Genomic DNA, 72,089 nt, shown 5'->3' on the forward strand with positions numbered 1-72,089 from the left:
CTATGATTGCGCTGCATCAGCTTCATAATGCCGGTCACCCACTCCTACAAGAAGCTACTAGGAGCTCAACCTTCGGGGGCAGCACTACTAACTTTAGGTCGCCAGCTCACATGGGAGCCTTGGAATGCTCGACCAGTAAGGGTGCCTATGTAGTCTGTTGGCCGCCAACTACCGCGGAAGCTATGAAGAGCTCATCTTTGTAGGGGGGACCTTAAGAAGAGGACTGTTGAGGCTTTGTCCAAATTAAAAGTAAAGTTACTTAGTCTGTTAGCTCCCTACATAGTCTTTGAGTTCATAAAAAATGTAAACTATAGAGCAAGAACTTCAATTTCTAAAAAGTGAGGACTTAGCTTTCTAGGAGAAGAGGACTTAGCTTTTGTAAGATGAAGACTTAGCTTTTGTAGGATGAGAACTTAGCTTTCTATAGTGTGTCCCCATAGACGACGCCAATTGATGTAACCATTTCTGGTCATGTACCAATTTTTTGTGATGTATCAATTTTTTTTGGCTAAGTGCTCGCCATTTGACCTGCTCCCAGGAGAGGATGGTGGAGCTCCCTGGTGGTGAGCTACCTGGTGACGAGCTCCCTGGTGGTGAGCTACTTGGTGACGAGCTCCCTGGTGGTGAGCTACCTGGTGATGAGCTCCTTGATGGTGAGCTACCTGGTGACGAGCTCCCTGGTGGTGAGCTACTTGGGGATGAGCTCCCTGGTGGTCAGCTACTTGGTGACGAGATCCCTGATGGTGAGTTACCTGGTGATGAGCTCCCTGGTGGTGAGCTACTTGGGGACGAACTCCCTGGTGGTTAGCTACCTGGTGACAAGCTGCCTAGTGGTGAGCTACCTGGTGACGAGCTCCCTGGTGGTGAACTACTTGGTGATGAGCTCCCTGGTGGTGAGCCACTTGGTGACGAGTTCCCTAGTGGACTTGTCATTTGACCTGCTCCTAGACGGCCTGTAACTTAGGGGATGGTGGAGCTCCTTGTTGTAGCGTAACCCGACTGCCCTCTGCATGAGGTGATCTCCTCTCTTTTGTAGGCGGCGGGAGCTGAGGGACCTGCGAGAACTCCATCTTTTCCTCCTCTTTATAGGCGGTAGGAGCTGAGGAACCTACGAGAACTGAATCAGAGGACCCAGGGGTATTTTCCCGGCGGGGACTCTCCGGTGCCTAAGTTAGCATTCTGATTGTAGGGAGCTTGGAGAGAAATGAGAGAGCTAGAGAGCAGGGATTACCTCCATATTTTCATTCTCTCCCCCTTGTCTTTGGGGGTCAGAGTGTCCTGTCAAATCAGGCGTAACACCCTTTGTCAAGTCAAGCGTAACTGCCTCTGTCTCTCTGCCGCAGCCGTTACTGCCAGAGCTGAGGTGGCGGGTGCAGGCGGCTGCTGCAGAGTACGGCTCAGCCAGTCAAGGGACAACTCTTAGGACTGGCAGGCACGACGCCGCCTAGCAAGAGACGTGGGTGCAAGTCTTCGGATCTGTCAGGTATGGTTGTCATGCAGGAGATCTTCCTACGATACGCCGAGTTGCCCCTAAGTGCCGAGCTACCTGTAAGTTCCTAGCTGCCCCTAAGTGGCAAGCTCTTCGTATGATGCCAGGTTGCCTGCGGAGTGTCCAGCTGCCTATGCCGAGCTACCTATAAGTGTCGAGTTGCCCCTAAGTGGCGAGCTCTTCGTAAGATGCTAGGCTGCCTATGGTGAGCTGCCTATGTCGAGCTACCTATAAATGCCAAGCTGCCCCTAAGTGGCGAGCTCTTCGTAAGATGCCAGGCTACTTGCGGAGTGGCTAGCTACGTGTGGCGAGATGCCTATACCGAGCTGCCCCTAGCTATACCGAGCTCCTTGAGCTATGCCGAGCTGCTTGTGGTGAGCCATTCCGAGCTGTCTGTAAGTGGCAATCTGTGGCAAGCTCTGTCGAGCTGCCCGAGCTTCCTGTGCTGCTAGTTGTCAAGAGGCTGCACTTGGTTTGCATGAGGTGCCAGGTATCACAATTTCATTGGAGGGCCAAATCTGCCATCATCACTTGCCCCCCACTCCCGAGCTGAGAGTAACTCGGTGAAGGGAGTAGATTTCTTCTTTTGGCCCGTAAGTCGACGAGCTAGTAAGTGCTGATCCAATTCCTTAGGCTTTGGGAGCTGCTTGTATGGTGAGGATGTGTCCGCCAGTTCAGGAGTGTAGCCCTTAGGCTATGGGGGCAACTTATAGTTCACTTTTGCTAATTTTGCTCATGCAGAGGAAGCGACTGGGTATTTAGCAATAGTGTGGCTTGTAGCATTTGGGAGCGACTCGTAGTCCACTCTTCTTGACATTGCCCATGCCGAAGAGGCGACTGGGTCTTAAGCAGTAATGTGGCTCGTAGGATTTGGGAGCGACTCGTAGTCCACTCTTCTTTGACTTTGCTCATGCCGAAGAGGCGACTGGGTCTTAAATAGTAATGTGGCCCGTAGGCTTTTGGGAGTGACTCGTAGTTTATTCTTTTTTGACTTTGTCCGTGCCGAAGAGACGACTGGCTCTTAAGCAGTAATGTGGCCCATAGGCTTTGCCTGTGAGGTGCCGAACTGACCAAACGCTGAGCTACCAGTGAGGTGCCAAGCTTACCAGGTGCCGAGCTGACCAGGTGTCGAGCTACCTGTAAGGTGCTGAGCTGACCAGGTGCCGAGCTACCTGTAAGGTGCCGAGCTGACCAGGTGAGTGCCTTAGAGCTATGATTGCACTGCATCAGCTTCGTAATGCCGATCACCCACTCCTACAAGAAGCTACTAGGAGCTCGACCTTTGGGGGCAGCACTACTAACTTTAGGTCGCCAGCTCACATGGGAGCCTTGGAAGGCTCGACCAGTAAGGGCGCCTATGTAGTCTGTTGGCCGCCAACTCCCGCGGAAGCCACAAAGAACTCATCTTTGTAGGGGGTACCTTGCGAAGAGAACTGATGAGGCTTTATCCGAATTGAAAGTAAAGCTACTTAGTCTGTTAGCTCCCTGCATAGTCTTTGAGTTCATAAAAAATGTAAACTATAGAGCGAGAGCTTCAATTTCTAAAAAGTGAGGACTTAGTTTTCTGGGAGAACAAGACTTAGCTTTTGTAAGATGATAACTTAGCTTTTTTTGGATGAGAACTTAGCTTTCTGTAGCGTGTTCTCACAGACAACGCCAATTGATGTAACCGTTTCTGGTCACGTACTAATTTTTTGTGATGTATCAATTTTTTTTGCTAAGTGATCGCCATTTGACCTGCTCCTAGGAGAGGATGGTGGAGCTCCTTGCTGGTTAGTTACCTGGTGACGAGCTCCCTGGTGGTGAGCTGCTTGGTGACAATCTCCCTAGTGGTGAGCTACCTGGTGACGAGCTCCCTGGTGGTGAGCTACTTGGTGGCGAGCTCCCTGGTGGTGAGCTACCTGGTGACGAGCTCCCTGGTGATGAGGTACCTGGTGACGAGCTCCCCGGTGGTGAGCTACCTGGTGACGAGCTCCCTGGTGGTGAGCTACCTGGTGACGAGCTCCCTGGTGGTGAGCTACTTGGTGACGATCTCCCTGGTGGACTCGTCATTTGACTTGCTCCTAGACGGCCTATAACTCAAGGGATGGTGGAGCTCCTTGGTGTAGCACAACCCGACTACAAGTGAGGTTAAAAGGATTCTCACCTGTGGCAGTCTTGATGGTAGTCCGGTAGGCCCAGAGTGCACTGGGCAGTTCGTCTACCCACAACCCTTTGGCTTGAGCTAAGCGAGCTTTCAGTCTGTGAAGTATGGCTCTGTTGGTGACTTTTGCTTGCCCGTTCACCTAGGGGTGTGCCACCGAGGTGAAATTTTGCTGATTTCCCATTTTGACACACCAATTCTAAAACTTGATATCCTCGAATTGCTTCCCGTTATCGGAGATGAGTACCCGAGGTAGCCCGAAGCGACATACTATGTTCTTCCAAAAGAAATTTTGTATGTTGCGGGTTGTGATTGTTGTTAAAGGTTCAGCTTCCACCCACTTTGTAAAATAGTTTACTGCTATGACTAAAAACTTCCTCTGTCCTGTCGCTGGCGGGAATGGGCCAAGTTTGTCGATTCCCCACTGTGTGAAGGGCCATGGGATAGTGAGGTATTTCGGATCGACAGCAGATCGGTGGTGGATGTTGGTGTGCCTCTGACACTTGTCGCACTTCTTGACAAGCTCCAGTGCATCTGCCTTCATCGTGGGCCAGTAGTAGCCTTGCCGTAACGCCTTCTGTGCGAGAGCCCTACCCCCCAAGTGTCCGCCGCACAAGCCTTCATGGGTGTCATGGAGTACGTACTCGGCCTTTGAGGGTCACAAGTAGCGCAATTAGGGAGCGTGAAGGACCTTCTGTACAACTGTCTATCTATAATGACGTACTTAGCCGACTGACGCTCTACCCTTCGGGCTGTATTGCGTTCTATAGGGAGGGTCCCGTGAATCATATAACTCACGAGTGGGCCGATCCATTTCGGTTCTGCTTGTGCTACAGGAGCGACCTCTCCTGCCCCCTGAGAATGCTAGGCCGAGGTAAGTCTTCTATATACATAGTCTGCATGGTGTTACTGCTTATGCTGGATAATCGGGACAAAGCATCGGCCTCAGCGTTCTTAGACCTCAAGATCTATCTGATGAAGTAGGAAATTAAGTCGTGTAGGATCTCCCTAAATTTGGCCAAGTAAGCCACCATGGTGGGGTTGCGGGCTTCATACTCACCGCTGACTTGGTTGACTACGAGATGAGAGTCATTGCATATGATGAGGTGCTTTGCCTTCATTTCCCTTGCTAGGGTGAGCCCGACGACCAATGCTTCATACTCTGCTTCGTTGTTTAATGCCGCGAACCCAAACCAGAGTGCGTATTCCAGCTTCACATTGCTTGGGCCGTATAGAATTATTCATGCACCACTTCCTTGTTGGTTAGACGAGCCGTCAACGTGGAGAATCCATGGCTCCTCATCCCAGGTTGGACCCTTTCTAATCGGGATTGGTGCCGCTTGATGCTTCCATCGTGTGTTTAAGCTCGGTCAGCTCGGGAGCTGCGACACTGATTGTACATTTTGCCACAAAATCAACCAAGGCTTGGACTTTGATCGCCTTCCGAGGTTCATACCAGATGTCGTACTCACTTAGTTTGATAGCCCACTTCGTCAATCTGCCAGACACCTCAGGCTTGAACAGTATCTGTCTCAGAGGCTAATTGGTGAGGACGACGATGGTGTGCGCTTGGAAGTATAGACGAAGCTTGCGAGCTGCTATGATTAGCGCGTATGCTAGTTTCTCGATCTACGGGTACCTGGTTTCTGCATCCTACAAAACTTTGCTATCATAGTAGATGGGGTGTTGGACCAGATCTACCTCTTTGATTATTACCGAGCTGACCACCTCGTCACTCGCAGAGAGGTACATCTTTAATACATCCCCTTCCTCGGGTCGGGTCAGAACTGGGGTGCTAGCTAAGTATTTTTTTAGCTCGTCGAAGGTGAGCTTACACTTTGCAGTCCACTCGAAGTCTTTACTCTTTTTTATGGCTTTAAAAAAGGGTAGGCAGCGATCTGCTGATTTGGACATAAAACGGCTCAGGGTGGTTATCCGGCCATTCAGCCTCTAAACCTCTTTTAGTTTAAGGGGTGGTCTCATATCTAAGATGGCCTTTATTTTTTCGAGGTTGGCTTCGATGCCACATCGGTTGACTATATAGCCCAAAAATTTACCCGAGGTAACCCCGAAGACACTTGTTGGGATTTAATTTCATATTATATTTTTGTAAATTTTGAAAAAACACTTTGCAAATCATCTAGCAAAAAATTTGAATACTGGGTCTTCACATCCATGTCATCAACATAGCATTCGATTTTATTGCCGATTAACGGCTCAAAAATTTTATTTACAAGGCTTGAAAGGTTGTCTTGGCATTTTTTAGTCCGAAGGGGACCTTGTAGCAATACAACCCGAGCTTAGTTATAAAGGCAAAATTTTCTTCGTCAGCGGGGTCCATCCTAATCTGATTGTAACCAGAATAGGTGCCGAGGAAATTCAGCAACTCATGCCTTGAGGTCGCGTCCATTAGGCGGTCGATCTTGGGTAGCGGGAAGTAGTCTTTCGGGCAGGCTCTATTAAGGTTGGTGTAATCGGCGCACATGCACCACTTGCCGTTGGCCTTTTTTACCAGAACTGGGTTAGCTACCCAGTTCGGGTAATGGACTTCTTTGATGAAGTCTGCCACTAGGAGCTTCCCGACCTCTTCATCGATTACCCTTCAACGTTCTGGGGCGAGGTTGTGTTTTTTCTGTCTAACCGGCCTAACTAAAGGATTTGTATTTAATTTATGAGTTAGAATCTTAAAATCTATTCTAAGCATCTCTATTGCAGACCAAGCAAATATATCTAATTTTTTTAGTAAGAAACTTACCAGTTGAGAGCGAAGTGGCTCATCGATCGAAGCGCCGATCTAAAGAGTCTTGATTGGGTCATCGATTGAAACCGGGATATGGACGTCTCCTCCGCTGAGGCAGTTCGCTCATCGACATACTCTGTTGGTCACTCAAGCTCGATATCAACTGCTAGCTTTGCTTTCCCCTTAATGATGGCTACATAGCACTTGCAAGATTCGAGCTGGTCACCTCATGCAACTCCTACTCCATAGTTCATTGAGAACTTCATTGCTAAATAGGTGGAGACTACCGCACATAGGACGTGCATAATGGGGCGACCTACTATAGCATTCTAAGGGGAGGGAGTTGCGACCATCAAAAACTTACTCGAACCTCGTGATATTCAGCCACGTGCCGGCCATGCGCCCGAGAGGTCTGACCTCCTCGCCGCTAAAGTCTACCAATGGTGTCTTTTGGCTTTAAGTCATTTTTCTGTTGTCGAATATGTCATTGAACAGTATATCTGTCAAACTACCCAAGTCCACCAAGATCGCTTTTGACTTCAAATTCGTTAAACCTTAGTTTTATTAGCAGAGCGTCAGAATCCCCCACACGAAGTCGCTTTGGCGGGTTCTCCGCTTCGTTTTATAGATCAAAGACTGACGTTCGTTCGGCCGAAGTACACCCCACGATGATGGACCCACCACCCCGCGGATCAGTCTCTCCTCGAGCATCTGTCGTGGCAACTCATCGCGGAAATTCCTGCACGTGCCGGTGATTGCAATTGGGCAACACAGTTCTATTCAAACTCATCTCTATCAAGTACTATATTTATTATTTTCCTCTTTTCCATCATGATATTCAACTATTTATTATTTTAACATGGACGCTTTGCTAGCTGCATGCACACACCACACCAGACTCTACAACCCCATCAACCCAAAACACACCAAAATAACGTATATAAACATATATAACACCCCAAAACACATTCACAGGTTTCTTCTTGAGCCCAACAGAAGCGACAAAGTACAAGTGAAGACCATTATCTCTGCAGATCGATCGACTGTAATATATTTTCCATATCAGGCGTTCACTATCATTCCACCTGCAACATGTACAGATACAAGATTCAAGTGATGATGAACAGTACTGAACAGAGTCCTATATATCCTATGCAATAACTAAATTATATATATGATGAGTACTTACCATTAGGATGGACAACCTGACCGGTGATGTAAGAGGAATCGGTGTGAGAGGCAAGAAAGACATAGGAAGGTGCAATCTCATAGGGTTGGCCTGCTCTGCCCATCGGTACTTGTGTCCCAAATTGTGAGGTCTCCTGCTCCTGGCTAACCGACGCCGGTATAAGCGGAGTCCAAACGGGGCCCGGCGCAACCCCGTTGACACGGATCCCCTTTTGTACCAGCTGCAGGGCTAAACCCCTTGTGAAGGCCACGATGGCCCCTTTGGTGGCTGTGTAGTCCAGCATATCAGCGTTTCCCTTGTACGCATTCACCGACGTGGTGTTAATGATGCTGCTCCCTTGCCTCATGTGCTTCAAAGCATGCCTGACCATGAAGAAATGGGCGAAGATGTTGGTCCTGAAAACCCTCTCCAGCCGCTCCTCACCGATCTCCTCTACTGAGTTGGCCTTGTGCTGCTCCGCAGCATTATTAACCAGTATGTCGATCCTCCCATAGGCGTTTACCACCTCCTCCACTACTCGCTTGCAGTTGTGGTCGTAGCCCAGGTCGGCCGCTAAGGCCATGGGATTCTTGCTGCTGGCGTCCCCGGCGTTGGCTTGTTTTATCAACTGCAGGGTGTCGTCTGCGTCCTTGTCCTCTTGACCCTTCACATAGGTGAAGGCCACGGTCGCACCCTCTAGCGCGAAGCAGTGGCACACAGCCCTCCCTATGCCCGATTCTCCACCCGTCACTAGTGCCACCTTCCCCTGTATGTCAAATATGAATTATTAATTTATTATTATTATATGTAATGCAACATTAATGCATATGCATTTGCATGTATGATCCTCTGAAACAGAGAAAGTACACGGAGCTTGTTAGAGGGCTTGTATTCATGGCTTGTGGAATTAGGGATGGGGTCCATGACATGCTCCTTCCCTGGTTGCCTGTCCTGCTTCTGGGGCTGGAATTGTTGCCCGCCGGACGCCATTATTATCTCGATCGAATGCTTTTTTGGGTACTGAAGATACCGGCCGGAAATGTTACACGAACCGCTGCAGGAAAGGACGTTGTCTGATAAAAGAGTGTGATAATAATAGGAACTCCGAGCAATGTCCCCTGAGGAAAAGATGGCGCGAGAGAACATGATCATCGACATGGGGTTGACAGCTTTCATTGTTAATTTGTTATGGAGCGAAGCCGTCCGCTTCTTATCTCCACGTATCAACTGCATGGACTTACGTGTCAAGTTGCATGCAGCTGGCCGGCCCCTACACGTCATTGAATAAGACAACCTTGGTAATTATTTAGGAATAGAGCTGTTGTTGATAATCCCCATCGTGTCCGTGGGCCTTCAAATTCCTGAGCACAGTGTCCACTAATCCTCCTCCACTCGGCTGATTGATCAGTGAAGGGGAATGGCACAGGATTAGGAGGTTAGACGTACCGATTATGAATTGAAGTCATCCGTAACAAGAGTTTCTAATTCAGCCATGTGTACAAGTTTTTGTCTCCAACTAATCCGCCCCTGGCCCGGCAAGCCTTCGTTTAATAATGTGGCTGCAAACAATGGTGGGTGGTCCCTCAGATCTATAGTCTAAACTCTAAACCATCATCAACGCCTACCAAAAGAACAAGATTCTTTTTGACTCGTTAATTCTGCTAAAGGCCCATCCTCCTTCGAGTTATTTATCACAGTTTGGGTCAAATAATAAGAATTTAATTGAATGTGGTTATAATTGCATTATTATTTGTGCATTTCCTATTTCCTATTTTCAATAAGTTACCTTCATTTATTTATTAGATAAGACTAATAAGACAATGGTCGTTTTAATCATAAAAAAACATTATTAAAAGGGGTGATGGATATTGATGAGGGCGGATCCGGCCTTTTGATAACTAGGTAGTTCGAGAAGTTCGGGCAGTTCGGTAGAGCTTGCTATAGCTTGCCACTTACAGACAGTTCGGCATGGTTCGTTACAGGTAGTTTGATATAGCTCGGGGAGCTCGATATAGTTAGGGCAGCTCGGCATAGGCAATTCACCATAGGGAGCTGGCCACTCTGTAGGCAGCTTGGCGTCTTACAAAGAGATCGTCACTTAGGGGCAGCTCGACACTTACAGGAAGCTCGACATAGGCAGCTCACCACAGGCAGCTGGCCACTCCACAGGCAGTCTGACGTCTTACGAAGAGCTCGCCACTTAGGGGCAGCTCGACACTTACAGGTAGCTTGCCACAGGCAGCTGGCCACTCCGCAGGCAGCCTGGCATCTTACGAAGAGCTCGCCACTTAGAGGCAGCTCGCCACTTAAGGGTAGCTCGGCGTATCGCAGGAAGATCTCCTGCCTGACAACCGTACCTGATAGATCCGGAAACCTGTGCCCACGTCTCTCGCTTGGCGGTGCCGTGCCTGCCAGTCCTAAGAGTTGTCCCTTGATTGGCAGAGCCGTACTCTACAACAATCGCCTGCACCCGCCACCTCAGCTCTGGCAGTAATGGATGCGGCAGAGAGATAGAGGCGGTTATGCCTGACTTGACAGAGGTTGTTACGTCTGATTTGATAGGACACCACTTTATAAGGACTCCAACCCCCAAAGACAAGGGGGGAGAGAATGAAAAAATGGAGGTAATCCCTGCTCTCTAGCTCTCTCATTTCTCTCCAAGCTCCCTACAATCCGAGTGCTAACTTAGGCATCAGAGAGTCCTCGTCGAGAAAATACCCCGGGGTCCTCTGATTCAGTTCTCGCAGGTTCCTCAGCTCCCGCCGCCTACAAATAGGAGGAAAAGATGGAGTTCTCGCAAGTCCTTCAGCTCCTGCTGCCTTGGAGGCTTATGACGAAGAGACGAATGATGACGAGCTCCGTATCAACCTAGACCTGGTGGAAGAAGTACGAGACTTGGCATACATCCGTATTGCAGCTTACCAACAGAGAGTAGCTCGGTACTATAACGCCAGGGTCGAAAAGGGACACTTCCGCGTCGGCAACTTGGTTCTTTGGAAGGTTATGGTACCTGAGCCCGGCGTTGGTAAGCTTGGACCGAATTGGAAAGGTCCATACCGAGTAAGACGGGAATTTGAGGAAGGTACGTACGAACTCGAGATTCTAGAAGGGAAGCAAGTACATCGAGCGTGGAACATTGGCAACCTAAGAAGATATTACTTGTGATCACCGAATTGAAGAGAAGACTATGAGTCACTCCTAGAAGCCCAAGGGCTATGATGCCGAGCTGACATAAGACCTCGACACTATGATAAGTCCTAGTTGCCTCCTCGGCATAGGCAGATAAGTCCCGGTTGCCTCTTCGGCATGGGCAGATAAGTCCCAGTCGCCTCCTAGTCGCCTCTTCGTTATAGGCAGACAAGTCCTAGTCACCTCTTCGGCATAGGCAAACCAGTTCTCATGCCTGAGGCATAGATAGTTCGGGTCCAAACCCTACTATGTCTAACCCACCTCGGCATATAACAACAGGTTGATTCCATTTGAAGTCAAGCCCGATGGCTCGACACTAAGGGATAACCGACACTTAAGAGAGTAGCTTGTGTGCAGACAGGTCTGGTATATACCCTATAGTGTCTGCCCACTTCGGTGCACAACGATGCGAAGCTATCCCTATCAGTAGTCCAGCTTGTTAGCTTGACAACTCAGGATAACCAACACTTGGAAAAAATCTACTCCTATTTTTGGTTTAGTTCGCCAGTTCGGGAGTTTTTTACACTTAGAAAGTTTCTTGCACAGAGATAGCCAAAATACTTGTATTTCATTAATGTAAAGTTTTGAGTATAAAAAAAAAAAGAAAAAAGAGACTTTCACTATGAACCGAGCTCAGAGGCTTGGGGTATACATCATAAAGGATCAAGAAAAGAGGCTTCTAATCACTTCGCGACTCCTCACCCTTGTTGGAGGCTTCGGCAGGAGGATCCGTCTCCATGCGGCTCTCGCTAGCACCCGTCTCCTCATCATCATCGGACTAGTTGCCACATGCCATAGTGAAAGTTTTATAATTTAACTTTCACTAAATGAAATATTGATTGGAAACTAATAATAGTATTAATTATAATTACTTATAATAATAATGCAAATAATTAACACTAAATATATAATTATATTTATATTAATATGAATTAATATAAATATAAAATGGTTAAATCACAATTAATAATTAAAATTATTAAAATACTTATTAATTATCATTATTATAAGGAATTAATTATCAATAAGTAATTATAATCAGAAATAATTATTTGTAATAATAATTAATTATAATTCTTGATAATAGTAATATAATTAAATTAATTAATATAATAGTATTAATTATAATTACTGATAATAATAATATAATTAATTATTTCATGTAAATGTCTGAATTATAATTTCTGATAATAATTATAATATAAATAATTAACATTAAATATTTATTTAAAAAATATATAAAATGAGTTAATATAAATATAAAATGATTATTTACGAAATATTATGTACCTTTATGAAAATCGATGTTAATTATGATTCCAAAATAATAATTAACAATATTATCAATAAATAATTAATAGCAGCAATTAAGTATTAGCAGTAATTATTATAAGAAATTAATTCAGTGAGTAATTATTATTAGTAATTAATAGGTGTAATTAATTAATTAGCATTAATTTAGTAATTAACAGTAATTTATTAGCATGTCGAATTAATAACTTCCTAATTAATGAAACCGGTTTGATTTTAATTTAATTAAACCGTAAGTAATTAATTCAGTGAATAATTATTATTAGTAATTAATAATGGAATTAATTAATTAGATAGCATTAATTAGTATTAGTTTAGTAATTAATAGTAATTAATTAGCATGTTGAATTAATAACTTCCTAATTAATGAAACCGGTTTGATCTTAATTGAATTAAACCGGGTTTGCAACTCAATTAATGAACCGGGCCGAATCATTTTATTAAAGGAGTCAAAGTATAATCAATTAATAACCCGACCCGACTATCCAAAAACCTTCACCGACATTAAAATCATCCACTCGTTAGAGCAACAAACACAGAGGCCATTGCATATTACATCGATAGTCCAAATATTGTGGTTTATCACCCATTTGGACATAAAAACATGTAAAAAATATAAAAAGCAAAAGATAAAATAAATGGAAGAAAGCACCACTACAGTAGAGTTTCTATGAGATTACAGTAGAGCGGAAAAATATTTTTAAACATCATGTCTTTTTTTATTGTAGGAGGAGAAAGCACTACATCGCCGTTGGTCGTCGATGGTTTCTAAACAGGATGAAGATTTAAATAAAAATGAACTACAAAACTGAAAATGCATTGACTAAAGCATAACTCTTGAATAGAAATTAAACAAAGCAAACCTTAATAGCGTCAACTAACTTCTCAAACATTAATAAAATACAAAGCATGATAAATTAAATAACTTGATAGAATCGGTTTCTCTGAGATTGTAGGCTTGTATGAATTACAGACATAATTCAGTTGAATCTTCTTTGAAGTTGAAGACTATTCTTAATGTTATGAATTGCAGATACAGTTAGGTTGAAGCTTCTCTGAAGTTGAAGACTGTTCTAAATGTGAATAAAGATTTGAACTTCAGTTACATGACATCTAAATGGAGAAGAAACATGGATTGTTAGGAGATGATACACTAACCGAATGAAAGTTAGCTGAACTTCTCTGAGTTGCAGATTTCTTTTAGTTGCAAAGCTCTGTACATATTAATTTGCATATTTATTGCTATTTCATGAGTCTTCTATTCCTTCAAATTCTCTCAATTTTTCAGTTTCCTTTTTTTTAGGAAAGGATTGTGAGTAGGATCTTCCCAATTCACACGACCATGCATTGTGATGGGCTCAATTATTGATGTTAGTGGGTTCTATTCTTGAAAGACCACTACTCAGAAATAGACACATGTCTAATTTGTTTTAGAGTTTGGAAGGATAGGTGTCTAAATGTAGGAGGGCCATGTGTTTGACTAAGGAAGGCTTTGGCCTGAAAACCTTCCTTTATATGTTTTTCATTTTGTTTTGCAACTGTGGTGATACTGCTCTTCTTACCTTACCCATGGTTTTCAAAACTGGACCGGACCGGATGGTTAGACCAGAAAAACCGGGAATTGGTCACCTGATCGGTTCCGTTTTCCCCCTAAAACTGTTGATTTTGGTTAAAGAACCGTTAAACCGGGCGATTAACCGTTCGGACAGTTTCAATCATTTTTTATTTTTTTATTTTTAAATTTTTTTCTATTTTTTTGTCAGAACAGGCCGAGCATTCAATTCGAACGATCGGATCATTTAACCTGATAACCAGACCCCTGACCGGTTTGGTCTTTGGGTCGATTTAAAAAACCATGACCTTACCAATAGGGGGGAAGGGGTCTTAGACTTTTCATTACCGGATAGGCTTTACAAAAGAGGGGTGGTTTAGGTGATCATAGCACACGTCTTGAACTGTATCTTTTTTTATTTATGTGATAAAGCCTCTTGAGACACCGTCTGAATTGGTTTGGTAAAGCCCGTCTTTCATTTACCGGGGCGAGAGGAATGGGTTCTAGAGGGGGTTCGCACTTAGTTGCCCCCCAGAAACGTCCCACACATTTTATGCGCGCCGCGTGTCTGAGGACACACGCATTAAGATGGCTCGTGCGGACCTCAATTTGACGTCCGTTTGCAAAAAGGGTTTAATCCCTTACTCTCGGTATTCTTCTTCCATTCTACTGCCGAACTGAAACCTTGGCTTCCCCTTCCATAGCCCACCAGAGATCAACTCTTTCGAGTTCCACCGATCGATGCCGACTAGCATTAGGGGTGTCAATTGGACTGATTTAGTCCAATTCGGTATAGTCTAATGTGAGTTCATTACAAATGGATATGGTTCAATCCAGTCCAGTAAATATTTTGGACCATTATAGACCGGTCCAGAGACTGCCCAATCTATTCAAATTCATGTTAATTTAGATTGATTTCAACTCAAACCTGGTCCATTGACACCTATCTTCTTATCTTCTATCAATGGACCAAATATTGATTCAACCAATATAAATTCATTACGGATGGACCAGGTTCAATCCAATATTTTATATTGGTCCTCCAATCCATCCAAATTCAATAGTCTTATTAGTCCGTCCAAATGAATTTTGGTTTGAACGGAGTCCAATCCAAAACCGGTCCGTTGACACCCATAACGACCACACCGAAATCCGTCGGAGTCGGAGCCTATTTCTTGTTGAATTTGAGCTCAAAGTGAGACCCACTTTTTAGAAGAAGTAGGACGGTGACTTAAAGCAGACGTGTCTCATCTTCGTAAGCCAACCAAAAAGGTCCAAAACAAGAGGCCAAGACCGAGAGACAGCTTTATATACAATACAATTCAACTGATCATTTAATCCATGGAAACCATAGCAACTCTCTTCATCCATCTCCCAAGGAAAAGCAGCACTAAGCTAAACATGTTCTCACTTTCAGACATGCCTTCAGTGTCAACGATGCTATCAGCCTACGCCTCCTTGGCCGCTTCCACCATGCTCATTCGGTCGGTGGCCAACAACTTCATACCCCATCAGCTCCAACACTACATTTTCTCTGGCCTCCGCTACCTCTTCTCCCCTCGGCCTTCTCAGCTCACTCTCATCTTCGAAGAATTCAGTGGGATCACCCGCAATCAAGTCTATGAGGCAGCCGAGTTGTACCACCAAGATCACCCCCTCGATCGAACGTCTAAAGGTGTGCAGGCCCCAGAGAAAAGAACCTCGCCATCACAATAGAGAAAGGCGAAGAGGTCGTGGATGCCTTCAAAGGAGTCGAGCTCAAATGGAGTTTCGTTTGCTCTGATAACGAGAGGACTGGCAGCACGGAGCGATACTTTGAGCTCAGACTCAACAAGAAATATAGAGAGAAGGTGCTGGATTTTTACTTGCCATTTGTGTTAAGCAACTCGAAGGCACTCAAGGAGGTGTATGGGGATCAATCAATCTCGACCCACTCCCCTGTTTGAACAGTATGAACAAAACAGGGGAGTTGGTTTCAGCTCTGCTACTGGTGAAAATCGGCTGAAAGAGTGCAACGTACCTCCGGTAAATGAATATTCCGGAATGGTCGTCGGTATCAAGCCATCAACCGGTGGAACTCGAAGCCCACTCCGGCGGGTTTCAGATCTCAGAATGTTAGAAGATGAATGAGAAAAAACAACAACAAAAAAAAAAGATAGGAAATGAGAAAAACTTACGGAATACGTACTTCCTGCCGGTATGGTCGTCGGCATCGATCGGCGACACTCGAAAAGTTCATCTCCGGTGGTGGGCTATGAAAGGGGTGCAAAGGTTTTCGTTTGGCAGTAGAATGGGAGAAGAATACCAAGGAACCTTTTTGGGCGAGATGGAATTAACGGAGTATTTGCAAACGAACGTCAAATGGAGGCCGCACGAGCCATTTTAGTGTGCGTGCCTGAGGACACGCGGCACGCATAAAATGTGTGGGACGTTTTTTGGGGCAACTATGTGGGGGGCAGATGCGAACCCCTATTTGAAAGGTAAAAGTGCCTTTTTATTTGAATCTGTAGAATATCGTAACAGGCTGGAAGGTATTTTAAGTCCATTTCTAAGCTTTAGGGTATGTTTAAGTCTTATCCTCTTTTTGTTTGTTAAGGTCGTTTATGCTTGTCTCATTTTGGTGAAAGTAACGAATGTTTTTTTTTTACATTTGTGTTTCAGCTTTATATCCTTTTTTTTTTACATTCGCCCACAGAGAGAGAATAAAAGGAAATAAACGAGGAAACAAACAGAGTTGTGAACACAGATTCTGGTAACTAGAACCAACGATGACAATCAAATTCCAATGACTCCAAGACCTGAGAGGCCGTACCATTTTTGGGTTCTAACTCTCGTGTCATTGCCATCAAAGTTGCCATTTGGGTTTGGAAGTCTGTCTTACTTCTTTTGGTCGTGTGATTAATATCTGCTTCAATCCATTTGGGTTCAATCGATTGGCCTAATCTTTCAGATTGTGAATATCAAAATGAATGTGGAGGAGATGAACTATGAAGTGAAGCATTTGCTGCAACAGTAGCTAAAAATTCTTTTAAATATTTAAGTTGCTGGGTTCAGAGGAAGCTCTGCATTTTGAGAATGGCCAGAAAGGATTCGAGGAAAACTTGTCAAGTTGCCTAGACAAAAAGCATTTGTTAGGACAATCGAAGACAGGAAGTGGTTGATTATGAATCATCCTTTTTTTTCTAATTTTAATTCAAGGAAAAAAAAAAAAATATATATATATATATATATATATAAAGCCAATAACGTAATATAATTTTTTGCCACTCCTTAAATGTTTGGAATTTCATTGTTGAATTTCTGAGATATCTAGACTAATGAGAGGATTTTCTCTTCTCGTATGGAGAGAGAGAGAGAGAGAGAGGTACACTGGCTGATTGATTGTTCCCTGTTTGGGCAAAAGGTTGAAGATAATAAACAGTGCCTCTCATCCAATCAGAGCTTTGAAAGTAAATAATTGAGATGACGTGGCATGTTTGTATTGGAGGATATATGCTAATGGTTGTGGACCAAAGGGTCTATAGGATGTGAATTCAATGGCATATACTGGAATAAGTAATAATAAATAACTGAGGTTTGGTTCAAGGTTTAAAATTTCGATACGAGCGCGTATCATATCATATCATGGCTTCACGATATGCCTTTTTAAAAGGGTTTCAGGAATCACTTTTTTTAATAAAAAAATATGCTTAAAATTTTGCCCAAAAAGTAAACTTAAAAAAAAAAAAAAAAACTAAAAGAATATAAAAGCACATTTTAAATACCGATAGGCCCTTGCCGATATCCAAATTTTAAACCTTGATTTGGGTTATGTGCACAAACGATTCCTAAAAAGAGTACCAGTGTACCAAACACAACGATATAACTACCAATCTACTTGAGCTTAAGGGGTGATGTTAGGTGGGCCGTACTAATAATACACCAGTGGGTGGGGCTGTAATTGGTGCTTAGAAAGAAAATCTGTAGTCCTGATTTAGTTGATAAACAGTTCATGTATCATGGCTCAAAGAAAACCAGTCCAAATTTCCTGCAAAACAATTATAGGCATCATCTATAACCACTGATCAATAAGCAACTGATCTAAAGTTTAACTGTAACTACAAGGACAAAATGATTTGGTGTGACTACGTCAAGATAAAACAGACTCTTCATCATCTACATCAAGTATTCAAGTCAGCACCATTGATTTTTTTTTTTTCTCAGCCCTGATGATGGCCTTTTTATCTACTATTGACCTTGCCCGTAGAATTTAATTAATTCAGTTACTCTTTCTGTTGAAGAGGAGAAATCAATATTCAACAAAGCTAGAAGGTTAAATTAGTAATTTAAAGAGGTTTACACAAAACAATAAAAGGGGGAAAATTTTAAATATACAAACAGGAAAGAAAAAAAAGATAGCAACAACAGCACATCATCTGTCGTTTTTTGACATTCACCGCCATATCTTACTTTGATTTAGTGCCATCCTTTGTAAGAAGTCAGGGGGAACCATTGAAACGGATCTCAACACCTTTACCACCAATTCCAGCTATCAAGCATTGGAACCCGCATGATTCTAGGTCAGCAATTACTTTATCCACAACAGATGTTGCTAACACTGATTCATGTTGTCAAGGATCCCATCACTGAACACTGAACCTCAAAAGCACTTCAATAGCTCAAAAACAAGAGTAACAGTCAGAACAACGTCGAGGAAATGTACCACCTTGTGAGAATTGAACTTAATTGTGAAATGTTGCTAGACCACTCTGTTTAGAGATGGTTGACTGCACCAACATCTCAATGAACTGAGGATCTGACTAATTAGTCCTAATATTTAATTCCTCATATGGAGGGGATGGTCAATTTTGTATACTCTTCGTCATATATGTATAATATAGCTATAGTTGCAACCACAAATTTTCATGGTAGATCTACCAATAAAGCAACATATTTCAACTTTATTAATTTTTCCAATATAATTTTTGTCATACTAATTCCCTGTATCATGAGAATTGTTTCAATCCATACACCAAAGATATCAACCAAGGTACTAGAGTAATTTCCTAGAACATTTGGCTAAGCCTCCCACTTAGAAAAGGGGCTAAATAAATTTTAATTCAAAATAAGAATATATATATAGATTTGTGCGGGTCCTACTCTAGCTATAAAATTATGTTTTTTACTATTTTATGTTTGAAGATTATCTCATATCCTTTAATAAGAAATTAAATCTAATTTGGTTTTCTAACCCAAATAAGAAAACAGAACAAAGGTTTTCAAGACATTACACTGGTCTGAAAATCAAGCCTAATTTAATCTCCTAAAACAGATCAAAAACCCTATGTGCTTCAAGACTTACCACATGGATAATGGGTCCCAAACAAAATACGTATGTACAATTCCCCTATACAGTACGGTATCATTAATTGGATCAACTCAAACTAGACCTTATCTCAACTTTCAACTATATGGGGTTGGCTACATGAATCCTGCTCCGGCATTCTGCTCTAATCAGTTCCATATCCATTAACTTATGGGCCCTTAAATCATCTTTAACTACTTCAACCATTCAACCCATGTCCATTTTGGTCTGCCTCTATCTCTTCTAGACCCTTCAACTTGGGTCATTAACTAGTTGTAATTAAACAAAAGGTTTAGTGGTTAATTCATCTCAATACGAACCAATATGATCCACAAACCTTCCACTTGGCATATTTGGGGCCTAAACAGACCACAGATGTACATATCAAAGCAACACACTACAGGCAAGTCCATGACAATATTGACCTTTGCTTATTATTCCTACCTCAATTTCTGTTTATCAAAGTCATTCATGGTCCATTCATCTCTGAACCATTAAAATTAATACTTTCATTCATGGTCCTAACAAACTCAGCACATTAAATGCAGATGCATCAAAATAGGATGCAGTATTATGTTAATCACAGAAGAAACCCAGTTAACCCTAATATTGGAATCATATTGGACTTGGAAACTAGTTAATAAAATGCCTGCATCTTCACAGTTGTAATTACAAAGTATATAAATAGAGAAAGAATGTTAGCAAAAGAGCAGTATGCAATATACTAAGATGGTCTAAGTTAGGTTCTATCTTATGGCATTTATATAGAAGACAAAAATGAAAAATTAGCAGAAATGAAAATCATAAAGTGACCGTAGTAAATACTGTAAGATTGGATACGTGTAGGTAACAATGTCAGAACACAGCCTCCACCCCCAGCCCCTGTAAGCTTCGAAGTTAATTTGTACTTCAAAGTTGTCTGGAGCACAGTTCCTATAGAAGCATGGCCGACCCCCATGCACTGGAGAAGTCCCTGATTCATTTCCATTAACTCTTCTAGTTTTGCTTCCTTTTCAGTTATAGCCAGATCATCAGGAGCAGGTGACTGGATAATAACAGATAATTCCCTGCTGATAGAGTCGACAGCAGAAAACACTGAAGCCATGGCATCTGGATGCCTTAAGGTCCTCTCTGAAACACCAGAAACCAATGCCTTTGTGTTCCTTCCAACCCTTGTATTAGTAATGAGCATCCTGAGAGGTAAAGTGGGCTTGATGCAACTCAGATTACCCAATTTGAATGTAATCATGTTTCCTGTTATATAGACTCCAATTACAATTAATCTTCAAAAACAGAAATCCTCTTGCAATGGCAACTTAAAGAAATACTACAGTAGTAATACAATGAAATTGATGAGAAAAATAAACAGAATGTCTGAAACAATTATAACAGAGTACTTTTTTTATGTTTTTTTATTAGTAACAGACAGAACTTACTACTTTATTAACTATAGGAAGTAATGATGCATTTGTTTCTGTCTTAGGAGAACAGAGAGAGAGAGAGAGGAAGTTTTTAAACAGAAAAGGATCACTAGAAGAAGATAAATTAAATTCATTTTAAACTTCTAAGAAAAATCACATACCAAATGTGCTTACGGTGTTGTCAATTCCAGATGGTTTGCCATGAATTATTTTTTCACCCTCAAAGGCCCATCTGTTTACCAATTCAAGATCGGTCTCAGAAAATGTTAACCATCCTTGGTGGTTGAGATCCAAACTTACAGCACCAGAAAGTGCAAGCAATGCAGCAGAAAGTGCAACACAAAATGCAGCTGATGAACCCAAGCCCGCACCAAAAGGAAGATCAGATGTGACAATCACTATTGCAGGCTTACAACTGACAAATAAAAGGAACCAGCTCAAAATGATCATTATAGTTAGAAGAGAACATTAGAAGCTGGGAACACATTTAACTCATGGGAAGCTTAAGTCTACAAATACCCTAGGATTGAGGCATATAGCCAAAGGAATGCAGAAACTCCAGCAGCAAGTCCTGCATTTGCCTCTGGAATATCCTGTTCCTCAACAAGAGCAGCAATCAATTTCATGAATTGTGGTGAGCATGCTGTTGGTGATGAAGAAGAAGGAGTACTCAGCTCAGGAAGTGCTTCTCTGATTCTTCCAACTGGCCAAGAAAAGTCTAATTCTACATCCTTGAGCTGAAGTGTAAGTAACCTGTCACCATTCTCTGCAGAAAATAAATATGCTTCCATAAAATGCACAAAAACAGCATGCCAAAGTGATCAGTGCATGTATGGTTGATGAATGTATCATCATCTTCTCCAATACAAAACGAAAGAAAACAGCTCAAAATAAGATGGTCCAAGAAGTTGGTAAGTGGTGATATAAATTTTACAATTATAACCAAAGACAATCGGTTAATAGCCAGTTTGTACAGTTGGTCATTAAATATAAACACATTATGTATGTGGAATTTGTACAGTTGGTCATTATTTCATTATGAACCGTCATCTACTTCATTGATATGAGGAATCTTTGCAGTTTCTCTGGTATCAATAGGTCCATTACTTTTTTCCCTTTTCTGGCAAAAGCTTAGGTGATTTGAAAATCAATGAAATTGATTAGGCTCCATGTGATAATTTTGGTATACAACTTAGATGACTTGTATTTTTCTTAGGTTTTCTTTTTATAAACACTTCTATAAGAATTCAAATAGGATACATTCAAGATGAATATGAAAAAATGAAAACTTTCTGCATGGCTGTAATGCAGAAAATTAGGACACTTTGCAACCAAGGTCATTCAAGATGAATTTGGCAACTTGAAAATCATTTACAATTTAGCGCAGCAAATAGGGAAATCTTGCAACCAATTCTCTAATTCTCATCAATCCAATGTGCTTAACTATGACTAGTTCTAAAAGTATCTAGCAACCATGCTTAATAGATGAAAGTTCTTGAAGGAACAGCTTCAAAGTGGTCTTGTTAGGATCTATAATCATTCTTCTAGAGAAGTTTGTCATGTGAAAAAATTGATCCGAGTTTCATAAATTGATCCTCTCCTGCCTGCCAATGTTATGAGCAGTTCTAAAAGTATTTCTAACAACATTGACTAAGACATTTAAAATCCTTGAAGGAAGAGCGTCAAAGAAATTCGTTGTTCGGATATAAAATTCTTTCTTTAATGTAGCTTCTCATGTGAAGAGTTCATAGACCCTTCCCTTCTTGGTAAACGTAACTCGTCATTTTCGTTTAGGTACTATTATGAAGTCTTGTTGCTGCAATTCATCCCATCGTCTTCATAATATCTAGGAAGGGCATCTCTCGTATCCATCCACATCAATCAAACTTAGACAACTAAAAAAACGATACCTTCTCTCTCTAGTAACAACATCGAAAATAGGAACTCTCATTTATGAATCACAATCAGATAAAGATAACATACACACAGGAAGAACGGGGGAGGGGGAGAAGAGGGAATCAAAACTTGTGTTTCTGGACGAACAAAAATGAGAACGATTCAGAATGAATAGGAATTATGTAATTCTGATAAAAAAACCATCATCAATCTCCGGTCATAACCAAATGCTAAGAGTTTCCTGACATTAAACCATCCATGAAACCCGAAGCAGCCAAAAATACAGTGTGTATTAAACCGATATCTAATAGGTAAACATTTCCATTTCCACTTGCATAAACAGATCGAAGAACAAGCAGAAAAGGAAAAGAAAAACACATGCAGGCATAAGACAATAAGAGAAATTTGAAGCTGAAACTTCATACCGTGATCATCAAAAATCCGTAAATTAACTTGAGTGTAGAGATTAATTGAAGCAGCGATGGCGGTCGATCCGTGGACGACGGCGTGTTCGCCGGAAAGTATAATTTTACCGGGAGCTCGAGCTGTGGCTTCCATTATTGTTGTCTTCTCTTCCTGTGATCTTTGTCTCTGTCAGAGTTTCTAACAGTGTCAAGTATAAAAGAGGGGAAAAAGAATCTTCGACTTCGACGCCAAGGTCGAGAAGGCTTTCAACAGAAATGCCAGATGCGCGTATTCTCACGTCTCCTTTGTTCTGGTAGAATGCGTATTCTCACTTCTAAGCGCTCTCACGCACTCGGTCACGGGCCACGGTCTCGGAAGTGAGGTTTTGTCGTGTTCATGTTGGTGCTGTTTGTGGACCAGCCTTATGTTGCCAGCTCAACAAATTACTCCGTATCTGTTGCTTACATAGTTGGATGCATTCTTTGATGTTGCAATGAACGGGATTTATTCCTCAGAGCGCACCTCACACCGACCTTAAAGCACATTCCACCATGTATAGGCTCCGTTCGGAAAGACTACAAATATAAAAAAGACAAGGTTTTGCGCTTTACCATATTTATATTTGTATTCCTTTCAAATCGAGCTTAGCAATATAATAACAAAGGCAAATTTTTGAAAATACAGGTTTAGAAAATTGATTAAGGTAGTGTTTGGGAACACTTATAGGATCACACATTAAGTGGTTTTTAAGTATGGGTGTTTGGTAAAAAAGTGTGAAAAAGTATATTTTTTTAAGTATTTCATTAAAAAATGACTTCAAATTATTTTTTAAGTACTTTTTGAAGTATTTCTGGAAAAAACAAGATGAACCAATCCCTGATAATTTTTTATAATACCTAAAATAACCCTGTGAGGGTTATACCTCCGTCTCCATTCATTCGAACCTCAAACCCAAGTAATGGGGCACTAGTTGTAGGTCCATCGGCGATGAAGAACAGTGGTCAGCGGACCTATCGTTTGGCCTCTTTCTTCTATGTTCTGAAGTTTTTTTATCATTTAATCGTTTTTTTTTTTGGTTTTTTTCTAACTTAAACTCCCTATTTTTTGTAGATTTACACTTGTGAACTCTCTTATTTGAAAGGCAAAAAAAAAGCTCGATTAAAGAAGTAGAAGAGTCGATATGAGATATTGTTGTTGTTCTGTTGTTCACTTGTTCCTCTTCTTCCCCATCTCCCTCCATCTCTCATTTCTGCTTGTTTTATAGGAAGAAAGAAATGATCTCTGAGATCATCTCGAGGAGTTATAGTTGTTACCATTAAATATGACAAGACCTTCAGAGGAAATAAATGGATGGAAATTTACTAACGGTTGACTGGTTTTATGTTAGGTGCAAAAAATGGGTCAGAATTAATAGTGCTGCGTCTGCCCTGTTGATAGAGGTGCAGGAAAGGTCGACATAATTAATTTTCTAGTTCCACTAAAGGGTTTTGTTTGATATACTGGAATTTCAATAACCTTGCAAAAAGAAGTTGACAATCCGAAAATTTCTACCAACTTACGGTAATAGCAAGAAATAAATACAAGTAGCAAACCCTTACCTACATCTAAAGATTGCTTTGGCTGCTGAAGAAAAAAATAATTATATGGCCTTTCGAAGAGCTTCAGAAGTAGAGGAACCCTTCCTTCAAAGGAAAACACATTTCCGTTAATGGGTTTGCATTGACTTACAGCAAATGGGTAAAAGAAATTTTGTTCTGCATTCATTAGTGGATGAAGAAATTTTGGATGCTGAAGAAGCTCTTGTAAAGAGCTCTAATCATAATTCTACTAAACATAAGAAGAAGCAGAAATAATTGCCGGATGCATCAGAACAAGAAGTAGAAGATGATGTTGTGAAGTGAGGGTTAAAATTGTTATTTGTGTCAATATAAGAATATATCGAGAAAGTACCTTACCAAACATCCCCACCCCAATAAGTGCTTAAAAACATAATAAGTGATTTAAAAGGTAAATTACCAAATAGCCTTAAGTGGTTGTTAATTTCTAATTAGTATTAAGTCATCAAACATAGCCTAGCTCTATCTATGTTGTTTGGAAAAATTTCTGATTAATATCTTGTACATTGAGCCTTGTGCCACTTTGGTTCACCAATTTTAAAATGCAATAAATCAGTATCTGAACTTTCAAAATGTGTCAGTCTAGTATTTGTCGTTAATGGACCGTCAGTTATATATATCATGTGACCTCATGTGCCACTTAAGACTATTGAAAATGTTAAAATTACCCTTAGAAATAAAACATACTATTCATCATCCTCTTCCTCAAAAAGATGAAACAAAGCCCAAGATCTCGTGTCACAAACACCACCGAGGGTGACTTTTTCTGACAGACCCACTCATTGGATGGTTGGAATTGTTCCAGATCATTCTTGTTTTTTTATTTCTAATGAGAACTATGTCGAGTAATTCCCCAATACAGATACACAAGTTACATAATTCGATCTACTGGGTTGATATTGAAAATTCCTTCATTCCCGTGGTGTAAAAGAATTAGTACAGAAAGTTTGCGAAGCATAGACATGTGACATGCCCAAGATTCCAGCTCCTTACCGAGCCTAATTCTTTTGTGTCCTGGCTTCCCGTCCGATTTCAATGTCTCACCCAACCACCCTGCTGATGTTGTTAAGCTCCCAGATCAGAACCACTAGTCTGGGATGTTCGATTCATGGTTCTGGTTTATCTCGTTGATGAGCAACCTGTTATGATACGGATCCCTCCTTTAGACGAAGGCCCGTATAGGAGAGGCCCAGCCCATTAGCTCATGATCTAGTAGAGGGCTCACACAGGTTGCATAAATCTTTTCACTGAACTCTTTACCTTTTCCTTTTTGACAGTAATTATTATTATGGCCAATCATTGGCCAGCTTCCAATGATTTGTATCTATGATATGACATGGTAGTAACCCATATGCTTGTAACCTTAAGGATTGCCTATAAAGCTCATAGGAAAGCATGAATAAAGCAGAGGTCGATACCATTTTGGTATCAGAGCCAACCAATCCTGACGAAGCAGCGATGGAGGATTTAGAGTGGAGGGTTAGTAGCACGGAGAGGAGCCATGAATCTCTTCAGAAAACTTTGAACGAGATTCTGAATAGACTCGATGCACGACCAGTATCTGAAGGGCGGAACTCACAGCGGCCACCACATAGGACGGAAGACTCTATTCAAGGGAGCGGGGCTCCTACCCAGTTGCTCCGGAGGTTGAAGGTGGAATTGCCAAAGTTTGACGGTACCAATGTTGATGGTGGGTTGCTGTTGATCCACCGATACTTCGAACTACAGGAAGTGCCGGTGGAACAGCAACTTACAGTTGCCAGTATGGGCTTTGAGGGTCGGGCGATGGAATGGTTTTGCTGGGCAAAGGACTATCAACCTTCTATGACGTGGGAACAGTTGGTGGAGGCGGTGGACAGCCGGTTCAATGGACCGTAGGAGGGATTCGTATCATGTTATGATCTAGGATGTTCTGAACTTTGAACAAAGCTCTTTTGCAACACCTTGTTATCTACTTGCATACCGTTGCCAATGCCCGTAAATACATCCCATCCATTTCAGACAAAATTCAACCCAACTAAAACTCCTTGAAAATCTGGAACATTTTCCCGAGTAAAGCAGGAAATAGAGAGCAACCAGGAATTCCAAAATGGGTGGTTAAATTGAATCTCCAGAGATTAAACGCAGAAGCCCTAATATCAGAAATGACGGAGAGAGAGGGGGAGCGGTATAAGATAGGAATTATCTCTTAGAGGAAAATTTTAAAGGATGAAAAAATTGACATTTGTTCTAATTTTAGGGGATGGTTGATAAAGAAAATTAGATGACACTTGAAGGGCATTTGAACATTTTCACATGCCACTTAACGAATGGCTAACGTCAAGTATTAGATTGGCACATTTTGAAAGTTCGAGTATTAAATTGTCGCATTTTAAAGTTCGGGGGCCAAAGTGGCATTAGGCCCAAAATACAGGGTTCTAATCAGGAGTTTTTCCTTATTGTTAATATATTGTCTTAAAATATCCCCAAGTTTTCTAACAATTGGCATCGTCTTTAAACACTAATAAGAAAAAAAAAAAAAACAAAATATTGAATTTACCCTCCACTATTTCTCAAATTTTTGAAATAAAACCCCATTGATGAAAAATTTCAGAAAGATGAAGAAGTGGATCGCAGTTACGATCATAATGTTTCGAAGATACTAAAACCTCTCAATGAGAGTTCTTGTGAGGTTGATTCAACTTTGGACCCTTTATGTAATCTTTTGATTATGCTAATCTCAAATCGCTGCTTCTACCTAATGAACTTCAAGTTCCATGGAAGAAGAATAGTTAGACACATTTAATTTAAGCTCTTGAAATGTTAAATTAAATTAAAGAAGAATAGTACACCGTGCATGAAGCCCTTGAACTGTAAGCCCATTACAATAGAGAAAATTGCCCCGGGATACAGGGTTCCAAACCTTCACCACAATGTTTTGATGTTACTCTTTCAAATGGCTTCAGAAAATCACTATACTGTCAAGGCACACCAAGCAGCATGAGGCATTTGCCATAGTATGCGTGCAGGAATTAAGTTTTGTTTGTCCTTCCTTGCAACAACCCAAGTCAGATGGTAATGGCAACATACAAGGTCAACAAAAGAGGTCAACTAATAAGCTCAGTTCTTCTTTTTCTTATAATGTTTAGAGAGTTGTTTTTGCTCCACAACTTCAACATCAGAATGCTGCTTTTGCTTCTCATTGCCTACAAGAGGTGATCATCATTGATGACTCTCTTGAAAGTGAAGAACTTGATTCAAGGAAGAATAATGAAAATTACAGTGAGATATTGAAAGGGAACCAGCAACCTCTAATGCATATTTTTGACTTCAACTGCTTTGAATGTAGAGCTCTTATAGAGGCGGAGAGGAAATGGAGTGGACTTAGAAGTAGGTTTTCCTTCTTATTTACATTTTGACACCGTAACCATAAAAGGGTATTTTAAGAATATTTAAAAATATATCAATCACATGATGTCACATGTGAATAGAGTGTGATGGAAAGATAAGGTCAATGGAGCTTTTACACAATTGTCAAAAAACTTATGGGTACACTTTAAGACAATATGCAAACAATATGGATAGAGTTAGTCAATTTCCTAAACCATAGGGGTACTTTAAGAAGTTTGTCTTAATAATAATACACAAATTCAGTAAATGTTCCCCATATACGATTGAGACATCTTATGAGGTTGGTATGAGGAGCACTCTATGAGGAGTAGATCCATTGCAGTTCACCTTTGAATTAGGATTTTCTTCATATAGAGTGCTCCTTAGATGTTTGAGCATATGGTCTAGGGGTGCTCACGGTTTGGTTAATTGAACCATGGGCCTATTTTTGAAACCGAACCAGTATTACCAGTTTTTGGAAAACCGGTAATCAAAACCAAACCGAAGCCCATCGATTAACTGATTGACTGGTTCATTTAACTATAGGTTCGGTTTGCCAGTTTTTTTTTTTTTTTTTTATGTTTACAAATAATGAAAAACTAGAAGTGTAAATAAAATATTATATTTTAAATAATAAATAATACATTATATATTATAAATATATAATTAATATTTATTAATTTATAATATATATAGTATACATAAAATATATAGTATTTCTAAATCTTGTATTCACACTTCCCAAATTAAATCTTAGGCTTAGTTTGGAAATCGTACAAATACAAATATGTAGAGTGCAAAACCTTGTATTTCATATTATTTTTGTATGTATTTGTACTATTCATATTTGTATTTGTGCTCTTCCCAAATTGAGTCTTAGGTTGTGTTTGGTTGCAGTGAAATTTTATTTGTACTAGTACAAATGCATGAGAATGCAAATGAAAAAAATACAAACTCTCGTTTAATTTTGTTTTGGATTTTACTTTATTTTGCTTTATGTCTTAATTTACTTCATTTGTATTATCAAACAAAATAAACTAAAGTTTGAAACAAAAATAGGTCAAAATTTACATTCAAATCATTTGCACTGTCATAGTTTTGCATAAATATAAATTTATTTGCATTGCAACCAAACACAGCCTTAATATCAAAAGAAATAAAATTGAAGAAATACAAATTAGAGAGTGAAGAGCACCCTCTTATTAATAATATCATTATATTTTTTTTTACATATTTTTAAGATGATTAAGTATATCCCTTAAGGCTTTAACACCTCCTGGTCCTGATTCAAGCCCAAGGTCAAGTCTAATCTTTCCAATCTGGGCCGAACCTGTTTTGAAATTTGATGCATTCAGATTGGGTTTGGGCCTGGCCTTAGCTATGCATGAAAGTAAGTATTTGTATAAATATGTATGCATATATGTGTGTATATGTAAATCTATATATATGTATGTTTGAATGTATATAATAGGGTTGAGTTCAGGTTGGGAAAAGCTCAAATTGAACTTGGACTATCTAAAGGCTAGGCCTGGGCCTAACTTAATAAAAAAAAAGCCTGAAACTTTGGGCCTAGACCCAGACCAATGACTGAAAATCCAAGCCTGGCCCTTGTAAAATTATGGGCCCGCCCAAATTGCACCTCTATACAAGGTTGAACCATCAAACATATTATTCCGGATCTATTCCCCGTTTGGGTTGACAAAACACTGGTTAAACAATGTGCACATCCACAACTATTTTGTATGGCAATGCTTGTATGAAAAGTTCAAATCAAGAGGCAATGTAGTGGTCCATTAAGCACTTTCCAGGCTAGCTTAGCTTAGGTATAAACGCCATATTTTTTTATACTTAAAAAGTTGAAGCTTTTAGAAGAAGCTCCTCTGAAGTTTCTCAATGTATTTAATAAATGCTTTCTGGCTCTTTTATTAGCAATTGACGAATCATATACTGGTACTACAGTAGAAAAACCGGTCCTTAGCTGTGTAGCGTAGTTCACGCTGCAAAGTTCAGACAAAGGGGCTCTTCGTCAATTAGAAAGGTAACGGGGGACAGGGGATTGCCTGAACTTTATAATAAATTCATTCTTCCAAATATTTTGAATAGGAGGCGGAGATTTGGTGTGAAACGTTTTGGGGGTGGTCTTGTGGGGAGCTGATTTTAACTCATGTACGAGATGAGATGTCTCTCCAGTAATCCAGTTCCGACACTATCATCAGAAGTTGGCAGAATGGAGCCTGGTTCACAAATGGTCAAAAAAAAAACCAATATAATTGCTTTTGCTTTCATATTACATAATACATGCACACATTTTGGCATTTCAAGTTTCAACTACTCTTTGACATTATGGATCTGACAACTACATTGTTGCAGTACCACAGAGATAATCAGTAGTTAGTCAGCGGAAAGCCACGGTTCATTCTCTTATCTTAGTTACATAATCCTACTTCTGCAAACACAAGGTCAGTATTGATTTATGATTTGGTGTATTGCTCTTTTCACCTCCACAATACTTGGTTTCTTTCCATTAACATTCTCCTTCACCTAAAAAAAGAAGAGAGGAAAGCAAATTAGAAGAGAAAATAAAAAATGTTAATAAATATTTTACGTACCATTGATTGGGTAGGGTCCAGCCAATCAATCTACGGTCATGATCGGTGGTCGTCCTATAATCAATCCACATCCAAATTCCAACCCCAAAAGCTGAAAACTTGAAATTGGATGGGGATGAATAAAGCACTGGCTTTAAAAGAAGCATCCCCACAAATAGTATACAGTTGTGTGTTGTCCTTTCACTACGGATGCCAGATTCAGATGGGCCTTAGCCTCGTATTAATTGGATATAATGATGTTTTTCTACCCCACTCTAGTCTCTAGTCTCTAGCCCAACCCAACCCAAACCTAGACCCTCAAATGAAAGGTTTCATACTTTGATTGGATGAGTCGGGTTGGGGTGGGGGTGGCCCACTATGGAACGGAGTAATTCGTACCTTAGCCCGTAGCTCCGCGTTGAAAATGCCGTCGGTAGATGAAGACTGAACGGCGGTGATCTCAAACCGGAGCTCCCGGAGCATCTGCATTATATCCAGTAGAAGTCCTTCCCTGTAAGGGCACTGCAACTCCAGCAGTGCATCGCTCTCTATGATCGATACCTGAACTGTGTTCCCTACAATCGATAGCGCGTCCACCACCTTAGCCTTCGCACCGCCCGTTCCTTCTACTATTCTCAGCTTCCTCCTATCCGAACCGGCGGCAAGTCCCCGTGTCCGCTCCTGTACAGTGATCCCGCTGTTCCCAGGCCCACTCCGCTGCTCTTTCGAGCTGCTAGTCTTCTGGGATTCCCCACCACCTCTGGACCGTCGCTCATTCTCCTCCATCTGCCGATTTCGTGTCTCGAGATCCTGAATTCTTCTCCTTAGCTGTTTGACGTACTCAATGGTGTCACCCAGGATGGACGCCTTATCCATCTTGGTGACGAACGGGACCAGCGATCTCAATATTATGAACCGTTCATTTAGCTTCTCGCGTCGCCGCCGTTCTGCTAAGACATGGTTCGCGCTCAGCTCGTCCTGTGGTGTGCCCTTACGGAACCGTGCCCCGGTGTCGCCATCTCTGGATTTTGGCGAGTTCTCGTCGCGATACTTGTTATGCAGGAAGGGCACGGTGAAGAGAATGTACTTGAGGAGCCACTGCGACGTGCCTTCTAGAGGGAGATGGAGGAGGAGATGATCGTTCCGGCTGTTCCACTTCGAAAAGGCGGATTGTGCCGAGCATCCAGCGTGGATGGCCGACGAAATTTCCGGCCACCGGCTGGAATTCCGCTGGAGAATTGTGGAGACCGTTTGGGAGTAGTGACTGTCTTCTTGTTCCAACTCTTCCATCTGAGGGGCTGCTCAAGAAAAAAACCAACAAAACAGAGAGAGGGAGACGTGAGATTCGGACTTAAATGTCATTAAAGAATAAATTTAGGGTTAGTTATGCCTACTCATAAAATTACAAGCAATCCGATTGGGTCGGACACGTTTTACAAGGGTTTTGACTTTTACCACACGTGGTTTTAAACTCTTGATTCCTAAAGTACCCTGCAGTGGCCAGTGGCCAGTGGCCACCCATATAAACCACCGCATCAGGGTCTTGTCTTCATCAATAGATCAAGTTACGATAGGGTAGAAAACGACAACCGTACACGTGGATCACAATGATGCGGCAAAAGCCGCTAGAAGACAATATGATAGTTCTTATAGTTAATGCCACTGCTGCAGCCTGCAGGTAGAACGGTCGCCATTGAGAACGGGCTGGGTTAATTCGGAAGGACTAGCCCAGGGGATATCTCTAGTGTAAATGGGGGCCCACTAAATAAAAAAATCAATGACGAGTATGGGTTGTTTTTCGGATATCATAGTAGTTGAACCCATACTTTTATGGTTAGTTGAACCCATACTTCCATGGTTTCCAATAAACAAAGAAATCAACAACTGGCGCACTCCGCTGGGGAACTCGCCATTCGCCAACTACTAGTCTACAACTAACGTACCCAAGGATGGTGGTTGAAGACCGTTGCTAAACTGGCCCTGCGACTGTGGTGGCCACCTACGAGCCGACTCGGACCGGTAGGAATCCGCTTGGCGTTGATGATCGGATTGCACAGTTTGCATTCCAGAGTGGCCCACCCCAAGCATGTGTAGGTCCGACTCCAAGTTGTTAGACCCATCATCTGGCGAGCCAATACGAATGTCCTCCGACATCTCTAGTTGCATAAGTTCGCTGGGCTCAGCTGCCGCTTCAGCTGTTGTTGCACCCTGACTGGTCGGTTCGCATATGCGTAGAGGCTCTTGCGCAGCATTCCGGTGACTGGTAGGTCCCGTTTGGGCTTCGGAGTCTGACTCAACTTCGTCGTCGTCCTCATCGTCTTCTTCTTCTTCTTCTTCTTCTTCTTCTTCTTCCTCGTTATCTTGATTCATTTTCACAGGTGGGTCTACGGTCGAATACATGACAGGAAGGGAAGGAGAGTTGAACCGAGATCGCTCTGAGGAGTTAGCTGGGTTAGAGGTCGAGTGCTCGGAGAGAGCTGGTTTTGGGTTGTGGTTGTGTTCAACGAAGAAGCTTTTGACCTGTTGGATCAGTCCAAGGTCCTCTTGTACCTGCATTGACAGTTAGATACCGATTGTTATTCGTCTGATAGACCCACTAATATCAGAAATTTTCAAGTGACTGATTCAACATTTTTCACTTATTATATATAGGTGCTTATTTAATCAGACTTCAGAAGGTATTAATTTATGCTTAACGATCGTTAATCAACACTGTAGAATTGATAAATCAATTATCTCACCTTTTCAGTAAAACCCAGTTCGACAACTCCGTCCATGAGAGGAATGCATAGAACAGTCTGTAACATTGAAGGACACGTTTTAATATTCAAACTGAAAAATAGCTCGAAACACTACGTAATCATTCTCTTGAATTGGAAGTATTCAAAATCACCTGAACCCGAGCGCTCTGGTGCAATGCCATGGAAATCGCATTCAAGATATAGGAAAAAAGAAAAAACCAAAAGGAAGATAATTAGCTAACTGGAAAACTGGAAATTAAGAAAATTATAAGAGAAAATTGATAGTTCTTGGAGATTTTCTCAGACCATGTTCAACTGTTGTCAATTATATATAATACAGAAAATGGATGTTACCTTGGCAAGAATAGCCCTAGAAAACGTTTTGCTATCGACCTCGTTGGCACCGGTGAGCCACACATGATGCCGTCGTGCAAATGCCTTTCCTGGTAACCTACAACCCAAACTCTGTTAGATCGATGTTATTCCACATGAGATTCCATATAAACATAGGGATATTATTAAATATATGTATGCGTGCATTTATAACTTCATATATAGAAAACTGTTGTCTAAGATTGTAACATTTAATAATTCCCAACTCGGTATGAGATTCAACAGCTAAAATTTTTTAGGAGTTTGGACTATACTACCTGCAGTAACTGAATAGGCTCCCTTTTCTCAGAGAGAGAGAGAGAGAGAGAGAGAGAGAGTAATGTAGTCACTAATAGGAATTAATATCGTTAGAACGGACCATATTAGGAAGGTATCAACATGAGTAGATGGAGAAGCTTCCATTTCAGTGGAATTTAGTGAGCGAAGTGCTATAGAGTGACACCAATTCAATTCTCCTTAAACCTTTGACAGTCTCAAGAATCTATTCCCTCATAAATACTTCCCTACTTGAAAACTAACAAGTTCAAGGGGCGGGTCTTCATTCAGTTCTTACAGTAACATTGAACAATATGATATAAGCTCTAGCAGAAAGAATGAAACCCATCAAATTGCTCACCTTCCCTGTGAGCGCTACCATCAACTTCAACCAGTAATGGAAACTATCAACCGATGTGCAACTCTTGTTAAAATTTTGAAGAATTGATCCTCAAATGGTTCTTCTTTTTAAAGTAATATATACTGACAAAGGATTCTCTCCCAAATCTGGATAGATCCATTGTATGTACAATATACATGTAGACATGTATTGTGTACAGTGGAATCTCAGAATCGGAAATGCTTGATTTGACTTTTCAAACATAGCCCAAGGAAATTTCTTAAAATTCAGAGAGAGAGAGAGAGATGACTGGTTGGTATTGTCTGACTGTATCATAAGACAGAAACAGAATTCAGACACCTATAAAGCCTTTCTGTCTCTGTATGGGAGAGAGGGAGAGAACCAAATAATAACAAAACCATATAATTAATTTCTGGTCTGGAGATAAAAAGGTAAAGTTGGTCAAACTTACCCTACCCCGGGTGAGAAAGAGAAGGAAACGCACATAAGGTAGAACCACTCAGTCTCTGTCAAGTCCTCCGGCGACAATGCAGCACAAGGCCGGCGAGCCGGCTGATTGGTTTCTCCGGCTGACAATGACTCGTAGAGTTCCCTAAGCTGTTGACTCCTTTGAAGTGATGCCTCCTCGGCGCTCACCTCCATTGGTTGCACCGTTTTCCTCGTCTTTATCGGCCCATTGTAATACCCATCTCCCCAAACTAAGATCCTGAACAGCAGATTGTTACAACGTAAAACTCATATACAAGTCCGATAACGAAGCAAGGCAAACCAAAGGTTCCTTAAAATACATGTATAATTGAGTTTTTTTTCCTCATTCTATTCAGTAATTGAGTTACCCTTGTTGTGGGCAGATTTTCCAGAAGAGACTGTAAGTCCATTGAACGGATTGCACTGCTGACTGCAGCATCTGCTGCAGACGATTACTCCCTGGGATAGTCATTTAATCCTCCTCCTCCTCCTCAATTTGTCTCTGCGAGTGCTTCAAGAAAAGAGAAGAATTAAAAAAACTGAAGAAAAAAAGGGAGCTTTCTAGTTTCAGGCTATGTAAGAAGATTTTGAACTACTGGAAGACTTTCTCTCTCTACAGAGAAGAAGAGAATAGAATCAGATCCATCATGAGTTACCTAGGTGAGATGATGTAGGGAGGGAGCAAAAGGAAAGACAGAGAATTGCAGAGTCGCAGGGAGGTGAAAAGTTAGAGAACTTTGAGGGTTCTGATAAATCCGAGGTCCATGGATGATTGCATGGTTGTTAGTGTTGGGAGTTGGGACTTGGACTTCCCACGGCAGATTAAGAGAGAGAGAGAGAGAGAGAGAGAGTAGTTAGGGTTTTTGTGGGTTTTGACTGGCCGTTCTACCGGACGGTTCTTACCCGTCTTATGTCACGTGGTTCGTTGGTCGCTTTTTGGTTGGAAGAGGAAGGAAAATAAAGAAAAAGAAGTGAGAGTTTTAGCTATTTAGGGCCCGTTTGGGAGGGCTGATAGCTTGTTAGGTGGTGGCTGTGACTGTAAGTTGGCTGTAAGGTCAACACTATGGCCAGGCCAAGACTAAAATTAAAATAAAAAATAAAATAGAAATTACTGAAAGCTGACATGTAAGACGCCAATTCGTAGCTAGCTTCCGCCTTCCAGTTCCACACTGCCTGCCCATTGGGATCCTGAATTACCTTGCACGCTTTTCAACCTCACGAAATCCGCTCTTCAGCCTTCATCCAATCAAGGACGTACCGTAGAGTATTCCCTCAGCTTCTTCATTTCCTATACCTAGTTACTAGCAGACAGTAGCCGTAGTACCGCAAGAAACATATAACAAAATAACAATAGTTTGTCTACACTTCTATTTTGGTGTTGTAAAAAGATGGATTGGAGACGATCAATTACTTGTTTATTTATTTTTTAATTTAAAGTTAAATATTATTTACATTATTATCTAAAACTTATATTATGCAGGTATTATATATGCAATTTTATATATATATATATATATATATATATATATATATATATATATATATATATATATATATATATATAAATGTAGAGATGTTATGAGCTTATTTTACTATGAATGGAGCATACATGCAATGAAAGTAAATTAGGTGCTTAGATTACATGGAAGGAAAGCTTGCATTGATCAGAGAGTTTTAATAAGATGGGCCCGGTTGGTTGATGGAAATCCAGTAGGAGGCTTTATGAGTTATCAGGGAATTGGAATTACTTCTTGCAAGGGTAATTCAGAATGTGGAGAGTCCAGGGTGCCCTGCCATGGGCCAGTTGTCTCTTTTCATCAAATTGTTAGTGGGTGCCCTACCATACGTACTCCATCTTTCCAAGAATTTGAGTTCAAACCTTTCCTTTCCTCCTCCTTTCTGCATGATAAGGGCCTCTCCCTCTCAGGGAGTTCATACTTCATACAACAAAAGCCAATGAGTGATGAGCACGACACGGTCTTATTGGCTTGTTCTATGAGATTGTGATCATCTAATCATTGCAATAATTAGCCTTCATTATTGTGATATTTTGCCGATGACTCAGTATTTGAGATGGGGGCACCCAACAGAAAAAATAAAAAAAGATTTTACTAAAACAACTCTTTTTTTTTTTTTTTCTTTCGAAATACTAAAACAACTCTTAAAAAGAGAAATTGAGGAAACAAGAAATAGAAAGATAAATTTCATTTTATCTTATCTTTGATCTAATGGTTGGACAAATTAAATACAACTTGCAAATGTGATTAATCGGATGGCTAAAAATGAATGACAATGGGGCGGGGACCATACTCCCAGTCCTTGATCCCGACTTCGAGACAAATCCATGTCATTGGTTAGGGGTGAGAAAAAATCGAAAAACTGAATAGACCGAAAAAACTGATTGAAATTGAATCGAAAAGTTGGTTAATTGAATTGGTCGATTCGGTGTTTTTAGAAAACCGAAGGTACAGATTTGGTTTCAGTTAATCAATACAGAAAACCGGCAATTAATTAAACCGACTGGTATACATATATTTTTATATATTTTATATATATTTTTGTATATTATATATATTTTATATATTATAAATTAATAAATATGTATTATATATATAAATGTGTATATATATTATTTATTATTTAAAATATAATATTATATATATTTATAATCTTTTATTATATATTTATATTTATTTTTATAATATATGTAGTAAAAAATAAAAAAAAACAAAAAACTGATGAACCGAACTGAGGATTAACCGAATCGGTCAACCAGTTAATCGAAAGTTTTTGGTTATCGGTTTCCCAAAAATCGATACTACCAGTTAGGTTACAAAATGTGCCCCATGATTTGGTCAATCCATCCTCATCATGGCAATTTTATCCCCCACCCAACATATGGTTGTCAACGGGTTAGGTCCAAGTAGAATGTAATTGAGCCGACAATAATTACCAAGGACCCATAACCAAATTGGACCCTGATAGGGTCAATAGTTTTAGACCAAGTACTGAATTGATTGGTTCCTGGGACAATTTGGTTTGACCCGATGGACTCGATTATAATAAACCTACTAAAAATATTATATATAATAGTAATTTATTTAATATATTATACATTCAATTATACATACATATATATGTCATGTTGGTTTGAATCAACTTGAGAATGGGTGGAATTAATTCCAAACCAATAAGAATTGGAACAATATATCAAGAACCGAAGTCAACCCATCATTTCTAATTCTTGTAACCAAAACCAATCAAATTGGTTTGGGTCCATTAGATTTATAGGGTCCAACTTGAATTATTGACAACCCTGCCCCAATGGGGTAGGGGAAGTTGCATGGGTACCCGATGAGGATAGGGAAAATTGCCATCCCTAGATCTAGTGAAACATAGTAAATGATTCTGATTCTTCTATGAGTGTGTCTTCCACCCTTGGATCCAAGAATATCTAGGGCTATCAATGGGTCAGGTTGGATCTGACAAACCTAATGGACCCAAACCGCTTGGGTTGGTTCTAGTTCCTGATATAGTCATGGTTCTTATTGGTTTGAAATGGGTTCCACCTAGTCCCAAACTGATTCAGACCCGACTGATTTACATATATTAAAATGTATGATTTATATTCAATATATGGTTAATGAATTAATATATATATTATAATCGGCTCCATCGGGTCAATACCCAATTGTCCCAAAAATCGATTAGTTCGGTTCTAGGTCTAAAAATACAGACCTTATCGAGTCTGATTTGGTTTTGGGTTCTTAGCATTCCTTGTTAGGTCGGTTTTGGTTATACTTGCACTCGACTTGTTGACAACCCCGTAGAAAGTCCCTTTAGTCCTTACAGATATATTTGTGAATTATGACATAGGGATGCAAATGGATCAGATCATATTCGAATCTGGGTATATTCGAATTCCAATCCAACATTGTTTATGTTGGATCCAGCTAGATATGATAGGACTCGATTTGAATTCAAATCCTATCGATAAGTCAGATCTTCGGATTTGATTTGATCTGATATGTTTTCTTTAAAATTAATAAATTCTTAAAAAAATAAAATATACTAATTTAGATAAAATAATAACAAAAATATAAATGTTTTTTAATTATTTTCATTATAAATATACATGTTTTTTAGAAAAAAAATAATATAACAAATTTTATAAATATAATATTAAAAATATATTTCTGAATAAATAAGTATTATATATATTTATATTTATAAAATATATAATATATATTGGATCGAATAGGGGTGATCCGAAAATTCGAACTGGAACGATCCCAATTCGACCAAATAAGATCAAATCAGATCATGCATTTGCACCCCTACCGTGACGGGCGGTGACGACATAAAAAAGGGAGAATGGCGGTTCAGCCCGGGATAAGAATTTTTAGGCTAAAAAATATCGCTAACCAACGGTCGAAATCGTATAGTATACGTTACCCCGAATCCCGATATTCGTATCACTCTACCAGACAGTCCTGGTAACGGTACGAAGAAAGTCTGTAACTGTGCGATACGATTTGACCAAACTCGTATCGCTATCATTCATTCATTATTGGCATTGTTAAGTAGTAGTTTGGAGCGGAGTTTTGTGACGTCAAACGGCCGACGGGCGATTGAACTCTACGAGACGGGCTCATTACCCAGAAAAACGTGACGAGCTCAGATTGATATCCAATCAGAATTAGTGGTGGGGTATATTCTCATTTGACATCAACGTAAGCCCTGTGGAGCTTGGATTCAGATTACAATCGGACGGAGTTTCTAAGGTACGAAATGATCAGAGGTTGTCACCTTTCACGTGTTGACGTCGTCCTTCTTCTTCGGGAGAAGTTCAGTTGGGATTTGGGAATAGAGGGTATTAGGGGTGGATAGCTTCTGGGTTCAGCAGTACAGCCCATAGGCCAGCATTTTCCTCGGGTTTAGAGTACAGCGAGACTGCACAAAACAGCAGACATCAATCAAGATAAAAAATATACCAATTCAACAGTCCCTGTTCAGGGCGCACAGTTCTAATTAGAGAGCATTTACTGTGCTTCATTTTCCCCCAAAACTGCAATCCCATGTTCCATTATCTCCTGCTCTATTTTTCGAGCCGAAGAAACAGAGAAGGTGGGGATTTAGAATTGGGATCTGCTCCTTGCAGAGTGCACCTCACACCAATCTTACAGGTACAATATATCCGATGAATAATAACATAAAACTATGGAAGACATTCCTAATACTTGATGAGATGTGCTCTGTGAGGTTGGTGTTGATAAGAAGTTAGAGCAAATTTATCACATGATAAAGAATTAAAGATAATCGAACTTGAACTTAAAATTGCAATCAGTTTTGTGGATGAAATACTCAAAAAGGTTGTAGAAGATCAGTTTCCAGGATGCAACAGCCCTCTGTTTTGTAGATAGATGGCCCCAAACAAGCAGTTTAATACGTTTTCAACTCATAAAATTTGTATGATATTTAACAAAAGGCTAGAGGAAGATGAACTTCATTCACTTGTTAAGCATTAATAATAAAAATAATCATTCTTTTATTATATGGAAAGCTTTCATGTTTTAACTAGTCTTAAATAGTCCAATCATGAATTCTCCAGACTATTAAGCAATGGGGAGGGGTCATAAAACTTAAGGTACAAGAAATATAGAAACAACAAGCGTGTATATATATATATATATATATATATATATATATATATATATATATATATATATATATGTTTGGTATTGAAAACAAAAGAAGAATAAGATATCCCATTTGGTCAAACTGACTTAGTTTGATAATTGTAAGTTTTAATTATAAGGATATGGGAAGTGGTTTGGTCACATCCAATCTTTTATAAACATGATGCACCCTTAATCATTACTCAGAGTATATGCCTCAGAAGACAAAAACACACATGTTTTGATTTTTGTGATAATAAACAATGGGTTCCCTATCTCTTTACAAGTCATCGACCACTTGCCTTAACGGGTTAATTACAGGACAGATGGGTGGTCATCTCTTCTATTATATTTGATCTCTCAACCCTGATCTTTGATATTTTTAGGGTAAAAGACTTAAACATACCTGAATTTTCTTAAATTGACTTAAACCTATCTCGAGTTTTTCAAAGAGTTAAAAGATATCTTGTGACTCTTTTAAACTTCATTTTTTTTTTTCAAATTTTCAAAAACCTGAATTTTTCAAATTCATGTAAGTGGTGGGCTCTCTCTCTCTCTCTCTCCTTTGATTTCACTTAACTCAAATTCAACTCAACTTAAATAGTCGTTGGTTTCCCAACCCTTCCTCATTTATCCCTACACTAGGTATGATGCAACATTATTGTCATCCCAACAACGCCCTAACAGTGCATATGGGTTTTGCCTTCATAGAACGGCAAAAGTTCAACGGAATCATTATGGGGTACATGGCCTCATAAGAAGAATCAAGGAACGACTTGAGCCAATGAAAGCTAGGATCAAAGCAATGAAACACACCTGATTGATTCCTCAAAAACTCTTGTTAGGATGATAACCCAAAAAAGGAATCTGCACTGATGGAACCTGTTGATGGGCAAAACCAGCACATCGACTTCCTGATGCCATGTCACCTCAGAAGCATCAAGACTTGCAGGAACAACAATATGGGAATCATCTGCCTTCAGGGTGTATACATATATTCTCAAGCATCCTCGGGAGGTCATCAACATCAGTCGGACCAAACTGCCAAAGACCCTGGTTCCACCTACAACACCTTAGGACATCAAACAGCCCAGGCATCAAATTGACACTCCGACCGAATAATGCCAACCTGCCACATCAGTGCGAGAGATGCGTTTCTGGGCACTCAATGTCTCAGAAATCCTTGAAAATGTGTCGAGCAACTAACGGTAATGGCAAGAGCCTCCCGCTTCTTAGGGAAATGGCGAGTGCCTCATCCGGAGAATGCTCCCATGAGCCCCAAACAATTCAGTCGCCCAAAATTCATTACTTCTGGGAATCTTGGAAGCGCCTTAATCACTCCTCATCTCTATAAAAAGGGGGTACCTTCGCCTTCAGTTTGTCTAGCTTGAAACTCTCTTTCAGTTCGTCTAGCTCAGGACTAAGTTGACCGTCGGAGCCTTTTCGCCTGGGCTCACAACCCAGCCTCTCTGACATCCTCTTTCTTATAGGGCTCGTGCCACTATCCACTCTCACACAAGGACCCAAGTAAATCGAGCACTATAAATTTGCATCGTCTGTGGGAACGGACTGAAAAGTCACCCTCATTACTCACCGTTTTGAGTACTAGTTCCCTTATCAATCAATATGACTTCACACAACAGAAAGGATGCTCGAGCCAACTCCATTGGAGCAACACCTGTAGACCCCTCAACAATCCTGGCGGTGTTTAGCACTCAACATTTGTAAGAGCTAATGATCCACATATGAGGTATTGACCTCCGAATGCAGACATTGGAACAACCCTCCACGCAAGCGCTAGTACAGGACATGTTATTGCGCGATCTAACTACTCCTAGCTGAGTGCGATATGGCTTCCAATCGAGCAACGAGCTGGATCTATCTACAAGACAGTGGATCAGAGAACCTAGGTAGCTAACCCGGCGAGGTCGCTCCGATGCTTAAGTCAATAACTTTGTTCTGCGAGCTAAAAACTTGAGAATTTGGGAGCTAGTGAGTAGAGTAACCACGCGTACATTTGCCTTGAGGTTTCATGCCTTTATATAGCGAAGTAGTCTGAGCTTCACGAAAGAGCTCCAAGATCTCCGGGGTGTGGAGATAAGGTTCGTTCCACCTTTGAAGGAGAGCAGTGTGTAGATAAGGCTTATCGTTTCACTTCTAACTCCGACGGAGCCGGGGCGACTTATCATCGTGACCTTGGGAAAGTTGAAATCTGTTAGCTCATCGTGATCCCGAGAAACTTGGGATCTGTTGGCTCATCGTGATCCCGAGAAACTCGGGATCCGTTGGAGAGGCCTCTGGGTCGAGGTGGCTGAATACCCGAACTCCGAATGTTGCGAACTAGACTTGCCGATCTGAGCTGTCATTCCTTGATCTGATTGCGTCCACGTGTCCCCTTCTTGCTAGGTCGTGTCAAATCGCCCTTCATCAGGACCCTCTATCGAACACTAACCGCTAAAACCCTAATATTAAGGACCAACCCCAGAACCACAATAAGCAAGTAGTTGACACGGGGGGCCGTGGTAAGCAGGTTATCTCCAACAATGGCTGCTAGCATTCTCAGGCTTATTCCCTGAGGAGTCGTACATAGACAGTTACGTCAAGATAACAGGACCCCACGTGCATTCCTAACAACACGGACAATAAGGCCACTACCTTGATCGAAACCGAGGCATCCCACTCTGTGGCCAATTTGCGACACAATAGATCCAGGAGGCGTCCACACTGTAACTCGGTTCTGGACCATCTGGGACCCGTGTGGAACAACATGCCATCGCTACTCAGTTGGCAAGCCACACAAAGACCTCTGACATTCCCGAACTTGCTCGCCCTGTCCTTTGTCCGTTGAGATCATCATTGATTCACACCTAAAGGACTTCAAAACGACAAACCTTGAAACCTATGATGACACGACAAACCCTGTGGACCACATAGAAAGCTTTCAAGCCCTCATGCTTCTTCAGGGGGCCATAGAGGCTAGTATGTGCTTGGCCTTCCCACCACGTTCTACCAGACAACTTGAATGTGGTATTCAGGGCTCACTCCAAGCTCCATCACTAGTTGGAAATAGTTCTCCGACCTGCTCATCTCTCACTTCACCATTAGCTAGAGGTATAGTAAGACCACGTCGAGCTTGATGTCTATTCACTAATGTTCTGGAGAAAGTATCCGGGAGTACGTCCGCAAATTCAACCTGAAGTGCCTACAAGTTAGAGACCACAATCCAGTAGTATAGATCACTATTGTAACCCACGAAGTATGGGATCAATTCCTTAGGCTCTCCCTGGTCAAGAATCACCTGTTGAATATGAATAGCTTCCTCCACTGTGCCCAAAAATACATGAACGTGGAAGAGTTCATGGTGGATCGAGGAGACATGGATCGAGGTGACCAAGGAGACAAGAAGAGGAAGAGCCGAGACGACATCTGTGGAGAAAGTAGCAAGAGAGGATGACATGAGCATAATTTGTCCAGGAGATCAAAGTCGTTGACCAAAAGGTCACGAACTCTCTCGCCCAAGTATTATAGTTTTACATCACTTAACGCAAAACAAGGGGAGATTCTTATGCAAATCAAGAAGGTAGATTATCTAAAGTGGCCACCTCACATGAAGGGAAACCCGGAGAACAGGAACCAAGACAGGTATTGCCACTTCCATAAAGCCAAGGGCCATGACACTGAATACTACCGAGACATTAGAAATGAGATCGAGGAGTTAACCAAAGGGGCAACTCGAAACAATTCATAAAGAAGGAAGAACGTGCGCCCGAGCAACCCAAAAACCAACGCAATGAGACTGATGAGGAGGAATAGATCGCGGGGATGATAGCAACTATCATTGAAGGGTCGATTGTGATCGGATGTAGTATCTCAACGGGAAAAATTCCATTAAAGAACTACAGCATGAAGAAGAAAACCTGCCAAAAATCCGAGGTTGGAAGAGGCCACTTCCTTCACTGAAGACAACCTCCAGGGAGTGTATTTCCCACACAATGTGTCACTGGTTGTAAAGCTCATTATTGCCAAATACGAGGTAAAATGCATACTCGTAAACAACAGAATCTCAGCCGATATCCTATTCCTAGAGGCCTTTAAGAAGATGAAGTTGAAAACAAAGGACATTACCCTAACTGGCATGTCAGGGATGTTGTACGCCCCATGGGAAAAATAAACCTGTTGATTTTAGTGGGGACCATGCCAAATAAGCAAGGGTAAAACATGACTCTTTAATTGTCAATTCACCATTGCCCTACAATGCCATTGTGGGCTGCCCTTTGCTCCATGCCCCTTGAGCCATAACATACCACCTTGCGATGAAATTCCCAACCAAGCATAGGGTTGGCATAGTCAACGAGGACTAGCTTGAGTCCTGCAAATGTTATGAGGTGGCCTTAAAAGGCAAGGGCAAACAATCTTTGGTTGTGGACATCGATCTTGACCCACTCAAGTAGCCAAAGGAAGAGCGTGGCAAGCCCGCCAAGGGGACGATCTCGATTCCTCTCTTTGAGACCAAGCTAGAAAAGAAAGTGCAAGTCGGGTCACTCCTTAAGGAGCCACGACGCATCGAATTGGTAAGATTCCTAGCCTTAACTTTGATGTTTATGTGTGGTTGGCCATCGATATGCCCGACATAGACCCTTTTGTGATAACCCATAAACTAAATGTGAACCCTTTGGTCAGACCCATGAAGTAGAGGAAAAGGAAATTTGTCGTTGATCAGTGGAGGACCATTGATGAGGAGGTCAGGAAGCTCCTAGATGCCGACTTCGTTAAAGAAGTTAAGTACCCAGACTAGATTGCCAACATGGTACTCAAATCAAAAGCGAATGATAAATGGCGTACGTGTGTAGATTATACCAACCTCAATAGAGATTGACCCAAAGATTGCTTCCCGCTTCCTCGAATAGACTGGCTCATAGATGCCACCTTGGGGTTCAAACTGCTAAGCTTCATGGACGCTTACTTAGGCTATAACTAGATCTTGATTGGCCCTACCGACCAAGAAATGATGACTTTTGTAACCGAGACTATCCTATACTGCTACGAGGTCATGCCCTTTGGCCTTAAAAACGCCGAAACGACCTATCAATGACTTGTAAATAATTTTTTTTTGAATTAATAGGAGATAAGATTAACTTATACGTCGATGATATGGTTGTAAATATATATAGTGTTGAAATTCAATTTTAACCAAAATAACTGAAAACCAAACCGGAAATTTTGGTTTTTCAATACTTCAGTTTTGGCTTTTCATTTAAAAATTCAGTTTATTTGGTTTGGTTTTTAATCGAATAAACCATTTTCCCAGCCCTACTTTTTGCCCTTAGCCACTTCATATCCAGGTCGGCAGGACGGTGCCTCCCTTTCTTTCAAGTAATGAAAAGATCTCAAGACTTCTAATGGATCGAGGAGTGTCAATCTGCGTTCGAAGAACTCAAGCCCTACTTGAGCTCGCCACTGTTATTAACAAGGCTGGAGCCAGGTGACAAGCTAATCTTGTACTTATTAGCTAGCGATGAAGTTGTTAGCTCGGTACTGGTCTAAGTAGTTGACAATGCACATCAACTTGTTTATTACGTAAGCATAGTCCTACATGCCACTGAAACCTGATACCCCAACATTGAGAAACTCACTTTTGCGTTCATCATCTCAGCCAGAAAGCTACAACCTTACTTCCAAGCACACACCATCGTCGTATTCATCGACCAACTGCTTCGCCAAGTCCTATAAAAGCCCAAAGTATTAGGGCGGTTAAAAAAATGAGTGATTGAATTAAGCGATTACAACATATGCTTTGAATTGCATCCCGCAATCAAGGCTCAAGTTTTGGAAGACTTCATCTTAGAGTGTATGTTCAATACATTAGCAGCCGACAACCTACCCCTAAGTCAAGAAGCATCCACCAATGCGACACTACCCAGTGAACCTGGAGTAGAACCTTGGATCCTCTACATAGATGGATCATCAAATCAAAGGGATAGTGGGGCTGGACTCATTTTGCTCGGGCCAGATGAAGTAAGCCTCGAATGTGCCTTAAGATTCAAATTCTAAGCATCCAACAATGAAGTAGAATATGAAGCTTTGATAGCCAGTGTGTCCTTGGCAAAAGAGATTGGTGTAAGAGAACTACAGGTGTGCAGCGACTCATAGCTCATCGCCAACCAAGTGAATGAGCACTACGAAGTTCGAGAACCCGCAATGATCAAATATTTAACCAAGGTTTGCAAGCTCATTTGGCAATTTGATTCGCTTTCCATCCATCACATACTGTGGTTAGACAATGCATATGCTAACACACTTTCAAAGACAGCCAGTGCCGCAGATAACAGAAGGAGGATGATGCACATCAAATATTTTCCCCAACCTAGTATAAAAACAACGACAAAAGAAATTGCCCCTATCCAAATCATTGAACCAAGCTGGATAGATCCGATCTTTGAATACCTGAAACATTGAGTAGGACCCTCGGATAGGAACGCAGCTCAAAAACTAAGGCAAAAGTCGGCTCACTACGTGATAATTTGTGAGCAGTTGTACATGAAGTCTTTCACTCTTTCGTACCTACATTGCCTCCAACCTACGAAAGCAGAACATATCCTTCACAAGATCCATGGGGGATTGTGTGGAGAACACTTGGGGGGTAGGGCCCTAGCTCAAAAAGCCCTCATGTAAGGTTATTACTGGTCGACGCTATCAAACTCATCCAACGATGTGATAGATGCCGGCGCCATACTAATATAGCTCGACAACTTGCAGCTGACCTGCAACACCTCACTAGCCCGTGGCCAGTTGTACGGTGGGGGTTAGATATCCTTGGTCCCTTTCCCTTGGAAACTAATCATAGAAAGTTCCTGGTTGTGGTTGTAGATTACCTCACCAAATGGGTTGAAGCAGAGCCACTAACAACCATTACAACTCAAAATTTGCAATGTCTTTTTTTTGGACACCTTGCACACTGATTTTGGATAATGGTAAATAGTTCGAAGACATTGGGTTCTAGAACTAGTGTAACGAGCTAGGGATCAAGCGACACTTCACATTCATAGCCCATCCTAGGCAGACGAGCTAGCTGAGGTAACGAACCAAGCTATTCTAAAAGGTTTGAAAGCTCGGCTGGCCTAAGCAAAAGGGTTATGGGTAGATCTCCCTAGTGTCCTTTAGGCAAATCAAACGACCTACAGGATGACCACCGGTGAAACTCCTTTCAACCTCACTTATGGAATCAAGGCCGTGATACCAACTGAAATTGAAGTACCAACCCGCAGGACAGAAGCGTATGCAACCTCGACCTTGTCGAAGAAATAAGGGATTGAGCTCAAGTCAAGGCCATTGCATACTAGCAAAGGGTAGCCTGCTATCATAATGCTTGGGTCAAAATGTGAGATTTATAAGTTGGCAACATTGTCTTTCAAAAAGTCATGGTACCTACACTGGGCTTAGAGGCAAGCTCGGGCTGAACTCGGTGGGTCCATACAAGGTTGTGGCTACCCGACCCAGAGCGGGGGGACAGATTTGGATATGGAGTTTGGAGTCGCTACCTAAATTTTTGGGAAATGGGAATTTAGGAAAACCCAGGATTTTTCAAAAAAAAAAAACATTTTTGTTTTCTTGGTGACTCGTTGTCCAATGGGGATGAGATTCTTAGGATCCGGGGACCAAGGTACGATGTGAGAAGGTGTTAGGCACCCCACAAATGCCCAATTGAACCGGCCTCTACTTCACAAATATTGCAAGGAAGATTTTTATAATTTTGGGCTTGTAAAAGTAATAAATATCACACTAATAAAACTATATTATACTAAATTAGAAAAGAGAGAAAAACTAACTATGGCCTAACAAATAACAAGAGAATAATAGTCAATAAACGCTAAGAGATGTAAGAGCAACTTAATAATTGGCTAGGAAATTCAAACAACAATTTTGAAGTACGAATTCTAAGGTTGAAATCCACAAATAATAATTTAAAACTAAAAACAAATGAACAATATGCAAGAAATTCTAATCTAACCTAATACTAATGCATGGGATGAAAAAGGAATAACTGAAAAGGGCGTTTTTAAAAGGACTAAAAGAAAAAGGTGGAATTTGAAGGCATGGCAATTTCCTATCTTAACGGAAGCTGATTTATTGATGAAACCGAATCTTTAGTTAACTTATGTAGTAGAAAAATTTTAAGTAGAAAAGATGAACACAACATTTAAAGAAAGAGAAGGCAAATGATTTTGTAGACTAGCAAGGTAATTGTTTGTTGAAAAAGAGAAGAAAAACTTTACGAGAAATTGTGTGTATTAATAAGCCTACGGAATGTCTACTCAATTCATAAAACTAATTTATTAAATGGCAATCATGATACAAGAATAATTAAGGGAAATGCACATAGTTAATCTAAAAAAAATGGCAAACCAATGAGATAATTGTACTAACTAAAAGGAAATGCAATCTGAAACGGACCAACCTAACTATCCGTCGGAAACAAAAACAAATTTAATGGCAAGTATGGTACTAAATGCTCGGATTGAAATTGAAATTCCTTTGTCCTCCACTCTTACCGCTGTAAATGGACACAGAACATGAACAACCTCCTCTATCTTGCCAACGAAATAGATTTCCAATTACTTGCCAGAAGCCAAAGACGTGGGTTGTATGGCCCCAATGGTGAAGGATGTTGTTGCACGATGGAGACTTCCTCTTGCATTTTAAAGCCCGTTTCATACTTTAGGCCATGGATCTATGGGGCTTATTGACTTAATTGATATGGACGGACACAAGGACGTGGGGAAAATGTATGGAGGAGTTATTGGACGTGAAGGGGGTATTCTCTATAGATTTTTTGAGTGGGAAATGGAGGGCTGAGATCGGAGACAATAGAGATCAATGGCTAAGGTTTAAAGGATTTTTGGAGAGAAATTGATTGAGAGAATGGGTTGTCAAAACAGCTTTGAGAGAGATCCTCTCAATCAATCAAGACAAAGTAGAAGGTTTCACCAATTTACCTAAATTAGACATTTCAAGTTTACGTGATTAACCTGATTGATTGAAGGCTTTAGTTGGTCAAATCTTATATTTTTAAGATGTTTCTATAGCCTGAGAGGAAGTTTTAGTCGTAGGATGCCCTAGGTTCGAAGTTATTGTGAAGAGGATTCAAAATGGAGGGCTCGGATCGAGTCTAGCTTCGGGTCTTAGGATGGAGGGGTTAACAGTGTCAAAATCAGATGATCTTGGTACCGTTGGATTCGGAATTTTGAGCTCTATCCATCTACCAGGTTGGATTTCAGATTACATGTGGCATAGGGTTCAGGACCAAAGATGATCCCGATCGAACGATCGAAATTGGTTCCGACTTTGGGTCTTGAGGTGAAGGGGTAAATGGTGTCAGATTTTGGTGATATTGGTGTCCTCGGATTTGGATTTTTGGGATCTATGTGCATATGGTTTTGGATTTATTATTTGATGTGAAATTAGGTTTAGAATTAAAATGGCTCTGATCGGACGATTGAAATCAGTTCTGGCTTCGAGTCTTAGGATGATGGGGTAAACAGTGTCGGATTCGGGTGATCTTGGTGTCACCAAATTTGGATTTTTGGAATATATGTACCTATGGTCTCGAGTTTCTATTTTGATATGAAATAAGTTTTATGATCAAAATGACTCCGATCAAACGATCGGAATCGGTTCCGACTTCGGGTCTTAGGATGATGGGGTAAATGGTGTCGGACTCGGGTGATCTTGGTGTTGTTGGATTTGGATTTTTGGGCTCTACGTACCTATGGTCTTGGATTCTGGATTTGATGTGAAATGAGGTTCAAAATCAAAATGACTCCGATCGGACGATTAAAATCGGTTTTGGATTTGGGTCTTAGGATGAAGGGGTAAACGATATCAAATTTGGTTGATCTTGGAGTCATTGGGTTTGGGTTTCTAGGCTCTACGTACCAATGGTCTTTGATCCTTGAGGCCTCAAATTTTATAAAATTCCAAAAATACCCCCAAGCCGATTGAGAGGTTAGCTGAAGCATGCTTGAAGCTCAAAGTGTTACAAAAAGACTAAAGAGCACAAAATTGGGGTGTTTGCAAGGGTGATGAAGATCATTAGCCTCAATACTTACGAGCTCGAAACTTTGGAAGGGAGGCTTGTACCCCGCTCGTGAAACGCCGAGAACCTAAGGAAGTACTACGCCTAGAATTTTCAAACTCATCATGTAACAAGTGTGTGACTCACTTTTAAAAATTCATCAGTACAAATGCTTCAATTCAATTCAGCTCAAATGCCTCGATTTAATTCATACTCCAGATTTTAATTTTGTTTGCTTGATTCTCTTCAATTTGCGTCGTCTTTACAATATTTCATTGAGAAATAGCCCGATGTAGGGACCGAGCTCCGTTTTCGCAGTATTCGCACGAAGGTTTTGCTAAAATTAGGCAACCGAACACCTCAGTCAGGAGCCTATACCTCGAGCTACCTTGGAGCTCACAATTGAATATAGGAGCTTGGACTACCTCGAGGATTGTTTTTTTACCATATTCCAACACTTAAAGAGTTTTTGTGTAGTTTTGGATCAGGATGCACAAGCTGACCTACTATTACGTTGAAACCCTATCATATAAGCATACGAAGAAAATGCTTTATTGAAACAAAAGTAAAAGAATGTAAAAGGAGTTTGATATATTCATTCAAATAAAAAAGTGTACTTTGGATTAAAATAAGAAACCAATCTTGGAGGCTAGGGCTACAAATCATGAACAAAAAATCGAAGAAAAGAGGCAAAAGAAATCACTACTAACTAGGGTCCAAATCATCAGCCCTCGTGCTTCATTCACCCTCACCACCTTTGCTGCCCTTGTCCTCATTGCCTCTCTCCTCAAAGTCATCCTCCTGGCTTGTTATGGACTTCCACGACCATTCTGAGGGTGATAACATCGATTACCAAGGAGTTGATGTCGTAATTCGGGGTAAGCAAACCGATGAGCTTACGACACAAATTGAAGTCCTCCCTCATGGTGTGGGCTGCATAGGGCTGCATATTTGTCCTTCTCTTTGGTGAAGCGGTGGGAGGCTCAAAAAGCAATGACAACCTTCATTTCAGAAGTTCGGATGTCCTCGGCATTCTTGGCCTGTTACTCATTTAGTTGAGCAAACTATTCATTCAGCTCACTCATCAAGGAGTGACCCACTTTGATAGCTACGACTCCATAATGGTGACCTACTTTGATAGCTATGTGGCGCTGCATCGGCATCCCTCTAGTTGAGCTTGAAAATCCTCCACTTCTCCTAGTAGCTTAAGTTGACATTCAGAGTTCACACATCGATTTGTAAGAACCTGGGCCATGGTGTTTGACTACAAAGCAAGTTCGATCAGAAAAAGGGTAACAAAAGGGTCCTCAAGAAGTTGGATCGAGTTCTTACCAACAAAATGACTCTATAGAGTTTTCCTTCGAGCACTTGAGTGGACTAGCCAGTGAAGTCCCTAACATCCTTAGGGAGAAGAATGCCCCTAATCATCTCGAGCGCCACCCCAAGGTCCATGATCCGGTTTGATGTTGTTAATGACAACTTTGAAGCAAACCGAGGTGGTGGCACATTAGCAATTGGAGGAATTTCCTCGACCACATTTGTTTATCCAAGCCTGGAGCTTGAACCAATCTACTCAAAGCACGATGTAGTCTCTTTGGCAATAGTGTGACCTGTTTGCATTGGCTTGACCTCCTCCTCCTCCTCAAGGATGACTACGGGGGTGGACTGCCAACCCTCTTGCTTGCCAGAAGCACTCCGGCATGAATCTCCAGCCTTCCTACTTCTCGCCTTCTTTTTAGCTCGATTGAGGATTCCCATGTTGTTGACACCGCCCATTTCACCTGTGCACGAATGAAAGGATCGTGAGATGAAAAGACTAACATAACCAAGGAAAATGCCTAAGTGTTGGCGAATGACCTATCCGGAGGACTCAGCCTAGCTTGGATCAATGCCTCTTTGGTTAGGTAGTCGCCACCCATGCTTTCTTCTCGATTAACCCTTTTACATGCTCTTGTAAGGCTTTGCTCAAGGAAGAACTTTTTTTCTCCATTTTGGCACCTTGGATTGAAAATCGTCCAACAACCTGTACCCAGACCGGTAGGAGAGATAAAAGCTATATTCGTCGATGGGGTTTTTCTTCAAGTGACTGGCCAACGAAGGTGTCAAGGTCCAGAGGGAAACTAAAGTGATGGAGAGACGAAATGGTCCCTACCAAGGTTCTTACAAAGTTCGGATGAAGCCGGGAAAGGGTAACATTGTAGTAATTCAACACCTTGACTATGAAAGGGTGGAGTGGAAATCTCAGTTCGGCCTCTAGAGCCTGTTCGAAGATACAAACTTCATTCCTATCATGTTGCCAGGGCATTTGGCTGCTGGCCTCCTCAAAAGTTAGCTCAGTTAGACCGAACTCGGATGTTTTGGGTGGACGTTGGGAGGTGAAGGCCCGCTTATGGGAACCTCATCGCTCTTGGGCCGAGGACCCCTCCTCGACATGGGTGGAATGTCAGCCTTCCCCTTCGGACTAGCTACCTGACATTAAGATAGCAAAGAAGAAGAAAAACTTACCAAAAAACCTTTAGGGATGACCGACTCCACAAGTTTCTACCAACCAAACCAACGTAACCGAGCTATCCTCCACAAAGCTCTCGCTTAAAGACAAGGGAAATGGACACCCCCGAGGACAACTATTTATAGCTAGAGGGCCCAAGTCTCCAACGACTGTGATCGACTTCATTCAACAATCTAGATCGATGCGATGTTTTGAATTCCAAGAATCTGAACCCAATTTAATAAATTGTTGGCATCCATGATAACCTAATGAGGTGTCACATCCGCACATATATGCACACAACTGTTCGGAAGCTACCATTCAAAAGACATCATTTGAACCATGGCTCGTTTGACCTCGACCACGATCTGAAGAAAACAAGTAATAAAATGCCCTATTCATTGATCTACTCCCTTCGGCCAAACTCTTCCACCTTGGGCTCGGGGTGGGGGGCAATTGATGATGGGTGAAACTAGCACACCGACCTCCTAATGTCACATCACCTTGGAAGCCTCAAGACTTGCAAGAATAACAGGACGGGAATCATCTACCTTCAGGGCGGATATGTATATTCTCAAGCGACCTCGGGAGGTCATCAACATCAGTCGAACTAAACCGCCCAAGACCCCGGTTCCACTTCGAACATCTTGGGACATCAAACAACCTAGGCACCAGATCGACACTCCAGCCAAATAACATCGACCTGCAACATCAACACGAGGGTTGCATTTCTAGGTACTCAATGCCTTTGAAATCCTTAGGAATGTGTCGAATAACAACAAGAGCCTCCCTGCTTCTTAGGGAAATGGTGAGCGCCTCATTTGAAGAGCGCTCACATGAGCCCCTAAGAATTCGGTCACCCAAAATCCATTACTTCCAAGAATCTCAGAAGCTCCTTAATCACCCCTCATCTTCTCTATAAAAAGGGGGTACTTTCGCAATCACAAGGTACGCTCTCTAACAACAAATCTAGCTCACATTGCTTTCTTTGCTCGGACATCTCTTTCAGTTTGTCTAGGTTGACACTAACTTGACCGTCGAAACCTCCTTGCCTAGAATCACATCCCAGGCTCTCTGACATCCTCTCTCTTGTAAGGCTCATGCCACTACCCGCTCTCAACAAGGACCTGAGCAAATCGACCACTGAATGCAAGGATAGAAAGCATGTCGTGGTCACTGATTAATCAGCTAATTGAACAACTTCCTGGGAATCAGAAGGTACCAAAACATTTCTAAGACCCTGATCAAAATCATTTCTTACTACTTATATCCATGTCCTTCAAAAATGATGAATTATAGAGTAAGGTTGTAAATGAACCTAGTAAAGCCAAGATTTGGGGTTAGGAAACAAATTGGTGGTCCTCTCTTCTATATCTAGTCCCTTAACTCTAATATTTCCGTCGTGTGAAGCCTACAAGCTATCTCATTGAGCAATAAGAGAGTGCTTAGTGTTAAAGTTGGTGTTTTGATGTGTTTTAAGAAGAAAATGGTAGCAAGCATATATGTCTTGCCCATCAAAATTGAAATGGGCTATTCCGATTCCAATTGTTTATTTGGGTAGAATCAAAATCCCATTCCCATTCCTGGTGGAATGACATTTACCCATTTGAGGGAATGGCCATTTCCTGCCACTCCCTTGGGAATTAAATCCTATTCCTGCTAATTCCAATTCCCATTCCCATTCCCTTTCCTGTCTGAACCAAACAAACTATGGGAATGGACTATTCAGATTTCAATTCCTATTCCGACTATAAATCAAATGGACCCTATGTTCATTCAATTGTTTTCAATTGGAATCACAATAATGATTGCTCAGCTGCATGGTTCAAAGTATCAGAAACACTAAGTGTATTCAAAAAGGCAATTTTAAGAGACATATCTAGATGCGCCTTTGATACGCATGCATATCAGAAAAAAAAACTAAGATACACATAGATATGCTTGGAAACACTATAAATACTTTAATAAATCATAAAAATACATCAACGACACTAAATATAAGACCTCAATGAGGTGTATATACATTAAATTAATATATTTTAATGGTTTTATGAAGAAATAAATTGTAGTTAATTATAATTTCATTAAAAATCCTATGCGTAACTATAATTTATAATATATCATTCTTAAGTTTTAATATTTTATGGGAGCCCAACTCTCATATCCAACCATAAAACATAAATTGGCACAACCTCTAATTGAAAATATAATTAATAATTATTTATTATTTAAATCATTATTTATTTATTATTTATTTCCAAAAATTATATAAATAAATAAATATTATATAATATATTAAAAACAGTTATTAAAGAAGAAATTTCAATTGTTTTGTAGATACAATATATCATCTATAGAATTATAATATATTCAATAATTGTGATCAAATGATAAAATATAATTAATTATTTAATTATTTTTACTTCTAAAAATATAAAAATTAAAAAAAAAATTATTAAACAAGAAATTTTAATTGGTCTATGGATATGATGGATCATCCATAGAATTATAATATACTCAATTATTGTGATCAAATGATTAAATATAATTAATTATTATTTATTTTTTTATTCTAAAAATAAGAAAAAATAAAAAAAATTTAAAGAATAAGTTTCAATTGCTCTATAGATATGATAGATAAACTCATAGGTCTAAAACATATTTAGTCTTTATAGGCAGAGAAAAAAATTACATTTTCAAATTTTTGTTAATTTATATTTTCCCTAGATATCTTTCTGAAATTTTCATAAATCCATTGGTATCATCTTGTCTATTTTATCTAGTCTCCCAACGGTGAGCTTTCTATCGTGTTAAACCTACAAGCTCTACCATTAAGCAATAGAAGACTAATTAATGTTAAAGTAATTAAGCAATAGAAGACTAATTAATGTTAAAGTAATTTGTCCATTTGTTTTAAGAAGAAAAGGCAACAATCAAGTATTCTGCCCCAAGTATGCAACTTCATTCATGATCTATGACTACGAGACCACTAAAATGGTTTCAATTGTATTAGAGTAATGCTTGCTAAACTATGATACATAAATCATTAGTTGGAAATCAGAAAATAAGAAGAAGGATGGTTGCTGGTGGGACTCCATTCAATCAATTGGAAAGTGCTTAAAACCAAGGAAGTAGATTCTATAAAAAAAAATATGAATACAAAGTAGGGTGTAAATGAACCAAATTCAGCTGAGATTTGCTTAATTAGCTGTGCTTTGGATCTTGAATTAACACTTGAGCATGGGATCATTTAATCAAGGCAAGGCTTAACTTGGCTTATGCTAGTTTCTTCTTACATTAAATAATATTTTGATACTAAGACCATCAAAACCTTAATTTAGATTCTATGTCTTGAGGCACATAACTAAGTAATATAAATAAAAAATTTGAAGTGTTCTTGCTAACGAATAATGAGGTCATTCAACCATAGACTTGGGTTCATTCAACCAACGAGCTATTAAAACTCACTCTAGGATAATATGAACCAATGGAGTTCAAATCAGCTCCCCACAAGACTGCCCCCCACAACTTTCCATACCACATCCCCACCATGTATTGGGAACATCTCCCGATGATGATATCAAGAATGACGATGTCATCATTGGGAGATGTTCCCAACACATGGAAGGGATGCGGTGTGGGACGTTGTGAGGGGCAGTCTTGTGGGGGGCTGATTTGGTCTTGAACCAACGAGTTCTTAAAACTCACTTTGGTTGAATTAAGAATTCTTGCTAAATTTAATGTTGTTCTATAATACCCTAAAAATGAAGAATATAAGTAATCTTTAATAACCTGGAAAGGTTCAAGTAGTCAAGGACATAAAGCACAGTTTGAATTATAATATTCAATACACACTTACATGCAAATCTATACCATTAAGAAAAACACGAATGAGGGCGTGGGACTTTTCTTGACTAAAATGTTCACATTTGTTATTTAGTCCATCTCTAATTGTGAAGGTTGAAAATATAATTTCAATTAATGCTTTTCACCTCATTTTATCCCCTCTAATTAACTCTTGTATTTAAGGTATTAACTCCCATTCTCTCTTATTAAATCCCACATTTAAATTAATTTTTCAGTAATAAATGCTACTAATTAGATCTATGTCCAATAGTTTTAACAATATAAACCCATAAGTTTTAAAACTTACTCAAAAACCATAATCATTCTTTATCCAAGTGATGACTTTGCAATTCAACTATCCAAATTAAATTGGCCAATCCATGAAGTTATAGTTTGATAATAAAATTTTTAAATATAAATAAATATAGAAATTTACAAAAATGTATAAAAAATAGACACATTTATAAACATTTTTTATCAATCAAATTAAAAAAAAAGTGTAATAAACAAGAATTATTTTTATTGAAGATGAAAATGAAATACATAATCTAAAACTAACAAGAAATGAAATTATTTTCCTATTTAGTGAAGATCAATAGTTCAACTTTTGGGTCAAATTTATCAACCTTTAATGCCATAATTAAATAATAAAAATTAATAAAAATATAAAAAACACAAAAATAAAAAAATACATAAATTTTACAAAAAAAAAAAAAACATTTTGGGCACATGTATAATATCATATATTTAACACATTAAAAAAAGTGTAAATAACATCATTATTTTTACATATATAGAAATAAAAAAATATAGAATAATTGAATACATCTATAACACCATATTTACACTACTATTAAAAATATGAATAAAATTATGGAACTTTCTTTTGACTAAAATACTCATTTTTTGAATTTTATCTCTATTTAATTGTAAGGTTTAAAATGTAGTTTGAACTACAATTTTCACCTCATTCAATTCCCCCTCTTTAAATCTTACACTTTTTTGAAAAAGTATACATAAGAAGATAAAACATTACAAAAAAAGAGTCCAGCGGAATGGGTAGGTCTACCAATGATACCCAAAACTTTGTACCCCAATATGAGGTGCTTACATAATCAGATATGGATTTGCAATATGCATCTAATTAATAGTGAAAAATAAAAATATAAAAAAATAAAAAATAAATGAGTTTTATTGAAAATTTTGGATACACTATTCCTATTATTATCATCATCTAAAATTGCCACGTGCAAAGCATGTGCACACCTACTAGTTAAATAAAATGTAGATACAAATGAAACATAATAATTTGTAAATTTAAACTTACAAATTAAAAAAAATAATTAACAAACAACAGTATAATTAAGATGCGTGCAAATTGAACACAAATGTTATATTAATAGATTATAATTTATGAAGAAAAACAGAAATTAAACAAATTACTATGCATATAAGCATAAATGTTGATAAATTATAAAGTACTTATTAACAATAGAAATACAAAATATGCAATCTTACAGCAAATATTTAACAACACAATGATACATTACAATTTAGAAGAAAATTAAAATTAGAAACTAGAAAATATTTGGCATAGAGACACAACAAACAAAATTTGTAATTTTAGACACATAAATTGGTATAAAAATAATGTAAATTAAATGGACTTATATACTAGACATACATTGTATAAGTTTTCATTTGGAAATTTGCTTGGTAATGATCTAAGTAACTCTCTCTACACATTAAATTTTAGCTGATCACAATATCAACTCCATATATGCACATGTCAGGCCAAAGTGCGGTATTATGACTGCGGTTACCATAGAACGGTAAACTGGTGCTCAGCTCAAGATCAAAACGCGCAGTTAGTCTTTGTTTGGTTTGAAAGAAAAGGGAGGGGAAAGGAAGATAAAGGTAGTAGGACCGTCAATAGATTGGGTTTGGGAGTAGAATTGGAATCGAACTGAAAAAAAAATATTAAGGATTTAGAACCAAACTGGACCCGATAGGGCTTGTAATTTTAGATGAAGAACAATATCAATCTGTTCTCGAGACAAATGGGTTTGACCCGATGAATCCCATTCTAATAAACCTACTGAAAATCTCCTCGGATCGGGTTTGAATTGGTTTGGGACTGGGTAGAACCGGTTCTTGTAACCAAAACCCATCCATTGACAGACCTAAAAGGTAGAGAAAGTCGTTAATGGGTTTGGCACTACCTTTTCTTTCAAACCAAACCCAACCTTAGGGGAACTGTGTCATAGACTAGGTTTGGAATGGCCACGGGTTAAAACTTGTCCTCCATCTTCGATCCTTGATGGAGTCGGGTTCCCCGAGATCCAAATCTCTGAACTTTTTCGACCACGGTTGGAGATTCCTATTGGTCCACACTCTCGTCCCCGCCCTGCCAAAAAAATACCCATCACTGGCTGGATGTTCGGACGGGCAGGAAGAAAATTGCCTTCCTAGACCAGGTGGGTGTTTGACATTAATGGTTTTTGAGTGATCCATATCACCAACTTGTTATATCAAGTAAAAAACAAAAATGCTCTTTCATGGCATTTGATTAGTATTGTTGCAATGATTAGCTTTGAGATTCATGAAAAGTGAGGTTTATTGAAACATTAAATTAAATTAGCTAGAATTTCTTATCAATTAATGGTTTCTTAATTGATAGGATCTTTGACTTGTTGCAACTGCCACCAGGAATTGGGGTTAAAGGGATTGGGATGGCTATCCCCGTATAAAGAGAGTATTTTAAAGTAGGGTAAAATATAAAACCCTTCCCTGAAGTTTCTAACAATCATAAAAACCTCTCATAAAGTTTTATTTTAATAAATACCTCCCCTGAACTTTTGAGAAATTCAACAAAAACCTCCCTTTTGCCATTGTCTCAGACAGAAAACTTTAGATTGATGCATCAGTTTTTTTTTTTTTTTTTTTTTTTTTTCCAAATACTCATTCTACCTTTTTATAAATTATTTTGTATACAAAATTACTGAAATAACCCCATTTTAACTCAACAAAAACCTCTTTTAACAATCATTTCAGTAATTTTACATACAAAATTACTGAAATATATTTTTTTATTGAATTAAAACGAAATTATTTCAGTAATTTTGTATGTAAAATAATTTATAAAAGGGTAGAATGGATATTTGGAAAAAACTAGACGTTTTCCGTCTGGGACAGTGACAGAAGGGATGTTTTTATTGAGTTTCTCAAAAGTTCAGGGGAGATATTTATTAAAATGAAACTATAGAAGAGGTTTTTATGATTTTCAAAAACTTCCCAATAATAAAAACCTCCCCTATAGTTTGATTGTAACAACTAACAAATACCTTCTCTAAACTTTCCATTATTGATCCAAATGGAGAATGTATACACATACGAAATTACCCAGAGGCATCATTTAAAGGTATCATACAAGACCATATTTGCCCTCATTTTTATTCTATAAGACTCTTTCATCGATCTCCCATTGTTCTTCCTCTTAACTAGAAGGTGTTCGTTTTCCTTACAGCAAAAAGGGCTTCCTGCTAACTTGCATATCAATGACACTTATTTCTTTTCCCATTTTTCTTAGCCTCGTCATCTCTCCATTGTCTCTAAGATGTGTTTGGACAAACAGAGAATTTGTTGTTGATAAAATGACATCTGGAATGGCTTGAAACTTGACTATTGTTAGTATGCAGCGCATGGCATCTATACACCTGGATCTTAAATTTTATTTGCAAATGTATCTGTTTATGGCGGTCCAGTTTCCATTCAAAAGTAATTTAAAATGATGTCTCACTTCTCCACCGCCTGAACCACAAACCGTGTCTCCCTTTACCTGTGTTATCCTTGCCTGAACCACAGAAAATGGTGTCTGACTTCTCAACCCGAGTAAGTTTCAGCATTGAAATAAATAAAGGTTGTTGATTTCACCATAAGAATCAATGGTGAAAGAATCACCGAGATGCTCCTCTCCTCCTTAGTCAATGGATTGGGATTTCAAGGATTGGAAGATTGAACGAGTTGATGTTCTATTGGGGTTTCTCTTTTCTAATGGATTTCCAACAGGACTCCTCTCTTGGAATCGGTGAAGTTTTTGAACAAGGTTCCTCTATCTTGGCGTTGATAGAGTTTAGGGATGGGAGTTCGAAGGGAGAGGATAAAAATCTAAGGGGATAGTTGCTGAGTTTAAAATGGGGTTATTTAAGTAATTTTTTATGTAAAATAATTTACAAAAGTGTAAAATTGATATTAAAAAAAAAAATGATTCATTAATTTAACGTTTTCTGTTTGGGTTTGTGACGAAAGGGAAATTTTTATGGAATTTCTCAAAAGTTTAAAGAAGACATTTGTTATAATAAAAATATAAGAGAGCAGAAACCTTATGAGGTTTTTATATTTTACCCTAAAAATAAAGTTCAAGCGCATTAAACATCCCATCAACATGCATCTCCACCAAACATAATAGGAACATCCTGATTCTTGGTGAAAGAGAACGCTTGTTAAATACATTGGTTTTAAATCTCAACTAATCATTCAACCTAAAAGCTTATGCTGTTAGGTGAACTCCATGAAGAAGCTTTTATTCTCTAACACCAAATTTACCAAATATGATATAAATAAGTTTAAAGATGATTAGTTATAGATTTTTTTTTTTTCTTTTCCTCTTTACTGGAAAACAAGGACAAGGGCCCCATTGTAGATATAGAAAAGCAACCAACGTAGTTATTGTCTGAAAATAGCTGAACTTATTGCCATGGACAAATTGTCCGTCGCTGAATTGTTTGTGGTTATATCCAAGATTCAAAATTTTGTCACATATTGGCCTGTATGGGCCGATACGTATCATTCCAGCAAGTTTTTGCCACGGTACATGGTACAAAATTGAATGTGTCGTATCTATTCGTCGTATCGAAGCCGTATCGTGCCCGTATCATACCCGTATCGTTGAGTATCGATGCGTTTCGGCACTATATCAGCCATGGTAGCGTATCAGCCGATATACGATTTTACTGTGGCGGAAATGCAAATAAAACTCCTTTCAAAAGAGGGTTTCTAAACCCATTTTAGAAACCCTATTTCTTTCCAAAATCCTTCAAAAAGCTTTTTAACCTTTTTAAAGACACAAATCTTGTAAATATTTGCCAAAACATCTATAAATTTGCAAGATTCAATAAGATTTTCAAGGTCGTTAAAAAATGAGTGAAACTAACCATCAATTCATGCATTGCATAATTTAATTATAGCATTCTTTCTCCAACAAGAGAAGAATTTATGGCTGTTTTACATGGGCTGAAGTTGGGAAAGAATTGAAGTATAACGAGATAACTGTTTTACATGCACAAAAATAGCCATCAATGACCTAAATGCTTACTCTGCTTTACTTCGTTTCACACAGAACTTGAGAAATAGAGTTCAATCTCATGCCTATAAGCCTTGATCAATAACATGATATTCTAGCTTGATAAGCCTAAAAAGGCATTTACTGAACAAGGTCACAATTAGATTAACCACTTTTGTTTAAAATAACTATAAAGAATACAAGATGTAGACATTTTACCTTTTCAATAGCATCATATAATTTGTGAGCATGATAGCTTCCCTCCACATACCCCTTGTGGAATTCCAAAGCAAAATTTATGTATGTGATCATTCCACGGGAACACTGAAGATGTGCTCCGGGCCTTAGGGGCCTTCCAATTTTACTAGATCTTTGCAATGGCTGCCATTCATGAATATCAACACAGACACTTCCTACATATCTCTTGTTCAAAGAAATCCAAGTTGGATCACCACCCCATTCTATAAAAATAACCAATCGATTCCCAATTGGGTTCAACCATGAGTGTGCAATATGATACCTGAGATTAATAGGTGTTTAAAAGTTGATCATAAATTGAATTGTATAACATGCAAACTCTAAGTTATTAGGACAAATAAAATTTATCCTAACCATCTTTTTGACGCCTCCCCACAATATCTTCAACATTAATTAGCCCTTTAATTAGAGCCCAGATATGATATAGAAGAAACAAATGATATGATTTTCAAATTAAAGCACTTCGGATTTAATTACCATAGTATAGGAGATGATGATGGCTATAATTAATAGTTTAACATATGTTCTTTTTAAAATTTTGACATATTTCAAATTTTCTTCAACAAGTATCTTATCATTATTGTAGCATAGCTTCATTTTTGTTTTATTTTGTTCTTCCCAAACGTTAAATTCTTTGATAATTAAACTCCGGGTGTCTGTTACTGTTAGTATTCAAGTTTCTGTAGTTCATCAAAAGAAAATGCTATTAAGGAAATATGTGTTGTTTTCCGGTACTTGTGTTTTAGATGGGTAACTAGCCCTCTTAATTAATCTTACCTTTTTCTGTGTAATAAGTTAATTTTAGGCCACAATCTTATCTTGTAATTAATTGATTAATTACATGTATGGCACTAGCTCATGACACCTGCTAGTTACACACACATGGTTTGTTATGGACGCATTCCTTGGGAAGATGTACCGTCCCCACCGGCAACAACAGGCAAATGACCCATCGCCAGCAGCAGCAGTGATTCAATGATTCTTATCCTACCCAGTTCGGCAACAACAACCTTATCTAGATTAGATTAGATCATCTTGCTTGTTCTTATCTTATTATTTTTATCTTATTCTATTGCTCTTATCTTATCTTGTTAGTAGCTTATCAGATTAGGATTAGCTTATCTTATCCTTAGCAAGATAGAACTGGAAGTCTTTCTATTCAGCAAGGAGACTCCCTTTGATAGGACTCTTGTAATCTCCTATTTAAGGAGACCCCATTATTGAATGAGAATATCAAATTTCCAGTCAAGAAAGAGAGTAAAAGGAGAGTTCGGTGATCTCTTCGACAAATCACCCTCTAGGACGCTAAGAAAGGTTCAGCTAGGAAGGGGAGGAACAAGGGAAAATAGGAGTTTTTCCCTGTGGACCGACCCATGATGCGATCCTATTACCGGGCCCATAACAACTTGGTATCAGAGCCAACCGTTATGGGAGATCTAGAGCAGCTATCATCCAGGGTCCACGAATTGGAGCGTAGGCTCATGGAAACCAGCGTGGAGGTTCGTGAGGTCAAAGACGATGTTCGGGAGCTGCGATGCTTGTTGGAATCATATTTCTCTAACAAGAAGAGGAATCCAGAGGGGGCTGTAACCACAAACAACCGCCAACGAGACTTGATAGAGTCATCCAGCGAATCGCAGGACGTCGCCCCGGTAGCCGCAGTCATCCCCAAGTACAGCAGGCTAGAATCTCTGTCGCACAACGGCAACGGAGACCCCTTAGGCTGGCTGTATTGCTGTGAGCAGTTTTTTTGGAATCAACGGACAGATAAACAGAATAAGGTAAATCGTTCTATATTGCTAGAAGAGGATCGTGTTAAAGCACAAACAGAACGTGCTATGGCACCAGTAGATTTCACTACATTGCAGATCCACAATTTGATGTATGAGAAAATTCATTTTGTGAAAGCCATAAAGGTGTGCAAAGATTTCAAGTCAAAGTATCCGGATATTGAACTTGTGCCTGAGGAAGAGTTTTTCAGTTCAGCCCCTCAAGATATTAAAGGATCTGTACTATCAAAAGACAGTGCACATGACCTGATACTAAGATGGCTTAATTTTGAGCTTTTTCGGCAAAAAGAACTCTACAAACTTCATGAGAAATTGGAGCAACACAAGAAAAGCCTTATGGAGACCATTGCACACCGAAAGAAGTTCCTTTCAAGTCTCCCGAAATATCTGAAGAAAGCATCCTTGCCTGTCCAACACCAACTAGGGGTTCTACATACAAAGAAATTAAAGCAACATAATTTAGCAGAATTACTGCCACCTCCACTTTATGTGATTTACTCACAATTGCTGGCTCAGAAGGAGGCATTTGGGGAGAGTATTGAATTGGAAATTATAGGAAGCATGAAGGATGCTCAAGCCTTTGCCCACTAGCAAGCAATTAAGGACAATGATGTTTCTACAAATACAGAAATGAATAAGTTGGAGGATGATGCGCTTGATGAGGAAGAGGAGGGCCAAAGAAGGAGAAGGCGGCCAAAGAAGGTTACTGGAAAAGAGAACGACCAATCAGGAATCTATCGATCTCATCCTCTTAAAATCATCATTCATTTACATGATGATGAGGTTTCAAATCCCAACCCTACAAAACTGATTACTTTGAGGTTTGAATACTTATTGAAGTTGAATGTTGTATGTGTTGGGATTACTGCCAGTAATCCAGTCTTTTTCAAATCCGGTTCAGTCACCAATTGGTTGGAGCAAACCTCCTGCTCCTTTTCTCAAGTTAAACTTTGATGTGGCACTGAATTCTTCTTCCGGGGGTGTTGGTTTCTTAGTTCGAGACTCCAATGGGTGTTTTTGTTATAGTAGAGCATCTAAAATTCCTCTGGAATCTCCTTTAGAAGTAGAAGCCAAGGCAGCTCTTGCTGCTGCCCAATTTGCTGTAGATCTTGGTGTTTCATCAATCATTATTGAGGGTGATTGCCAAACTGTTATTTCGAGTTTGTTGGAAGCAGATTCTCCTCCTTGGCGAATCAGAGATACTATTTCAAATTGCAAACTCCTTATGTTGTAAATCCCTCACTGCTCAGTTCGCTGGTCCTCTTGTTCTCGGCCCATCTTTTGGGAAAGCATGCACTCAACCTTGCTAGTTCTTACACTTGGTCTTCTCCTCCATTCTTTTTATTGGAAACTTTATTGATGGATTGTAATTCTGAACAGTTCTGTTAATGAATTTGATCTCTGGCACTCTGTTGTTGGTAGCCTTCAAAAGAAAAAAAAAAAAAAAAAAAAGAAAAGAATTCAGATCACTCTAAACAAGTTGAGGGTGGTTAATTCCACTTTACATTAGGAGTCTTCAAGTTTAGCCCATGTGTCAAACCACTCTTTTAAAAGTGAGGGTAGTTAAATAAAAAACAAATAAATAACTGTTTCTCATCTCAAAACAAATAAAAATTAACTTAATCTCTTAAATTAAATAATAATAAATGGGTTGTAAATAAAAATGATTATCATACATGAGTAAAAAATGGGAAAATCTATGAAGCCGGAAAGACAAGGTATGAGAAGAGTTTTGACCAACTAAAATCCACCCATGAATTTTGATAAATAACACCTTATTGGTTACCACATTATGATTCCAGTTGACTGGTCAGAAGTTTTTAAGATATCAAATCTTTCTCATATCATAGTAAAAAATATATTAGAATACTAACCTGTACCTAGTCCGGGGTGTCGTGCCTAGTTAATAACTGAAAGGTAGGTAATAATAGTGGAACTCAATTCTGCATATCCACTGTATTGGGACCTAACTTCTTAACAGAACTTACCTTGTTCCATCTTTTTGGATGGCCAAAGAAAGAGAACACACTGGGGAACAATCCAAAGAATCAGAGAAGGTCCCAAGGTTAAGAAGTTAGGTACATTAAATTTAAATTCGTTTTTCAACATGGGGTCCCTTCAGAAGTGCCTCAGTACTGTATGTGCAGGGGTAAGGCTGTATACATCTGCCCTCCCCAAACCCCGCATTCGTGGGAACCTCCTGCATAGGGCTGTCCATATTCAACGTGAGATCCATCAGGTGGGTGAAGAATTGAAGATGGAGGTATGCCTCTTCTACCATTCAAACTAGTCATTCTCAAATTGCAGTTGCAGTGCTGCCCAACTTCACCAGATGGGACAAAAATTGCACAAATAATCGTATTTTCCTCCCTCTTGACTCGTTTATTTCTCTAGCACAATGAAGATTGTTAAGACACATAAACGCAAACAAAAAGAAAACAAACAAAAGACAACCAGATTTTAGTCATTGTGAATTATAATTTAACTTGTGCAAAAATTTGAACTCAAAAACAAGTTTATATAAGGATCCTGAAACATGAACTGATATAAAGGCCATTACGGCATTACCCCATGTTGTCCCAACTATCTTAAGAGTTGGGAGGGGTTAGACTAAATGCTAGGGATATATATGAGCATGCATCGGTTTGGTAATTTGGTTTCATGGCAGAACCTAGAACCTACCCTATAGGGGTTGGTTTTAGTTTTTTGGAACCGGAACCTACTCAATGAAGGTCGATTCTAGCCTTAGCGGTTCTGAGGTCGATTCCAGGGTCTATCCATAGAATCTGCTCTTTTCTTACTCTCATCCTCCAAGAAAAAAAAATGAAATATACCCTTCAAAACCTTGATTTTCAATAATGCTAATATATAGTTTAAAACTTATATGATCTTATTGATTACACTGAGTAATTTAATATGTAGATTATTATAATATATTAATAAATGGTTGAAAATTTGTCATTATAATTTAAATTTTATAAATATTACCTTTTACATTATTTATTATAGACATACAAATATTAAAATGAAAACAAATGATCAAATCACTTAAGTAACTTGATGGTCAAGTGAGGCCACAGCTTTTGTAACTTTGAGTGCTTGGGCTCAAATTTTCACATCCTTAAAAGAAAAATTGGGGCTTATTTCAAGGCAAATTCGGTACCCAAGGCCAGTTTATCGGGCCAGTTCGGGTAAGGTAAACCTCTAAACCTTAGAACCAGCCTGGGTGGGAGTCGGTTCCAAGAATTTAAAACCAGACCCTACCCTTTAACAAATCAAGTAGGATCAATTCAAGGCCACTTTAAGGTTAGTTTTATTTGGTTCTGGGTAGAACCTACCCATTTACTCAAACCTGCATTCTCATGCTTGTCAACCCAAGACTTTGATCAGATGGACCTTTTCTACAGTCAGAACCTTAACCTTCCCATCTACATCCATGCGGAGCATCTCAACAATATGGAGGTGAGCGTGGAGCAAGACTACCAAAACCAATAATAAGATCAAAAGCTGGTGCGTAGGTGGGTCAAAGGTGGGTCAATGAAGCTTTAAGAAACAACAAACATTTAACTTGCTCATCTAAACTTGCCGAATGTGCCAGCTAGGCTGCTGGTGAAGTCTCTAGCTGGCTGTGGGGAGGGGTCTATGGGTTTGAGTTTGAGAGAGGGCTGCCCCCTATTGAGTACGTAGTAGCCCAATACCCCTAAAATAAAGAAATAGAAAAAAATGATTGCCAAATATCTGAATATTGAGGGATAGAAGCAGCAGGAAACAATGACAACGAAGGTAAAAGCAAACTATGAGAGTGAGGTCCAAGCAAAGCAGTAGAGAGATCTATACCGTATACCCAACTCCTTCCCATAAAAGTCCCATAAAATTCAATCCAGAAAGTAATATATTAAAAAAATGCTGCATGTCAGTTAAATTATTGCAAATTTTTATTTCAAACATAAAAGAATGCTACATTAATTGCTTTTATATATGGATGACATAACAGAATAACTTAATGGCATCTTTAATTTGGCTTGAAGCTTCTCTGCCCATCCATTGGTTTTATGGAGAGAGAAAGAAACTTGACAAACATCAATATAACTGCATCAGTGACAAAGAAAATGTACAAGATATCACAAAAAACAATTAAGATTTGATAAGATAGCCTACACTCAAATTTCAATCTAATTACATAAAATGAAGACCAGATTTTGGAAAATGATTTTTCCTCACAAATCTCCTATATGGAATGATCTTCTGTGTAAAAATAAAATAAAAATCAATGCTTCAATTAAATAGTCACAGAGCTTGATTGAAAATTTTCTTGGATATATACCTTATAAGGAGGCATAGAAAGTTAACCATCTTCTCCTAGGATTCATTGGTCCAGATTGTTGGTACTTTTTGTTGTGACATGGGGCATTGCAAGCAATGTCATGGTTTTGAAAACCGGACTAAAAATAGAATCATTTTGGTCACGGGTTTTTGACAATTTATGTAGAAGAAATATATTATTTTTTTTGTATATCTTTACAGAAAATGAGTACACACACACACACACACATATATATATATATATATATATATATATATATATATAGGCCCGATTCTATTTTTGGTTATACACAAACTATGGCTATGATAAGAATTGACACTTGAATCAAGAGATTTACATCCTATAATTTCTCTAGTTTGACAGCTCACGCCAATACTCCCCCTCACGTTGGCGCGTACAAATCTTATGCCCAATTTGCCAAGTGAGCTATAGAAGTTTTTACTAGATACAACTTTTGTAAGTATATCAGCCAACTATTCTTCAGACTTAACAAAAGGAAGTCGAATGATTTTATCTTCAATATTTTGTTTGATGAAATGCCGATCCACCTCCACATTCTTTGATCGATCATGTTGGACAGGATTATGAGAGATATCTATGGCAGCCTTGTTATCACAGAATAGGTCCATCTCAGAGGTTGTAACCAATTTTAGTCATTAATCTTCTAAGCCAGAGAAACTCGCAAAGACCTTTAGCCATTCCTCGAAACTCAGCTTCAACACTTGATAAGGCCACCACCTTTTGTTTTTTACTTCTTTATGTAACAAGATTCCCACTGACAAATATAAAGTACCCTGAGGTGGATTTTCTATCCGAGATATTTCCAGCCCAATCCGTCTGTATAGCCTTCAATCTTTAGATGATTATTCTTTGAGAACATAAGTCCTTTCCCAGATGAGGACTTCAAGTATCGAAGAATTCGCATTACAGCATTCATGTGATCTTCGCTTGGGCAATGCATGAACTAACTCACTACGCTGACAACGTAAGTGATGTCTGGACGAGTATGTGAGAGATAAATAAGTTTACCAACCAGCCTTTGATATCTCTCCTTATCAATAGGTACTTGGTCTGGGTATTCTCCAAGTTTATGGTTTTTAATAATTGGTGTGTCTGTCGACTTGCACTCCAACTGTCCCACTTCGGATAATAAATCTAAGGTGTATTTCCGTTGAGATAGAAATATACCTTGCCTTGATCTAGCAACTTCAATTCCTAGAAAATATTTGACCCCCCCCCCCCCAAGTTCTTCATTTCAAACTCAGTTGCCAATTGCTTTTGAAATATTGCTATTTCTCCTAAATCATTTCCTATGATAATCATGTCATCTACATATATTATCAAGGTTGTTACCTTTCCTTGTTGGGGCTTTAGAAATGGTGTATGGTCTGAATTGCTTTGTTGAAAGCCATATTTCTTCATCGCAAGACTAAACCGCCCAAACCATGCCTGCAGTGATTGTTTCAACCCATATAGTGCTCGTTGTAGTTTACACATAACTTTGGTCTTGGAGTTCAATGTATAACCAGGTGGGATGTCCATGTACACCTCCTCTTCAATATCACCATGGAGGAAGGCATTCTTTACATCGAACTGGTGCAATGGCCAATCAAGGTTTGTCGTAAGAGATAATAAAACTCTAACCGTATTCAATTTGGCCACTAGTGAGAAGGTCTCTTGATAGTCTACGCCATATGTCTGCGTATAACCTTTCACAACCAGCCTCGATTTGTATCTCTCGATCGACCCATCCGCCTTGTATTTAATGAAAAATACCCATTTACACCCTATAGATCTTTTCCCTTCGGGCAAGGTAACAAGAGTCCATGCTTTGTTCTTCAATAGTGCCTACATTTCTTCTTTTATGGCCTGAGTCCATTTTGGATTTGTCAAAGCTTCATGAACATTAGTGCAAATATGATTTGAGGACAATTCTTGCACAAATGTTTTGAGAGGTTTGGAGAGTCTCTTTGTTGATACACAATTGGCAATTAGATACTTTGACCTCCGATCCTCAATATCTGGAGAATATCTATTTGGCGGTTTGCCACGATTATGCCTGAAAGGTAAAGTGTAACTAGCAGAAGTATTCATACCATTAGAGCTTGAAGGTGTAGTAGGAGAGTTTACCTCAGGAATATTCTCAAGAGATGAGTCTTCAGGTATTGTGGAGGTTGGGGTCTCTATTTCAGCTAGAAGTGGTGATGTAGATGTTTCTGGTGCTATAGATGTCTCTCTTGAAACTATATCAGTTGTAGAAGGTTCCTCATTGATCACCATTTCAGTTCTAGAGTGTTCCATATTATCCACCATTTCTGTTGAGGCACTATTATTCAGCTAATCGTGTAGAAACCAATTATGTTATTCACTCTGACTCTCCCCCTGAAGAGAAGAATTGGATTCGGAAGGAGAGTAGAATATTTTAGATTTCAAAAAAGTAACATCCATGGTAACATAGGTGCGTTTGGTGGCTGGATCATAACATCGGTATCCTTTCTGATGTAATGCACATCCCAAAAATAAGCACCTAGTTGCACATGGATCAAGTTTTGTGCGTTGATTTTTATACCGATGTACAAATGCCACACAACCAAAAATTCGAGGTGGAATCATCAACACGGATGGCAAAGAGACATGTGATGAAAGAGATTGTAATGGTGTCTTAAAATTTAAGACTCGTGATGGCATTCGGTTAAGGAGGTGCACAGTAGTAGCAACAACATCAGCCCAATGTCGGTTAGGTACATGTGTTCCAAGTAACAAAGCATGAGCAGCTTCGAGTATGTGCTGATTCTTTCTCTCAGCAATGCCATTTTGCTAAGGAGTTTGTGGACATGAAGTCTCATGAAGTAGTCCATGAATCCGAAAATAATCTCGGAACCGTTGATTCATATATTCCCCGCCATTATCAGACATGAGAACTTGAATTTTAGCAGAGACTTGAGTCTTAATCATCATATGAAAAGATTGAAATACAATCAACACTTCATCTTTATGTTTCAGCAGATACAACCATGTCATGTGAGTATAGTCATCAACAAAAGTTAGAAACCAGCGAAAATCAGATACCGTAGTTACTAGGGATGGCCCCCACACATCAGAGTGAATTAAAGCAAATGAAACTTTACTTTTATTCATACTTAAAGAATAGATAGTTCTATGACTCTTGGCTAAAATGCAAGTGTTACATTGAAAATCACAAAGCTGCATATTTGTAAATAAATCTGGAAATAAATGTTTTATGTAACGGATGTCCCAACTGGCGATGCCAAATCCAAATCTGTTGTTCATATATTCCCCCTCTCCTAGTACCACGCCCAATTATCTCCTTGGTGAGAATATCCTAAAGAAGACAAAAGATAGGATAGATGAGCACAACACAATTTAGATCAATGGAAATTTGGCTAACAGATAGTAATTTATGGGAGAGAGAAGGAACAAGCAAAGTGTTATTTAAAGATATTGCAGGTGACAAGGTCACAGTGTCTGCTCCTGTGACTGGAGATATAACTCCATTGGCGTTAGCAATTGTAGTCCATCCTGGTGGTGAAGTTTTTGAAAAATCAGTAGCATCATAGGTCATGTGGTCAATAGCCCCTGAGTCAAGTATCCAAGCATTGCTATCAACAACGTTATGGGGAAGATTGTTACCTAAATCTGAGAGGAGTACATCTCCTTGTGATAATTCAACAAGTGGTGTGAATGAGAGTTGGGGCCCTGCTGTAACCATCGTAGCCTTATCAACAGTTTCAGCCTTGTCTTGACGTTTTTGAGCTTGGAGTTCATGCCACCAGTCGGGATAGCCATGTAGTTTGAAGAAATTCTCCCGGGTATGCCTTGAAT

General features: G+C 39.5%; 3 protein-coding genes, 1 long non-coding RNA gene and 1 pseudogene across 7 annotated transcripts; 1 reads left to right on the plus strand and 4 right to left on the minus strand.

Moving 5' to 3' along the window:
- Positions 1 to 7,146: 7,146 nt before the first annotated feature.
- Positions 7,147 to 8,720, minus strand: LOC148879327 (glucose and ribitol dehydrogenase-like). Its single transcript, XM_088960841.1, has 3 exons — positions 8,408 to 8,720; positions 7,562 to 8,306; positions 7,147 to 7,457 (listed from the first exon to the last, which is right to left on the minus strand). The coding sequence occupies exons 1-3, from the start codon at positions 8,714 to 8,716 to the stop codon at positions 7,435 to 7,437; spliced, it is 1,077 nt and encodes a 358-aa protein (XP_088816967.1). The 5' UTR covers positions 8,717 to 8,720; the 3' UTR covers positions 7,147 to 7,434.
- A 6,109-nt stretch (positions 8,721 to 14,829) lies between these two features.
- Positions 14,830 to 16,667, minus strand: LOC148879328 (uncharacterized). 2 transcript variants are annotated; one of them, XR_016105553.1, is made up of 2 exons: positions 15,781 to 16,667; positions 14,830 to 15,680 (listed from the first exon to the last, which is right to left on the minus strand). It is a non-coding gene; the product is annotated as an uncharacterized LOC148879328 (long non-coding RNA). The 2 variants fall into 2 exon arrangements; XR_016105552.1 differs by having other exon boundaries at positions 15,770 to 16,667.
- Positions 16,668 to 17,886: 1,219 nt separating this feature from the next.
- Positions 17,887 to 23,135, minus strand: LOC148879329 (mevalonate kinase-like). The gene is made up of 5 exons (XM_088960842.1): positions 22,679 to 23,135; positions 20,877 to 21,123; positions 20,519 to 20,772; positions 19,777 to 20,190; positions 17,887 to 18,189 (listed from the first exon to the last, which is right to left on the minus strand). The coding sequence occupies exons 1-5, from the start codon at positions 22,809 to 22,811 to the stop codon at positions 18,071 to 18,073; spliced, it is 1,167 nt and encodes a 388-aa protein (XP_088816968.1). The 5' UTR covers positions 22,812 to 23,135; the 3' UTR covers positions 17,887 to 18,070.
- Positions 23,136 to 29,889: 6,754 nt separating this feature from the next.
- LOC148879330 (transcription factor BHLH42-like) lies at positions 29,890 to 35,294 on the minus strand. Of its 2 annotated transcripts, none has more exons than XM_088960843.1 (9): positions 35,106 to 35,294; positions 34,818 to 34,951; positions 34,433 to 34,687; positions 33,327 to 33,423; positions 33,125 to 33,139; positions 32,973 to 33,029; positions 32,175 to 32,781; positions 30,631 to 31,529; positions 29,890 to 30,184 (listed from the first exon to the last, which is right to left on the minus strand). In XM_088960843.1, the coding sequence occupies exons 2-9, from the start codon at positions 34,919 to 34,921 to the stop codon at positions 30,104 to 30,106; spliced, it is 2,115 nt and encodes a 704-aa protein (XP_088816969.1). In that variant the 5' UTR covers positions 34,922 to 34,951; positions 35,106 to 35,294; the 3' UTR covers positions 29,890 to 30,103. The 2 variants fall into 2 exon arrangements, with proteins under 2 accessions (XP_088816969.1, XP_088816970.1); XM_088960844.1 differs by having other exon boundaries at positions 34,818 to 34,960; positions 35,106 to 35,243.
- Positions 35,295 to 63,395: 28,101 nt separating this feature from the next.
- Positions 63,396 to 65,308, plus strand: LOC148879331 (THO complex subunit 5B pseudogene; annotated as a pseudogene). Its single transcript, XR_016105905.1, has one exon. The product of XR_016105905.1 is annotated as a THO complex subunit 5B pseudogene (transcript).
- Positions 65,309 to 72,089: the final 6,781 nt, after the last annotated feature.

The sequence above is a fragment of the Nelumbo lutea genome, chromosome 1, assembly GCF_056320005.1.
Source record: "Nelumbo lutea isolate HS-2025 chromosome 1, American lotus-T2T, whole genome shotgun sequence".
NCBI classification, from domain to species: Eukaryota; Viridiplantae; Streptophyta; class Magnoliopsida; order Proteales; family Nelumbonaceae; genus Nelumbo; species Nelumbo lutea.

Coding starts and splice junctions, on each gene's coding strand:
- LOC148879327 (XM_088960841.1), bottom strand. CDS start 8,716: ATGAAAGCTGTCAACCCCATGTCGATGATCATGTTCTCTCGCGCCATC. Junction 8,307..8,407: donor AGCCCTCTAACAAGCTCCGT/GTACTTTCTCTG, acceptor TTTGACATACAG/GGGAAGGTGGCACTAGTGAC. Junction 7,458..7,561: donor TCAGGTTGTCCATCCTAATG/GTAAGTACTCAT, acceptor TACATGTTGCAG/GTGGAATGATAGTGAACGCC.
- LOC148879329 (XM_088960842.1), bottom strand. CDS start 22,811: ATGGAAGCCACAGCTCGAGCTCCCGGTAAAATTATACTTTCCGGCGAA. Junction 21,124..22,678: donor ACGGATTTTTGATGATCACG/GTATGAAGTTTC, acceptor TATTTTCTGCAG/AGAATGGTGACAGGTTACTT. Junction 18,190..19,776: donor TCTGACATTGTTACCTACAC/GTATCCAATCTT, acceptor AACATGAATCAG/TGTTAGCAACATCTGTTGTG.
- LOC148879330 (XM_088960843.1), bottom strand. CDS start 34,921: ATGACTATCCCAGGGAGTAATCGTCTGCAGCAGATGCTGCAGTCAGCA. Junction 33,424..34,432: donor TCTTTCTCACCCGGGGTAGG/GTAAGTTTGACC, acceptor TTTGGGTTGTAG/GTTACCAGGAAAGGCATTTG. Junction 31,530..32,174: donor TCTTCAACCACCATCCTTGG/GTACGTTAGTTG, acceptor TTTCTTGAGCAG/CCCCTCAGATGGAAGAGTTG.